The sequence below is a fragment of the Helianthus annuus genome, chromosome 4 (genome assembly GCF_002127325.2).
Source record: "Helianthus annuus cultivar XRQ/B chromosome 4, HanXRQr2.0-SUNRISE, whole genome shotgun sequence".
Classification (NCBI taxonomy): Eukaryota; Viridiplantae; Streptophyta; class Magnoliopsida; order Asterales; family Asteraceae; genus Helianthus; species Helianthus annuus.
In genome coordinates this window covers 77,555,902-77,627,990 of record NC_035436.2, presented here as the reverse complement: position 1 = coordinate 77,627,990, position 72,089 = coordinate 77,555,902, and the positions used below count along the sequence as shown (strand labels likewise).

Genomic DNA, 72,089 nt, shown 5'->3' with positions numbered 1-72,089 from the left:
CTGAGTTATTCTTGGTGTAATGAGGTCAAAACATGAAGTTCATAAGAACTCCGTGATGACATCACTCTAGAGCACCTCAAATCCGTTGATTTCACGGTTAAAAGTTAAGATTCAAAGGTGAAAATGATTAAGAAGTGTGTGTAGATCATAGAAGTGCAAGATTTGAGTTGAAAACTTACAAGAATCACGAGAAATCAAAGGAAAAGTGGGCTGGAGCATGTTGGTCAAACGAGGGAGTGACAGGGGGTATTTATAGGTTGCCAAAAAGGGAAAGGGAGTGCAGGTGTCGGATGGCTCACCGATCGGATGGCACTTCCATCGGATGGCAATCCGATTGGATGGCCAGTCGATCGATTGGCCATTCGATCGAGTGGCTCCGACGAGATGCGTTTCGTCGTTTCGTTTTGCGTGTTGAGCATTGCGAGTTTCGATTAAGCGATGCGATAGATTAATGATAAGCACACAAATACTATATCTATCATACAATCATCCAAATTAACTTGCGTTTAGCGTTTGCGATTAAGTTGCGTTGCGATTGCGTTTAAATTAATCACCACAAACATAAAGTAAACATGCACAAGTAACACATAATTAACACACACACGTAAAACAATATTCAGAATCTATCAACCAAGGCGCGAATGCGATTGCGATGCGATTAGCGATAAATCATGCGATAAATATTGATTAAAACTTGATTATTAATAGATACTTCACATAAAACAACTAAAGCGAACAAAATAAAAGGTTCGATTACAAGTCATTAACGTAAAATCAATAGTTAACCAAGGAGTGACGGATCACAATTAGCAATCTTTTCTTCCTTTGACTTCGACTTGTACTTTGACTTCCGTAACACGGGGTGTTACAACCTCCCATACTTAAGGGAATTTCCTCCCGAAATTAGGCTTTAGGCCGTAACAAACAACTGCGGGTACTTCGCCTTCATGTCACTTTCGAGTTTCCAGGTGAACTATGCGCCTCGTTTGCCTTCCCAGCGGACTTTCACTATGGGAATGCGCGAGCATCTGAACTTCTTGGTTTCTCGGTCCATGATCTCGACAGGCTTCTCCACGAAGTGTAATGTTTCGTCCACTTGTAGATCCTCAAGTGGAACTTGTAAATCCTGCTCGGCTAGGCATTTTCTGAGGTTCGACACATAGAAAGTCGGATGGACGTTACTAAGTTCCTCCGGTAGTTCGAGTCTGTAGGCCACTTTTCCAATCCTTTCCAGAATCTTAAAGGGCCCAACATATCGAGGCGCGAGCTTTCCTTTCTAGCCGAATTTGATCACACCCTTGCAAGGTGACACCTTTAGGAGTACGTGATCGCCAACGTCAAATTCAAGGGGCTTACGTGGTCTATCGGCGTAACTTTTCTGACGACTCCGAGCTTTCAACAGATTGTCTCGAACTTGGAGGACCGATCAGTTGCGCATCTCCGATCTCATGCCACACAATTGGCGATCGACTTTTTCTTCCGTATAGTGCCTCAAATGGTGCCATTTGTATGCTAGAATGATAACTGTTATTGTACGAGAATTCGACTAAAGGTAAGTGCACGTCCCAATTACCACCGAAGTCTATGACACACGAGCGATGTAACACCCCGTGTTACGAAAGTCAAAAACAAAGTCAAGATTAAAGTCAAAGGAAGAAAAGACTGCTAATTGCGATCTGTCACTCCTTGCTTAATTACTAATTTGACTTCTTTAACTTGTAATCGAATCTTTTTATTTAATCGCTTTAGTTGTATTATGTGGAGTATCTATTAATAATCGATGTTTAATCGATGTTTATCGCATGTTTTATCGCTTTATCGCTAATCGCATCGCAATCGCACTCGCGCCTTGATGGATAGTTTCTGAATATTGTTTTACATGTGTGTGTTACTTATGTGTTACTTGTGCATGATTACTTTATGTTTGTGGTGATTAATCGAAACGCAATCGCAACTCTATCGCAACTTAATCGCAAACGCTAAACGCAAGTTAATTATGATGATTATATGTTAGATATAGTTTGTGTGTTTATTATTAATCTATCGCATCGCACCCTCGCTTGAATGCATCGCAACGTCCAATACGCAAAACAAAACGCCGAAAACCCGCTCGCCGGAGCCACTCGATCAAGTGACCACTCGATCGAATGGCTATCCGATCGGATTGCCATCCGATCGGAGTGTCATCCGACCGGTGGTAACCTATTTGACACTTTCTCCTCCTTTCCCTTTTAGGAAACCTATAAATACCCTCCCGTCGCATCATTTGTGATGTGACAGCTCTCTCACTCGACCAGCTCGCTCAAGGCCTTCTTTCTCTCGATTTCTCGCGATTCTTGTAAGTTTGCAACCTAAATCTTGTATTTCTATGATCTACACGCACTTCTTCATCATTTTCACCTTTGAATCTTAACTTTTAACCGTGAAACCAGCGGATTTGAGGTGTTCTAGGGTGAGGTCATCATGGAGTTCTTATGAACTTCAAGTTTTGACCTCATTCCACCAAGATTAACTCAGATCTGAAGGATTTCCACATGATTAAACATGATTTTCGCATAGATCTAAACATTTCCATGGTTAAAAGGATTGAGAGATGGTTTTCTAAATTTCTTTCAACTCTTTTACACTCAATGCACTCAGAACCGATAGAATCGGAGCTCATTCAAATCTTCTACTCATTTTCGTAGTGAAGCATCGGTCTGAGATCTGATTTCTATCAACGAGGCAACTGATTTCGGGATAAACATGAACAACCGTCAAGGAACAGTCAACTGACCGGATTAGGGTGATTCCTGTTCAATCGAACGACTTGGGACTTGCCGAGGTTCCGTTGTTTAGCACGTTATCACATCGTCTCGATCAGACTGCAAAACTTTCAAAAATAATCAAGTTCAAGACGATCAAATCCATTAGGACGGATTGCCGTCCAATCGGATAGCCATCCGATCGAACTGCTATCCGATCGGATTGCACTTGGTTCCACAGCCAAACATTTTTCTTCCAACTTGCAAAGCTCTGAACGTCGAACGGAATACCGCCTGATCGGATAGCCATCCGATCGAACGACCATCCGATTATCTGACATTTGGAACTTTGACACTTAAACATTTTCATAATTTTCAAAGAACATCAGTTTCTAACGGATTGCTATCTGATCGGATTGCTATCCGATCGAGTGACAATCCTGCTGTGAACTTGTTCTCACTAAGTGTCCTGCCAATCAGATCGCTATCTGATCGAACGACCGTCCGATCGATCGACCTGAAGGGTAGAGATACTTCTCTGTTTTCAAAATGCTAAAACAAAAACTTCAAAGCCATCATACACAAACGCATCCTTACCAAACGAAAGTCAATCCGACCGAATGGCCATCCGATCGGATGACCATCCGAACGGATCGACATCCGATCGAATGATCAACCGATCGGATAGCCATCCGATCGGTTACCATTCGACACTTAGCCACTCTTCACTGTTTTACGCGTCGTTCATTACTTATGCTATCGTTAACTGTTCAGGCTAATCTCTCAGCGCTCCCTTCAATCCAAGAGAGTGTTTACTTGTTAAACGCTATCTGTGAGTATACTCGAACCCTTTTTGCTATACGCACTTTTGGGTGTTACATACGTTACTTATTCAAATCACAATTGACACACAACGCAAACACTATTTATACGCTGACCGTTATTGGATGCTACGTGTTATTCGATGAATGCTTGTATGTTATGTTAACACAGTGATTGTTGCCTGACACCTTAGCAACGATAGTACTATTGTTTAGACTCAGCACCTGTCGTGGACAGGGGTTGTTAAGGGCTTTACTTCACGTGTCCCAGTGGGGATATGTGTGGTGCATTCTACAACTCGCAGCCACGTCTGTGCATATTTCTCTGTCGATAACCTACTTGCCTTCACTTGGTACATGTTACATGCTGGTTATGCGTAAACGATTTCGAACTCTAATATTACTATTAAACTTGTATGCTCACCTTTACACTATGTGTATTGACCTATATTTTAACGTATGTGACAGGTGCTTAAGATGCTAGGATTGTTGTGCTTTGGTGAATCAAGCTAGGGGTCTAGTTATGTCACGCTTATATCTGAGTTGTCGGAACAGTGTTTGTTTTTGAGACAATTATTTTTAATAACTATTTTATTTGGATATGTTGTGGTATGGGACATGACGTTTTAATATCTAGTAATTACTAGTTGTTATGGATACTCATGGACAATTTGTTTCGCTTAGTGCCATGCCCCGATGTTTCCGCCATCGGTTGGGGTGTGACAAGCGAATCATGTCTTCAAGAGTACGAATCGTTCTTTCAGTCTGACCGTCGGTTTGGGGATGGAATGCGGTACTTGGATAAACGTAGTACCGAGAGCAGATTGAAACATTTCCCAAAGACGCGAGGTAAACCGACCATCGCGGTCAGAGATGATGTCACGAGGCGTCCCATGTCGACAGATGATCTCGTCGGTGTAGATTTGGGCTAATTTTTCTACCTTAATGTCTTCCCGTATCGGCAGGAAATGAGCAAATTTAGTCAAGCGGTCAACGATAACCTAGATGCTATCGTGACCTGAGGTTGTATGCGGGAGTTTCGTAATAAAGTCCATGGCTATGCTTTCCGATTTCCACATCGGGATCTTGGGTTGCACAAGCAAGCCAAAGGGTCTTTGTTGTTCGGCCTTGACTTTCGAGCAAGTTAGGCACTTCGAAATATAGATAGCGATATCCTTCTTCATTCCAGGCCACCAATACTGTTGACGAAGGTCATGGTACATCTTGTCGGCGCCAGGATGAATGGAATATCGAGACTTGTGGGCTTCATTCAACAGGATTTGTCGTAAGTTAGTGCGTTTGGGAATCCAAATTCGGTCCAAATAATGGAATATCCCATTCGATTTATTCACTAACTGTTCGTCATTATGATAAATCCTTTCCTTCTTCAGGGTGCGTTTGAGATGATGTTGGGCTTGAACATTACGAACACTACGCAAATAGCTTCGTCTGCTGAGGGCGTCGGCAACGACATTTGCTTTGCCAGGATGATAACTGATCTCGTAGTCATAATCGTTGAGACGTTCTACCCATCGGTGTTGGCGCATATTCAGTTCTTTTTGGCTGAGGATGTGTTGCAGGCTCTTATGATTTGTGAAGATCGTACACTTTGTACCGTAAAGGTAGTGTCGCCAAATCTTCAGCGCAAAAACAACTGCGCCTAGCTCGAGGTCGTGGGTTGTATAGTTCTTCTCATGGATCTTGAGCTGACGAGATGTGTAAGCGATAACCTTGTCCCGTTGCATGAGAACACAACCAAGACCAAGGTTCGAGGCATAACAATAGACAATGAAGTCAGCGTTTCTGTCGGGTAAAGCAAGAACGGGAGCATTGTAGAGCATATGCTTGAGAGTTTGAAAGGCAGTCTCTTATTCGGTTCCCCAAACAAAAGGCTTGTCTTTATGCGTCAAGGAAGTAAGCGGGACAACGATTTTCCAGAAATCAGCGATGAATCGGCGGTAGTAGCCCGCCAATCCGAGGAACGAACGAATATCGGATGGTGATTTTGGAGTAATCCAACTCTTAACAGCTTCAATCTTCGCGGGGTCGACTTGAATACCTTGACTATTGACGATGTGACCGAGGAATTGAACCTCCTCTAGCCAGAATTCACACTTGGAGAACTGGGCATAGAGTCGATTCCCCTAGAGTAACTCGAGAACCAAACGTAGATGTTGTGCGTGTTCGGTTTTCGACTTTGAATAGATAAGGATATCATCGATGAATACGATGACGAAGCGGTCAAGAAATGGTTTACACACGCGATTCATCAAATCCATGAAAACCGCAGGTGCGTTGGTTAAACCAAAGGGCATTACGACGAATTCATAATGGCCATAGCGGGTTCGAAAAGCGGTTTTCGGTATATCTTCCTCCTGAATACGTAACTGGTGATATCCTGAGCGTAAATCGATCTTCGAAAAACATGTAGCACCTTGCAATTGATCAAACAAATCATCGATTCGAGGCAGGGGATAGCGATTCTTGATCGTCAGCATATTCAATTCCCTATAGTCGATGCACATCCGGAATGACCATCCTTCTTTTTGATGAAAAGGACTGGTGCGCCCCAAGGAGAGGTGCTAGGGCGAATGAAGCCTTTGTCAAGCAATTCCTGGAGTTGACTCGAGAGTTCACGCATTTCAGACGGAGCGAGATGATAAGTGGATTTAGTAATAGGGTTAGCTCCAGGAATGAGGTCAATACGAAAATCAATATCACAACTCGGGGGTAGACCAGGTAGATCATCAGGAAAGACGTTAGGAAAATCACGAACAATTGGAACATCATTCATGCATGTGGTTCTTTTCTTTTCCTTCTCTGCTACTACGATGTGCGCCAAGTAAGCTTGGTATTCCTTGCGAAGATACTTGCTAGCCTGGACACACGACATGAGTTGGAGTTTCTTTGACGCGACTTCACCATAGACACACAGTATATCACCATTAGTGAACAAGAAACGAATCATTTTATCGAAGCAAACAACTTCATCACGATTTTCACGAAGAAAATCCATGCCTACTATGATATCGAAACTACCGATCTGCATCGGAATAAGGTCGATAGGAAAGATGTGATTGTTGAGTTCGAGAGTACAATCACGAAGAACATAATTGACAGCGACGGTTCTTTCAGTGGCAACTTCAACATGAATGACGAGGGGAGATGGGCGCGCTTACGATTAAGGAGCTTTTCGAATTCTAACGACACAAAACAGTTATTGGCTCCAGTATCAAATAAACACGAAGCATATATACCATTCACAAGGAACGTACCATTAAACACATTGTTATTGGCTTGAGCTTGACGGACGTTGATGTTGAAAGTACGTCTGCGGGCTGCTGGCTGCTGCTACTGCTGCTGAAGCTGCTGCTGTTGTGGCTCTTGCTTCACCACTCGATTCGGGCACATGTTTGCGCAGTGGTTGGGATCACCACACGCAAGGAAAGTTCTAGCATGGATCGCGGGTGCAAGAGCCGCTTGTTGGCCTTGAGGAGCAGGAAGTAGAGCTTGTTGAGCAGGAGCTTTGTGACAACTCATATTTTGAACCTACTTTGTGTAACATTACGTGCTTATGTGAGCTATATAAATTGATTTAATGCATGATGGTTGTGATTACGTGCTTTGTGTTATGTAATGTATGTATGTATATAATGATCCGATCGCACAACACCACACACTAGACCGCACAAGCCATTCGGGCTTTACACTTGTACGCGGACCCATAGGGCAGCCCAAGTTGGGTTCGGCCCATCCCCCTAGTCGATTAACACATGAGGTGTTGTAATCGTCTCACATTTTACCAAAAACACACACAACCTACAAACCCTAGCTCTCCTCTCTCTCGCGAACTTGAAGGCAGCCACACACATCATCAAAATTCATAGTGTTCGGATCAATCCTTGTTCACTCTCTTAATCGGTTAGTGATGTGTTTGTGTTTTTCGTGATTGAATGATGTTATGGTTCCACGTTTTGTCTTAGCCGATTAGGGTTGATTGTATGAATTGTTTACGTGTTGTATTAGAAACGGATGAGTGTTAATCGGCTGTTATATGATGTTATTTGGATGGATGTTGTTATGTTAGTATGCATGTTAGGGATCAAGAATATGAATCATGATAATAATGGTATGAATATTGTTCATATGTTTGATGTTAGGGTTCATAGGGATTTAAGAATAATTGCCTTGTTTGATCGAGAATTAGCATGATTTGTAACTGATTAGTTGTTGATTGATAATCATGGTTATGGAAACTATTGAAATTGGTCAAAAGGAATTAATTGAAATTGTAACCGATTGCTTGTTTTACGGAATGCTTAATCTGACCACACAAGCCGGATCGCACAAAACTTCTTGATCGTACAAGAAGTCCATTCGCACAAGGGAGCCCATTCGTACAAGGCTCCTGGTCGCACAAGGCCTGTTTGTTGGGCCGTGTTTATAGTTCATATTGGACTGTTAGAGTCACTGGGCCGGACCGCCCAAGACCTCACTCGCACAAGGTACCTTCAGTCGCACAAAGTATTTCTAGTCGCACAAGATGTTATGTTGGGCCGGGTATACTTGTTGGGCCAAACAGGCTATTGAATTGCTTATGTTATTTGGGCCGGGCTAGTGTCCAATCGCACAACCCATTGTGGATCGCACAAGCCTTGCAGATCGCACAAGGGGTTGGGCCGACTGTTATTGAGCCCAATCGTGTAGTCGCACAAGTTTGGATATGTTATACACTTGTTTAACTGGTAAATGCTGCCATGTTCTATACGTGCTCGAAACATGCTAATTTGTGTGAAACCTATGTGCATTACTTGAGTCAAAACCTGACTTGTGTGGTAACCCTGTTAGGACGTGGTTGACCACCCTTAGTTCAAGAACCTTTTGTGTATCTGCTGAGCAAACCAAGGTGAGTTCACACAGCCAAGGCATGGGATTCCCGGGTTGGGAATTGGGTTGGATTATTTGAAATGGATAATTACTCGTACTTACGCTATCGCTAGACTATAGACCATCGTCCTCAGGTTAGTCAGGACACTTACGTAAAACCTACGTAAACTAGCATCTACCAATGTCTCCCGGGTCGGGAGGACACTTACGTAAAACCTACGTAAACTCATACCTACTACTGTCTTCCGGGTCGGAAGGACACTTACGTAAATCCTACGTAAACCCCACACGTACCACTGTCCTCGGGGAAGGGCACTCACGTAAATCCTATGTGACCTTGTACGTATTCCTGTTCTCGGATCAAGAAGAACACATGGTTGCAAATAGTCTAGTAAGTATAAATATGGGAAGCCCCCACTAGTAATAAGTATAACCATGGGAATACCCTCACTATTAGTACATACTTACATGGGAAGCCCCCACTAAATGCATATATGATTTGTTGTAACGAACTTACTTCCTGTGGACTCACTCAACTAGTTGTTGACTCTCTGCTGCATGCCTTGCAGGACCTTAGGTACTTATGGAGCTTGCACAAGGAGGAGCAAGTCGTTGTGGGCATGGATCATGAATGATTAATAAAACACTTATGACATTTCATACATTATTATTTATGTTGGGTTTACTTACATGCTTCCGCTACTTAAACAAAGTTTGGTTTTGAACATCAATCATGTCGTGATGAATTACATTATCTACTTTTATGATTAAATGCTAAGTTCGATATGATTGGTGGCTTGATCCTGGTCAGTCACGCTCCCAAGCGGTGATACTCCGCGGGTGGATTTTGGGGGTGTGACAGATTGGTATCAGAGCCATTGGTTATAGAGAACTTGGTTTTAATATGGGAAAATGTTTTATTAAAACCAGACTATAACCAGTACAGTGCTCTCAACGATCCACAACGACGCTTCGCTCCACGTGCAAGACTCGACATCTTAGGTAATATGGTTTATGTTTATTACCTGTTTGTTAGAAATGCATAGAATTTTGCTCGTAGTACGCTTAGATACACATGACTCTATTGCATGAGAATACCTATGTGCTTACACTTTTCTGTCATCGCACTACTTGCGAACCATTCTCACTTACGCTACTTTTACTATGAAGATCATGTCTGGACGAATTAACATGACTCAAGCCCAGTTGACGGCTCTCATTAACGAACAAGTTGCTGCGGCACTTGCAGCCGCACAAGCAGGAGGTATATCCTGTAGTCTTAGCACACACTAGGGTCTTTAGATCCTACACTCCTAAACCAACTCTTGTGTTTAAACTTTGTCCTATTCGCACACAATAGGTCAACCCGCACAGCAACCTGTCTGCACATTCAAGAACTTCATGGACTGTCGTCCAAGCACATTCAGTGGCACGGAAGGAGCAGTGGGACTACTCCATTGGTTTGAGAAGCTCGAATCGGTATTTGAGATGTGTGAATGCCCTGAGGCTCGCAGGGTCAAGTACGCCACTAGTACTTTGGAAGGGATCGCGCTAACCTGCTGGAACGCGCAAGTTCAGATACTAGGGTTGGCAGCTGCTAACGCCACCCCTTGGAACGATTTCAAGGAACTGATTAACCGGGAATACTGCACGCGTGGCGACATCCACAAGTTGGAAGTGGAGCTTTACCATTTGAAAATGACAGGGTCAGAGATTGAAGCTTATACGAAACGGTCGAACGAACTGGCCATCTTATGTCCAACCATGGTGGACCCTCCGATCAAGCGTATCGAATTGTACCTTAAGGGTCTAGCCTCAGAAATTCAGAGCCATGTTACATCGGCTAACCTCCACAACATCCAAGACATTCAGCGTCTTGCTCATCGCCTCACGGATTAGGCGGTGGAACAGAACAAGTTGCCCAAACGCATCAGTGCTACCGCTTCAGCCGCTACTCCCACTACACCCAGTGACAACAAAAGAAAGTGGGAGGGGGATTCTAGCAAGGGATCAGCAACAGTTCAGTCTCAAGCTCAGCAACAGAAGACTGACCACTACCAGAGTCCTAGTCAGCAATCTTCTGGTAGTCGTGGACAGAGAAGGTATCAAGGATTTCACCCCAAGTGTCACAACTGCAACAGACACCACAGCAGCCAGTGCAACAAGGGTCGTTGCCAAAGATGTCTCAAGATGGGGCACGAGGCCAAAGACTGTAGGAGCCCACGGCCTGCAAATCAGAACCAGCAACCGCAACTACCAGCTCCACAAAACCCACAGCCGCAACAGCCACAGCGTGGAAACCGGGGATGTTTCCAGTGTGGGGCTGAAGGTCATTTCAAACGTGATTGCCCTCAATTGAACCAGAACCAGAATCGCAACAACAATCACCAAGGCAATGGTAACAACAACGGTGGGAACAACAACGGCAATGAAGCTAGGGGTCGTGCTTTTGTGCTGGGTCGAGGTGACGCAATGAATGATCCCAATGTGGTTATGGGTAAGTTTCTTCTCGACGATATTTATGTTACTGGTTTGTTTGATTCGGGTGCTGATACAAGTTATATATCGTTGAAAGTCAGTAAATTGTTAAAACGTGCACCAACACTCTTAACCACCAAACATGTAGTTGAATTAGCTAATGGTAAGAGTCTAGAAGCCATGCATGTAGTCAAGGGTTGTAATATTGTCTTAGCCGGTCAAGTTTTCTCCATTGATCTTATTCCCATAGTCTTGGGTGTCTTCGATATCGTTATCGGGATGGATTGGTTATCCCAACATCAGGCAGAAATCTTATGCAGCGAGAAGATCATCCGTATTCCCCGGTCTGGTCAAGAACCTCTCGAAGATCAAGGTGACAAGAGTGGTGCTGTGGTCGGCATCATCTCTTTCTTGAAGGCTCAGAAATGTCTGCGGAAGGGTCACACTGCCATTTTGGCATTAGTTACTGATGCATCGACGAAAGAGAAAAGAATAGAGGATATTCTAGTTGTACGCGACTACCCTCAGGTGTTTCCTGAAGATTTACCTGGTCTACCGCCTCATCGTCAGGTCGAATTTCAAATCGAGCTCGCTCCAGGAGCAGCACCCATAGCTCGAGCACCGTATCGTTTAGCTCCAACCGAACAGGAAGAACTGTCAAAGCAGCTGCAAGAGCTCTTGGAAAAGGGCTTTATTCGTCCAAGCTCTTCGCCTTGGGGAGCTCCAGTATTATTTGTGAAAAAGAAGGACGGTACCTTCAGGATGTGCATAGACTACCGGGAACTCAACAAGGTGACGGTGAAGAACCGTTATCCTCTTCCGTGTATAGACGACTTATTCGACCAGTTACAAGGGTCGTGCTAGTACTCCAAGATAGACTTGAGGTCAGGTTTCCATCAGCTGAGAGTCCGGGATGTGGACGTCTCCAAAACCGCATTCAGAACTCGCTACGGTCACTACGAGTTCCTTGTCATGCCGTTCGGGTTAACGAACGCGCCTGCCGTATTTATGGACCTTATGAACAGGGTGTGCAAACCCTACTTAGACAAGTTTGTGATTGTTTTCATTGACGACATCCTGATATACTCCAAGAGTCAGGAGGAGCACGAGCAGCATCTACGATTGATCTTGGAACTCCTTCGAAAGGAACAGTTGTACGCCAAGTTTTCGAAATGTGACTTCTGGCTTCGTGAAGTCCACTTCCTAGGCCACGTAGTAAACAAGGATGGGATCCATGTTGATCCATCCAAGGTAGATTCGATCAGGAACTGGCCTGCACCAAGTACACCAACGGAAATACGCCAATTCTTGGGTTTGGCGGGATACTACAGACGGTTGATCAAGGATTTCTCAAAGATTGCCCAGCCGCTTACACTACTGACCCAGAAGGGTGTCACCTACCGTTGGGGTAACACTCAGGAAACTGCTTTTCAGCACCTAAAGGATAGACTTTGCAGCGCACCTATCCTCTCATTGCCAGAGGGCACGAACGATTTTGTAGTATACTGTGATGCATCCATGCAGGGTCTTGGATGTGTGTTAATGCAGCGCGACAAGGTCATTGCTTACGCTTCGCGCCAACTTAAGGTTCACGAACGAAACTACACGACGCACGATTTAGAGCTGGGAGCTGTTGTTTTTGCACTCAAGATATGGCGACACTACCTGTACGGTACCAAGTGCACAATTTACACCGATCACAGGAGTCTCGAGCATATCTTCAGACAGAAGGAATTGAACATGCGTCAACGTCGATGGGTTGAACTACTGAACGATTACGAGTGCGCCATCAAGTACCATCCAGGCAAAGCCAATGTTGTGGCTGATGCCCTCAGTCGGAAAGATACTACACCTAGGCGTGTACGAGCTTTGCAACTCACCATTCAGTCCAGTCTTCCTACACAGATACGAACCGCTCAGATAGAAGCATTGAAACCCGAAAACGTCATGGCTGAAGCCTTACGCGGCTCAAGGCAACGAATGGAACAAAAGGAAGACGGCGCCTACTATGTAACAGGGCGTATTTGGGTCCTACTTTATGTGACACCTGTGTCACTTCAACCACCAAACATATACCAAACCAATGAAATATTGTATCTCATACTTGGGATTTGTAAAAATATGTGTATCATTTGCATATATCAACTCTTGTTCGATTTCGGGCTCTAAATCGCTTTCTGGAAGGTTATATGCGCCCTGATGCGTAAATATAACTAGTTTAATGCAACAAACACTCCGGAACAGTGACATAGGGTTAAAATACCTTAAATAACCTTTACATAACTTAGAAATAAGTTTTAGAAGGTTTGGTATGCCGAAATCAAGTTTATACGCTTACAGGGACTAAATTCAACAAACTGCGAAAGTATGCCGATTTGTACTGTAACGAACATTCCGGAACTTGATCATAAGTTACACATACCCTAAATATCCTTTACATAGCTTAGAAATAGGCTTTGAGGGGTTCGGTATGCTAAAATAAACTTATTTGATCAATAGAGACTAAAAGCGTCAAAAGTGCATAAGTTTGCATTTTCGCGCATATCTTTCGTCCTGAATATATCCGGACATCCAAAAATTTATGTAATCATTAAAATATTTTATTTTAGTGATTGGCATAATAAAATTCCATTCGTCGCGTAATTTGGATCGTTTTTGCGTTCATTACGATTTCCGTCGTAATTAACCGAACAACGCAACCGTACGACCAAACAAACCGACATCCAAGATGTTTTTGAGAATATTTTAAGTTCTATACTTTAACTTTATTTTAGAGCCTTGAAATGGGGTTAACGGGGCTTAAAAGTGCAAAACAATCAAGTTTTACAAGTGCATGGACCATTTTTGAAATTTCTGGCAGATACATTGAACTTGGTCCACTTTTGCGATTTGATGGTTTTAAACCCATGGTTTTGCAATACCATGGGCTGATATTTAATGGTTATTACAATTCTATAGGCTCATATTAGGGGCTCCCATGGTTTTACAAAACCATGGGCACATGTGTACGGTTGAGATTAAATCACGTTTTACGACGAACGATCTTAACGGTTCCATGAAATCTATAAATACCCCTCACCCATTTCATTCTTCCTCACATTTGAATCTGATTCTACACTCTCTAAGTGGAAGTATATGCTTCCTACCTGAGAGTGAATCGGGTTCGAATCTTACGGGGACCTTCTGTAAGTATTCTTTCGCGTTTATTGTTCGTTTTAGCGTTAAAGTCAAACTGCGTTTGACTTTTTGCATTGATCAGTTTATGGTCAACACGAAGTTCGTATGAACTTCATAACGTGAGCGAAATCATGATGGTTATGGTCCCTAGTGACTATACCTACTGATTTCCACGTTATCTAGGCTCAGTGACGAGTCGTAGTTTCGGCCAAAATGCGTTTCCTCGCGTACTTTGTAACCAAACTACTCTAGGGTATTAAAACCATTTGTTTTAATACCAAACCTGTTTTCTAACTTTACTAAACATGTTCTAGCATGTTTAACTCGTCGCTTTTAGATCTGTGCTTGTCTAGGGTCGTAAAGGTAAGCGATCTAAACAATCGCTTATACTTTCGAACCCGACCCGTTTGGCCGATCATTAGGATCCGACCAAACACATTAGGTGACCATAGTTGTATAGCGAATAACCTTCCGAGGTTATGCCTTATGGTCACGTCGTTTAAGTAGTTGTATGATAAATAGTTCTTATGCCTTAGGTAAATTACCAAAATACCCTTTTTACGCATAAATTCATTTTAAGCATATGTAACCTAAATTTTGACATCTAAACTGATTAGGTAACTATATTAGACATGTTAAGGCATATTTTACTTATCATAGGACTAGTTAAGCGGTCCAAACGCGTTTTAAGTGAACGACGCGTTAAAGTAGCATAAGCTACCTAAACAGGTCGTAACGGGTCAAAAGCACTTAGGTTAGGTTTCATGTTAGTATATGGACTTTGTTAAACCATATCGTATGAGTTCCAATACTCATTTGGTTTACGAAACCTCATACTATCCAATCCCCCGATTTAGGTCCGGTTATTTATGTAGTTATCTATATAGGGTGCCGTTTGATTCCGTGATCCCTCTAGCTTTGCTTGGTTGTTGTTCAAGACTTTTAAGCACCCTCAAGTGAGTACATAGTCCCCTCTTTTACTGTTTTTCAAACATTTTGGGGTGAAGCACATGTGCCTACTTGTTACTTTCATGCTTTTCATGTTTTCATATCATATACTTGCTATTTTCATTAGTACACTATTAGTACATGATTTCAGTATGTTTTGCTATGTATGTTTACTTAGCATGCTAGCACATTGTTTTACATTACATTTCTTTTGCTATGTGTGTTTACTTAGCATGCTAGCACATTGTTTTACATTACATTTCTTTTGATATGTGGGTTTACTTAGCATGCTAGCACATTGTTTTACATTACATTTCTTTTGCTATGTATGTTCACTTAACATGCTAGCACATTGTTTTACATGACTTTTCTGCTTTGTATGTTAACTTAGCATACTTAGTACATTTGATTTACATTTACCTTTTCATGCTATGTATGTTCCTTTAGTCCATACTTAGTACATTCACATCACATCACATGCTTACATTCGGTATAACATTTGGTTTGTAAAAACGGGACTTATATACATTCATTAACATTAGCTACGCCGCTCGGTAGTAAGTAATGGTACCATAGGACTTGACAAATCCCGTTCCTGACATCCTGGGTTGGTTTGGATGAAAGGAATGACTGAATCCGAAAACATTTCACATTGATAACCTTTACTTAAGGTTATCCGTCTGTCTCAAGGCTTGAATGTATGCGTTTAACATACCTCATAAGTGTTTGTATCAGTATAGCATGCATTTCCACAAAACATAACTTTGATTTAAACCAAGTTTTACTTCAATACTTTGTTTTGTGTATTTTCACCTATGGTTTAGTGATACATATTTCACTTGCCATACATGACATTTTGTTTACACATTACATGATTGACATTTGACATAGACATTTTTGACATGGTTTTCACAATGACATTTGACAATTGGTTTAGACATGGGCAATTTACATTGGTGGTTTGTTTGGGTAAGTGATTTAAGTAACGAGATGTGTGTAATATGATACAAGCATGGTGGATACGCCACTGGTACTTCCTATATATAAGTGCTTGTATTATATTACATATCGTAGCGTTACATAAATCATTCAATTTGGACTTATATATTTTATACAAATGACATATTTTTCACAAGACATTGTTTTACAAAACTGCATGTTATATACAAACTCATTTTATTTGGTTATTCATTTAACCATACATTATTCTTTTACATATACATATCTATCATCGTTTTTCAAATGATTTATAAAACAAAACATTTTTACAAGGATCATGACTGACTTTTGTTAAACAACTTTTTCCAAACTTATAAGTCATGAGTCCTAAATCAATAAAACCTATGTACTCGCCGGCATTTTTATGCTGACATACCTATTTTCACATGTGTTTCAGGAGATGATTCATAGGATTGATCAAGATACACATAGGCGGACTTGGGCCTTAGTGACAATAAAAGATGCAAGACTAGTTGATTATGTTATATTCTTCGTTTGTTAAGACATTGTAACTACTTTAAACAATAAAACAAAATTTAAATTTTCCATGTGTTATGAAACAATGATTCTGTTACAACACTCCCCGACGATTCCGCCACGTTTTGTTGTTTTACGTGGTCGGGGTGTGGCAACTTTATGGCGGTTTACGAGAGCTTGTGATGGACGAAGCACACAAGTCTCGCTACTCGGTACATCCAGGGTCGGATAAAATGTACCACGATCTCAAAACAACATACTGGTGGCCTGGCATGAAAGGCCACATAGCGACTTACGTTGGCAAGTGTTTGACATGTGCAAAAGTCAAAGTGGAGTATCAGAAACCAGCGGGCCTACTTCAGCAACCCAAGATACCGCAGTGGAAATGGGAAGAAATTTCCATGGATTTTGTTACAGGCCTACCCAGATCCCAGCGTGGGAATGATACTATATGGGCGATCGTGGATCGACTCACCAAGTCTGCACACTTCCTGGCTATTAAGGAGACGGATAAGTTCTCCACTCTCGCAGACGTTTATCTTAAAGAAGTTGTTTCGAGGCACGGGGTGCCCACCTCCATCATTTTGGATCGGGATGCACGATTCACGTCAGAACTATGGCAAGCGATGCACAAATCTTTTGGCTCATGATTAGACATGAGCACAGCATATCATCCTCAGACGGATGGGCAGTCTGAGCGAACGGTCCAGACTCTTGAAGACATGCTTCGGGCATGTGTTATTGATTTTGGCAACGGCTGGGAAAAGCATCTCCCTTTGGTGGAGTTTTCATATAATAACAGTTATCACACTAGCATACAAGCCGCTCCATTCGAGGCATTGTACGGACGTAAATGCCGGTCACCTCTCTGTTGGGCAGAGTTGGGGGATAGTCAGATCACGGGTCCAGAGATTGTAGTGGACGCCACGGAAAAGATTGCGCAGATACGACAACGCATGGCGGCAGCACGCGACCGTCAGAAAGCCTACGCGGACAAGCGTAGGAAGCCTTTGGAATTTCAGGTCGGGGACCGGGTTTTACTTAATGTCTCACCATGGAAGGGTGTGGTACGTTTTGGCAAACGGGGCAAACTAAATCCGCGGTACGTCGGACCATTCGAAATCATTGAGAAAATAGGCAAAGTGGCCTACAAGCTAAACCTACCAGCAGAACTCGGGGCAGTTCACAATGTTTTCCACGTGTCGAATCTGAAGAAGTGCCTGTCAGATGAGACCCTCATAATTCCTTTGAAAGAGCTCACTATCGACGAACAGTTGCACTTCGTCGAGGAACCAGTTGAAATCACGGACCGGGATGTTAAGGTCCTCAAACACAAGAGAATCCCTCTTGTTCGAGTTCGTTGGAACTCCAAACGTGGCCCAGAGTACACCTGGGAACGCGAAGACCAGATGACAGAAAAGTATCCCCAGTTATTCGGAACCAATGCAACCACTACTGAGGCTGAAGCTACTACTGCGGAATTTCAGGACGAAATTCCAGATCAACGGGGGGAGGATGTGACACCCCAGGAAAACCAGTGAACGATACAACTTACCTAGCTTCCTCAGTGAGTGCATACCAAATTTCGGGAAGAAATTTCTTTTTAGTTGGGGATAATGTGACAACTCGTATTTTTAACCTACTTTGTGTAACATTACGTGCTTATGTGAGCTATATAAATTGATTTAATGCATGATGGTTGTGATTACGTGCTTTGTGTTATGTAATGTATGTATGTATATAATGATCCGATCGCACAACACCACACACTAGACCGCATAAGCCATTCGGGCTTTACACTTGTACGCGGACCCATAGGGCAGCCCAAGTTGGGTTCGGCCCATCCCCCTAGTCGATTAACACATGAGGTGTTGTACCCGTCTCACATTTTACCAAAAACACACACAACCTACAAACCCTAGCTCTCCTCTCTCTCTCTCTCGCGAACTTGAAGGCAGCCACACACATCATCGAAATTCATAGTGTTCGGATCAATCCTTGTTCACTCTCTTAATCGGTTAGTGTTGTGTTTGTGTTTTTCGTGATTGAATGATGTTATGGTTCCACGTTTTGTCTTAGCCGATTAGGGTTGATTGTATGAATTGTTTACGTGTTGTATTAGAAACGAATGAGTGTTAATCGGCTGTTATATGATGTTATTCGGATGGATGTTGTTATGTTAGTATGCATGTTAGGGATCAAGAATATGAATCATGATAATAATGGTATGAATATTGTTCATATTTTTGATGTTAGGGTTCATAGGGATTTAAGAATAGTTGCCTTGTTTGATCGAGAATTAGCATGATTTGTAACTGATTAGTTGTTGATTGATAATCATGGTTATGGAAACTATTGAAATTGGTCAAAAGGAATTAATTGAAATTGTAACCGATTGCTTGTTTTACGGAATGCTTAATCTGACCACACAAGCCGGATCACACAAAACTTCTTGATCGTACAAGAAGTCCATTCGCACAAGGGAGCCCATTCGTACAAGGCTCCTGGTCGCACAAGGCCTGTTTGTTGGGCCGTGTTTATAGTTCATATTGGACTGTTAGAGTCACTGGGCCGGACCGCCCAAGACCTCACTCGCACAAGGTACCTTCAGTCGCACAAAGTATTTCTAGTCGCACAAGATGTTATGTTGGGCCGGGTATACTTGTTGGGCCAAACAGGCTATTGAATTGCTTATGTTATTTGGGCCGGGCTAGTGTCCAATCACACAACCCATTGTGGATCGCACAAGCCTTGCAGATCGCACAAGGGGCTGGGCCGACTGTTATTGAGCCCAATCGTTTAGTCGCACAAGTTTGGATATGTTATACACTTGTTTAACTGGTAAATGCTGCCATGTTCTATACGTGCTTGAAACGTGCTAATTTGTGTGAAACCTATGTGCATTACTTGAGTCAAAACCTGACTTGTGTGGTAACCCTGTTAGGACGTGGTTGACCACCCTTAGTTCAAGAACCTTTTGTGTATCTGCCGAGCAAACCAAGGTGAGTTCACACAGCCAAGGCATGGGATTCCCGGGTTGGGAATTGGGTTGGATTATTTGAAATGGATAATTACTCGTACTTACGCTATCGCTAGACTATAGACCATCGTCCTCAGGTTAGTCAGGACACTTACGTAAAACCTACGTAAACTAGCATCTACCAATGTCTCCCAGGTCGGGAGGACACTTACGTAAAACCTACGTAAACTCATACCTACTACTGTCTTCCGGGTCGGAAGGACACTTACGTAAATCCTACGTAAACCCCACACGTACCACTGTCCTCGGGGAAGGGCACTCACGTAAATCCTACGTGACCTTGTACGTATTCCTGTTCTCGGATCAAGAAGAACACATGGTTGCAAATAGTCTAGTAAGTATAAATATGGGAAGCCCCCACTAGTAATAAGTATAACCATGGGAAAACCCCCACTATTAGTACATACTTACATGGGAAGCCCCCACTAAATGCATATATGATTTGTTGTAACGAACTTACTTCCTGTGGACTCGCTCAACTAGTTGTTGACTCTCTGTTGCATGCCTTGCAGGACCTTAGGTACTTATGGAGCTTGCACAAGGAGGAGCAAGTCGTTGTGGGCATGGATCATGAATGCTTAATAAAACACTTATGACATTTCATACATTATTATTTATGTTGGGTTTACTTACATGCTTCCGCTACTTTCAATCATGTCGTGATGAATTACATTATCTACTTTTATGATTAAATGCTAAGTTCGATATGATTGGTGGCTTGATCCTGGTCAGTCACGCTCCCAAGCGGTGATACTCCGCGGGTGGATTTTGGGGGTGTGACAAGCTTGACCTTGAGTTGGGGCTGGAGCTTGACGTGGACCTGTACGGCAGTTGGCGGTGAAATGGCCATACATGTTGCAATGCACATAGTACCTGTAAGCGATTCCCACTGGATGGTGATAAGTACAAGTAGGGCAAGCCGGGTGAGGACCAGTGTATGCATGCTTGGCCGACGGTGCATGGGTAACCGGTGCCGCTACTTGGCGGTGTTGAGGCTGCGGTTGGGCTGGTACTGCTTTGAGAGGAGTGGCAGCTGTGACAGTGCAATTTTTGCTACGGTTGTTGTTGTTGTTGTTGTTCTTCCTCTTGCGGCAGGAGGACTTTGAAGATGGAGGAGCAGCAGCAGTTTCAGCGGTTGGAGCAGCAGTGACTTGATGGAGATTCTTGGAGGCTTTATCCCAGTAACCAGCCTTGACTCGCTTGTCGTTGATCTCAGCAGCGAGTAAGAAGGTTTCCTCAATTGTTGACGTCTTCGCAGCTTGAACGAAATCAGCCACGCAATCCGGAAGAGCACGGATATACTTCTTGATGGTAATTTCGGGCGTAGAAACTTGACCTGGACAGATTATGCTTAGCTGCTTAAAGCGAGCGGTCAAACCAACGTTGTCGCCATCCTTTTGTTTGATGTGCCAAAACTCGTCCTCCAACTTCTGAAGCTCGTGGGGTGGGCAGAACTCTTTCATCATGATGTCCTTCAACTCATCCCACGTAAGCCCGTAAGCTGCATCATTTCCACGCTTGTTTCTTTCGGCAGTCCACCAGTCCAGAGCCCTGGACTGGAAAACGCTGGTAGCGTTAATAGTGCAGAGATTATCAGGACAGTTGTTTTGACGCAGGGTGACTTCAATAGAATCAAACCATTGAAACATGTGTGACAGCCCTCATAAATCCAGGTATCCGTACAAATTAATTAATATTTAATTGGTGCTTAATTACTGTGCTTGATTACACTTATGAATAAACTGCTTTCTGTTTTCTGATACATACATACTCATGCATCATACTTTATTACTGTCACTCTATTCATTATACACAAACAATAGTGACAAACTTGATGCACAAAGCACAGTTAGCACAGTAAGCGGATAACCCAGTAAACATGCTGACATTGCCAGCACTAGACAGACATTGTTTCTGAGGCCAGTATGAGCCGAGAATAGATTACTACACTAGTAGGGAGTGTAGGAAGGTGAGGATCATAAAACTGCGTCACTAGGTGATAGTTATAGTGACCGGAAGTGCCTAAAACATACTTTAATTACAAAATCCTGTACTATATACAAAAATTCAGCATTTAACAATACTAGTAAAGTGCAAAAACTTGGTAAAATAGTCCTAGACACTTTCCAAAGTGTTGGGAAATTTAATGTGTCACTAAAACAATATAAACGACACTTAAAAGCTTTATTTAGCACTTTAACGGATCAACATCCAACCGAACAACCGGACTTTACCCGGAACGTAAAAATATTGCCAAATACATTGTTTCTACTTTTCTAAGCTAGTTAGGGTCCCCGAACACCCTAACACCCTTTATATTAGTTAACACACTAATAACCTAACTAAAATCCTAACTAAAACTAACTAGATAATTACCATTCCATTACACCCCAACCATTACCCCCCCCCCCATTTCGACGGTTACAAGGGGTGGGACACCCCCTTGTTTCTTTTGATTATTTTATTGTTTATGTTGGGCATCAAGAAACATGTTACATGTTGGACATTCACAAGGTTGGTTTATAAATATACACTCTAGTCTTCCATTCTTTTTCATAAACACATCAAACACAAACCTCTTCTCCTCCCTCCTACACCACCTCACGACCGCCACCACCTCACCATACTGCCACCATCATCCACCTTTGTTCAAGCCATTTTCATACATCCAAAGGAGCAAGGAGTCCTACAAACACGCTCGGTGCACTCGGAAGTTCAAGAACCATTCTAGTTTCTTTTTATCCACCACTTTTACGCCTTGTTTCTTTCCTAGCCTTGTGCTAGTAGTAAGTGCTTCTAATCTTCATCTTGATCTTGTTTTTGGTGGTTAATAGTTGATTGAATGGTTAAAACTTAAGAAACTCTAAAGAACTTACATTAATCTTAAATATAAAGTGATAAAGGGTGGATAAAGAGAAGATATGTGTGTAAATCATGTAAATCTTGTGTAGTTGTGATTATTTGATGTTGTTGGTTAGTAGAAACAAGATGGATCATCATCTATACATACTAGTTCATGTGTAAGAACAGAAACTAGTAGGATGTAAAAGTTAGAAAATTGAAAGATGATGGATCCATCCATTCATAAGCCTTGAACTTGAATAAACATAAGTTTTCTTGCGAAATGAAGTTGTAAACTTGTATCTCTAAAGATCTACAAATGGTTCTTCGAAAGAACCAAGTGAAAGATGCTAGTTTTGTTAAAACCTGGATATTTTATGAACTAGAAGCATTTTTGGTAAATAAACAAGTGTGTGAACACTTGTGTAGCAAGAAATTAAACAAGGAAATATTTTTGTAAATTATGACAAGAAGTTGTGAAACTTCAAGTTCTTTAAAAATAAAGTTTTCAAGAAATAAACTTATTTTTAAAGATAACAAAACCTACTAAACCTGTTAAGTGATTTACTACATATTTTTACAAACCTTCAAGTTCATGAGATTTATGATTTAGTCTTATTTCGTCAAGATTAGTGATTAAATATTGTATATATTGTTGATTGATGATTGTTGATTGATTTTTCAAAAGAAAATGATATGCTAAAAGCATGGACACCTCCATTTACGGAGGAAACTCTGGCGAACTTTTTCTAGAAATATAACACTTAGAAATAATTTTTCTAAAAAGCGTTTACAAAAATATTTTAATTTGGTTTTCAAAAATAAACTTCGCCATGATTTTTATTACAAAAATTACCAAGTATCGGAGGTGAATTTTCGTAAATAAAACTTGATAAATATATATTTAGAATATATATTTTATAGTAAAACGCTTGTGTGGTTATGTGATTATTTTGTGAACTAAATATATATTATTTTTAGGGTAAAAATAATATAACATGAAAACACCGTGAAAATACTACTCCCAAAATAATACCAACACTCTCACAAAATAAATATTTAAGTTATATAAGTATCGTAAAACAACGCGAACTTTAAAAATGTAGCTTATGTATTTTTCAGAAAAATACTCCTATTTGTACATTTTTGTGAAAATATTATTTTGGAAAAACTTATGAAATAAAATATAATATTTTTGGGAAAAATATATATATTTTGGGATTAAAACATTTTAGACAAGTAATTAAAATATATTTTTCAAGTGAGACTTAAAAATATATTCTCAGAAATTATAAAGCACACATGTATTATTACCCCCATCCATGGGAAGGAATATACTTATAAAATAATTTAGAAGTGTGAATACGAAATAGTTGTCTAACTATTTCCCAAAAACATTAAAAACCTTAAGCTAAGGCACGACCGTCCGTCTAATAGGAATTAGTACGTGTAGGTCGTCACGCTGCAGATTGAGTTGGAGACTGACGTTTCTGGAGATGCACTTCTGTGAGTTCATGTCCCCCTTTTCTCTTTACTGTTTTCAGTTTTATACTTTGGGGGTGAAATACATGCGACAACTATTACAAACATATATTACATGGTATGGTTAGCGTAGGGAGGGTTTATACTACTAGATCATGTGAGGGGTGGGTACAACACTTGAGGCCATTAATCCTCTTTGTTAGGACCGAGGGACACAAGAGTGATAGATCTATTTGGGTGTAGCGAGCCCACACCCGTGAGGCCGGGGAGGCCCATAGAGGTGACTGTGTCTTACAGCCGAAGCCCGGTAACAAATTTGCTTGGTTTGAGTTTCCCTGCACTTCTCACACATACCATTGGCTTTGCAACCCATTGGTGATCTCTTTTTCCTTATTGCTACATACCAGGAACTTTTATACGTACTTTACAGGTTTATTCATACTCACTTTTACATGAACTCGCTCAACTTTTTGTTGATTTTTTAAATTACATGTATTCCAGGAAATTAGGGATCTGGCAAGGTATGCTATGTCATCAAGATGCGTTGGAGAAATGATGTCATCCGAGTTTAGGGATTGTGACATTTGCCTGGACGAGTCACAAGTCTTAAACTGTGTTTTATTCATGTCTTTTGGTTGTGTCGTATGAACAATATTTTATTATGTCATGTTGTAATCCGTTGCATGTGTCGACTTTTGAAAACAATGTTGTCGTGTTTTATCTTTAAAACTTGAATTAATGGATGAACATCATGGTTTTACTTTCATATAGCATTGTTGTGATTATGCTATGGTATTAAGAAGTCACACCAAATAAACCCACGCTTCCACAAAGCCCGGGTGTGACAGCTTGGTATCAGAGCACTGATCATAGCGAACTAGGATTCCTTCTCGAGTCTAGACTATGATCACTAGGGCTCTCACGAAAACATTTTTACATTGCATACATTATACGTCCAGATCCAGGATACAAAACATTTTTACGAAAAAAAAAGTATGAGCACTTTTTCAAAAATTTATGGTTCAGTCTTGGCGACTGAGGGAGTTCAGCCCTAGAGGTTGGGGAGGTACAACCTTAAAGGCTGGGAAGGTTCAGTCATGAAGATTGAAGGGCCATTCTTAGAGATTGGGGAGGTATAGTCGGAGAGACTAGGGAGTCAGTCTGAAAGGCTGGGAGGGTAGTCTCGTGAGACTAGGAGAATTACTTGTTTGCTTATTGGTGACTAACATGTTTATTTGATTATATGTTGATTGTTTGTGCATATGTGTGGTTGTGTTACAGACATCATGCCATGATCCTCAGACACGGGAGTTTCAGACACAATAGATCCTATGGCGATCATATCAGATGAAAGAGTTTCGTCAGAGCGAGAGGTCTACACTTCCGACACCACCAGTACCGATGACGACGACTTCCAGCCCTTTGCTGCCTGACGTCGGAGCTGAACCTGCTGATGGCCTTCCCGCCGGGGATTTGCCACTTGCGGTGATCCCTGCTCCTATACCGCTTGCTGCTTATCTCGTCATAGACATGCCACTCGATGTTGTTTCTGACGACGACATCGATCTGTTTGAGGAGGACCCACCTGAGGCTGACCATGAGGGCGGGGCCCCTATTGCCGCTGATGTTATCCTACCCATTGCTGAGGCCCCTGCAGAGGAGCTTCCAGCTGATTGACCTGTCCTAGATTCCTTTGAGTCTGTGGCATCTGCGTCCTTACACACTCATGGAGTGCAGCATCATTCTTCGGACGCCGACCCTGACATGGCGTTATCAGCTGCACCTGCTCCCGCACACGACTTTGAGTTTGATCATGAGGTTGACGATGATTTTGACCCTGTCTTTCCCCCTGGTTTTGATCCTGACCAGGATATCGAGTTCATTCACTTAGACCAGCCCCTAGAGGAGCCTGTAGCCCCTATCGATCCTTTGTTTGATGATCCCGCTGATTTTGATATGGATTTTGTTGACCCGGAGCCTGTCGTGGCCCCTGAGCCAGTCGTTGCTCCTGATCCCGCATTAGAGCATGACCCTGTTCATGATGATGCACCAGCCATTGCACCCTTTGTTGATGATATACCTATTGCTGATCATCCTGTTGTTGACGCTCCTGTTGACGCTCCACTCTTGATAGAGGATCCTGTTGTTCCACCATTTCCTGATCCTGTGCCGGTGTTGTTCGACCGTGCACCTTTTGCTACTCATGTAGATCCACGTTACGCCGACACCCGTAACGAGTGGATTGATGACGATGACGATTACCCACCTTTTGTGTGACCTGTTACACCGCCAGTAGCCCCCGTTTCAGCACCCGTTTCTGCACCCACTGATACCCCGTTGTTTCCCCCACACACCACAGATGCTCATCGCATAGATCTTCCTATTACGTTTCTTCAGGACATACCACCACCGCGTCCTGGAGAGGGGTCATCCAGGCAGCCGCATGTTCCTGTTCCACCCATATTGTCATCCCCTTTTCCATTCGCGTCTCAGTTTCCCACTGCTACACCACCTACTGCACCGTCCTTCACTCCGTCGAGTGAGCCATTTCTATGGACTACGCCCCCTATCATGCCACTGTCTGATCCGTATCACCCATACCATGTTGGGTACTCTACGGAGGACATCCTTACTTCCTTGATTATACAGTGACACGTCGTATTCAGGATTTGGAGAGAGCTCCACGTCCATCCTGTCATTGTCAGACCCCGTTTGCAGCATCACACCCTTCGCGTCCACTTTCCCCCGACTCAGACGCTCGCTTTTGGACTTCCGAGCAGCAGATAGCATATTTGTTACGCGTCTGTCGTGCTTTAGAGCAGTACTGGTTACATATGCGTCGCCTGTATTACTCTCATTTTCCTCCTCCTCCTCCGCCATCAGCATAGGCATTTTGATTCGACGCAGGTAGACTTTTGGTGAGAGGACCGCGATTGTGTAGACTATGCAGCTTTTTGAAGACCGCAATTTGATGACATTACTTTTGATGTTTAGTTGTTGATGGTTGTTGTAGTTGATTTGACAGTTCAGACAAGGGTAATGTGGTCCTTAGTCACTTTTGATGTACGATACAGTTACAAAACTCGTAAACACTATTGTAGTCTTGATTTATGATAGCGCAATCGCAGTATTCTCATTATGTGTGATGTTGGATTGATTGTTTATATTCTATAACATGTGATGTTATGTGTTAGGCAACTTTATTGTATTTGTTGTTAAAAATAGTTTAAGTACTTAGAAATAATTTCGTCAACACGAACCGACCGACGAACCTTCCCAAAAGCTCTAAATATGAAGACCGAGAAAGAAAAAATTATGAAGCGTCTAAATTCTTAGATTAAAGATCTCGACAATGATTACAAGACTTCAAAGTATTAGCGAAACATTATGGAGTTTACAAGATACAAAGTCAAAGAATTGTGTTAATAAGATAATAAATCTTATAAACACATTAAATACCTTTACTAATGAAAAAGCTTTCATTAGAAAAACAAAGCATTTCTAAAGAATGAAATGCATTACTGATGAAAAGAAAAATGAATTTTCCTTTTGGAAAAGAAATCATCAGAAAGTTAAAAAGGAATCTTTTCCTTTTGTAAAGAAAAGAAAGGAATCTTTTCTTTTTGATTCTTTTCATCAGAAAGATATTATCTCAAGTTGTGAAAAACTCTCACATAAAAGAAAAGGAAAATATTAATATGTGAAGGTTTCACTAGAAAAGAAACAAGTTGGTGGATAAAAGATAAGACACATGCAACTGGATGGGCACGCATACCAACAACCAATCGCATTTGAGATAGGCTTATGAATTTCTCTATAAATACATGATTCCTTCGTAGGAATTATGTGTGCTTTTGTATTGTAATATTTCATATAGAGTTTTCATGACAGTTTACCCCCTGGTTTGGCTCAGGGGTGACATTTAGATTCGAGTTAATTCTCGGATCGACCCCTTCTTCTTTGATTAATAAGAATTAATTATTGAAGATATATCACTCTCATTGCCTATATTTTTTACTCCTTTGAATATTTATATACTTCACAAACACCCGTCTCAACGAGCGAAGAAAGTTGCACCGTTCAAACAGTGCCGCCATAGGGGACCAACAAGTGGTATCAGAGCAGATTGGATAAATTATTTCCAAGATCCCTTGCTCCTGTAAGAGAGACGTATATTCATGATCTGTTATTTTCATTACTATTGCTTTTATTACTATTATTATTATTATTATTATTATTATTATTATTATTATTATTATTATTATTATTATTATTAATATTATTATTATTATTATTATTATTATTATTATTATTATTATTATTATCTCTATTAGTATTTTTTTGTATAAAAATAGGTGTAGAAAAAGGATATAAAAAAACACAAAAAAGGGAGTTAAACAAAGATAAATGAACTTTAGTTTATCAGAAAGAAAAATTTTGACATCTAAAAAGAAAGTTTCTGATAAAAGAAAGTTTGTTCGTATCTTATTTAATAAAATAACTCCAAATTCTGGTTAGTTAATCTTCAAAAAAAAAAAAAAGAATGATAATGATAAAAAGAGATTAAAAAATTGTGTGAAACTTTAGAAAATATACTCATAATTATTATCTTTTAAAAAAAAAGTTTTCACAAAATATTCCTTGAAGAAAAGAACATGTACTTAGGCTTGCACTAGAAAAATATGTGTAATTAATATATTTTTTCTACTTATTCCCTCTCATCTTAAAAAAAAAATTTGAGTTTACTAAAATTTTCTAGTGAATTCTAATGAATTTATTAGAATTTCTGGTGAAAAAAAGGGTTTCTGATTATGTCATCAGCATTTCTGATAATGTCACCAGATATGATGTCACCAGAATCTATGATGATGTCATCAGATTTCTGATGAGGTCATCAGAATTCATGATGATGTCATCAGATTTTCTGTTAAAAAAACTAATCAGATTTTCTGATTTTTTATCAGATTTTCATCAGAATCCATCAGATTTCATCAGAAAATTCTGTAAAAAAAAACGACAACCAGATTTTCTGATTATTTCATCAGAATCTATCAGATTCCATCAGAAATTCTGTTAAAAAAAACCTCGACGTTTCAAGATCATTTTTTATAGCCTTGCATGATTCGTTATTGTTTGAAGCCTCATCAATCGACAGCCTAAACACTTATCCTATATTGGATAGAAGATACTTATATCCTAGTTGGTAGGGATACAAGATATAATGCTTACATTTAGGTGGAAGTATAAATCGAGGTGAAGAATTCTAACGACAAATGAAATATAATCAGATGATCATCCATAAAAAATCGGACGTTTTCCAAATAAACTTTCATGCCAATGAAGATACAGTCAACGAATACCACAAAAAAATGCCTACATGATAACGTTCCAAGAGGAAAAGAAAGATACATCTTCAGAAAGTTTATTTGTTATTTCTAAGTATAAGTGCATTCTTTGTATTTTTAACAACAAATAGGGGTTACTGTTAGGCAACTTTATTGTATTTGTTGTTAAAAATAGTTTAAGTACTTAAAAATAATTTCGTCAACACGAACCGTCCGACGAACCGTCCCAGAAGCTCTAAATATGAAGACTGAGAAAGAAAAAAATTATGAAGCTTCTAAATTCTTTGATTAAAGATCTCGACAAAGATTACAAGACTTCAAAGTATTAGCGAAACATTATGAAGTTTACAAGATACAAAGTCAAAGAATTGTGTTAATAAGATAATAAATCTTATTAACACATTAAATACCTTTACTAATGAAAAAGCTTTCATTAGAAAAACAAAGCATTTCTAAAGAATGAAATGCATTACTGATGAAAAGAAAAATGAATTTTCCTTTTGAAAAAGAAATCATCAGAAAGTTAAAAAAGAATCTTTTCCTTTTGTAAAGAAAAGAAAGGAATCTTTTCTTTTTGATTCTTTTCATCAGAAAGATATTATCTCAAGTTGTGAAAAACTCTCACATAAAAGAAAAGGAAAATATTAATATGTGAAGGTTTCACTAGAAAAGAAACAAATTGGTGGATAAAAGATAAGACACATGCAACTGGATGGGCACCCATACCAACAACCAATCACATTTGAGATAGGCTTATGAATTTCTCTATAAATACATGATTCCTTCGTAGGAATTATGTGTGCTTTTGTATTGTAATATTTCATATAGAGTTTTCATGAGAGTTTACCCCCTGGTTTGGCCCAGGGGGTGACATTTAGATTCGAGTTAATTCTCGGATCGACCCCTTCTTCTTTGATTAATAAGAATTAATTATTTAAGATATATCGCTCTCATTGTCTATATTTTTTACTCCTTTGAATATTTATATACTTCAGAAACACCCGTCTCAACGAGCGAAGAAAGTTGCACCATTCGAACAGGTCCGCCATAGGGGACCAACATTATGTGCTTGATTAATTTGTTACATGAGATGTTATGTGCTTGATGAATGTTATTACATACCCATATTATTCACTCACTATGACCTGACCAACGTTAAAAATCTTTTAGAAGATGCCACCAAGACATGATCCGCGCATGCCCACTAATGAGGCAGAACTTCAAGGAATCATTGTCGCTGCTATCGCGCAATATGTTGCTTCTCATGCAGAATCAAGTGGAAATATCTCTCAAAACCACGGCAATAACAATCTACCGAATGGTAATGTTAAGTCGTTTGAGATATACTTTGATACATTTGGATATTTATAGCACGTTCGCTAATACCATTTGTAAATTCTAACGTATGTGCAGGGTGCACTTACAAGCAATTTCTCGATTGCAAGCCCGTGAATTTCGACGGCACAGGCGGTGCTGTAGCGTTTGTAAGATGGGCTGAGAAGACTGAGTCTGTTCTTAGAATGAGCAAGTGTGCTCCCGAGCAACAAGTGACCTACATCTCAGGGCTATTTCTGGATGGAGCCCTATCTTGGTGGAATTTGCAAGTGCAAACCCTGGAATTTGAAAGTTGCACAATCACAGAAGCCATTGATCTCAGTGTGGCTCTTACTGAGGAAGCTATTCGATTGAACAAGTTTTCCGTTACCGAGCCGAAGAAGAAAGAGACTCACATGGAGTCGTCTGGTGAAAATAAAAGGAAATTCTCGAACTTCAAGCAAGGTACAAGCAATGCGAGCAACAAGGGTGAACCGAGCACACCGGCCAGAGCTGCAACCATTGCTGAGAATAAAGGAAAGGGTTACATGGGCACTCTGCCCAAGTGTAATACATGCCAGCGCCATCATTCTGGACCGTGCAGATTGAGGAAGTGTGAATCATGTGGAAGGAACGGCCACACGAAGGATACGTGTTGGGCGAACTGGTGCTGGGCGTACTGGGAATCGAGGTTATGGGAATGGTAACGAAAACCGCCAGCAAGGAGGAAACGGCGGAAATGGAAACCGTGGGAACAACGCAAGTCAAGCTGGGAATGTGAATCGCAACCAAAACAACGCTCAAGCTGGGAACGGAGGTGGTAATGGTCACAGACCAGGCTGTTTTAATTGTAGAGAAGTTGGGCACTTTAAGAAGGAATGCCCAAAGCTGAATCAGGCCCGTGGGAGAGTATTTAACATCGGAGCGAGGGAAGCGCACCAGGATCCCAATGTTGTCACTGGTACGTTCCCTATAAATCAACGTTTTGCATCTGTTCTGTTTGATACTCGTGCCGATTATAGCTTTGTATCGTTAGAATTTAAGAATATGCTTGGGTTAACTGCTAGAAAATTAGATGTACCATACTCAATTGAACTGGCTAATGGGAAGCTAGTTGAAGCGAATGAAATTGTCGGAGGATGTGTAATTGAGCTGGGAGAACGCGAGTTCACTTTGGACCTACTACCAGTCAAGTTGGGAAGCTTCGACGTGGTAGTAGGGATGGATTGGTTGTCAAGCAACAAAGCCGAGATTGTTTGTCACGAAAAGACCATTCGCATCCCAACAGAAGATGGAGAAACGATCGTAGTTCATGGAGAGAAGCGCGACACTTCGTTAAAAATCATTAGTTGTCTGAAAGCTAAAAAGTGTCTACAGAAGGGATGTGTTGCCTTCTTGGCACACATCGTGGATAAAGAAGCTGCTGAGCCAAGGATTGAAGACATTCCAGTGGTAAAGGAATATCCTGAGGTCTTTCCAGAAGACTTGCCAGGATTATCGCCTTAGAGACAAGTCGAGTTCCACATTGACTTAGTTCCAGGCGACGCGCCTGTGGCTAAGGCACCCTATCGACTTGCACCTTCAGAGATGCAAGAGTTGTCAACGCAGCTCCAAGAGTTGTTAGACAAGGGATTCATCAGACCAAGCTTCTCACCTTGGGGAGCTCCAGTTTTGTTTGTCAAGAAGAAGGATGGTAGTTTTCGTATGTGTATCCACTACCGGGAATTGAACAAGTTGACTATCAAGAATAGATATCCTCTGCCGAGAATTGATGACCTGTTCGATCAGCTGCAAGGTTCAAGTTACTACTCGAAGATCGATTTACGATCAGGTTATCATCAGCTGAGAATTCAAGAGGAAAGTATTCTCAAGACTGCTTTTAGAACTCGATATGGACATTACGAGTTTTTTGTAATGCCGTTTGGGTTGACAAACGCGCCAGTCGTTTTCATGGATTTGATGAACCGAGTTTGTAAGCCGTACCTCGATAAGTTCGTAATCGTATTCATTGATGATATCTTGATCTATTCGAAGACGAAGGATGAGCACGAACAGCATTTAAGAGCTATTTTGGAGCTACTTAAAAAGTAAAAGTTGTAAAGGAATATCCTGGGGTCTTTCCAGAAGACTTGCCAGGATTATCGCCTTAGAGACAAGTCGAGTTCCACATTGACTTAGTTCCAGGCGCCGCGCCTGTGGCTAAGGCACCCTATCGACTTGCACCTTCAGAGATGCAAGAGTTGTCAATGCAGCTCCAAGAGTTGTTAGACAAGGGATTCATCAGACCAAGCTTCTCACCTTGGGGAGCTCCAGTTTTGTTTGTCAAGAAGAAGGATGGTAGTTTTCGTATGTGTATCCACTACCGGGAATTGAACAAGTTGACTATCAAGAATAGATATCCTCTGCCGAGAATTGATGACCTGTTCGATCAGCTGCAAGGTTCAAGTTACTACTCGAAGATCGATTTGCGATCAGGTTATCATCAGCTGAGAATTCAAGAGGAAAGTATTCTCAAGACTGCTTTTAGAACTCGATATGGACATTACGAGTTTTTTGTAATGCCGTTTGGGTTGACAAACGCGCCAGTCGTTTTCATGGATTTGATGAACCGAGTTTGTAAGCCGTACCTCGATAAGTTCGTAATCGTATTCATTGATGATATCTTGATCTATTCGAAGACGAAGGATGAGCACGAACAGCATTTAAGAGCTATTTTGGAGCTACTTAAAAAGTAAAAGTTGTATACCAAGTTCTCGAAGTGCGAGTTCTGGTTACGTGAGGTCCAATTTCTTGGACATGTGGTTAATGGAGATGGAATCCACGTGGATCCAACAAAAATCGAAGCGATAAAGAATTGGGAGATTCCAAAGACGCCAACCGAGATTCGGCAATTCTTAGGTTTGGCTGGCTACTATCGAAGATTCATTGAGGATTTCTCAAAAATCGCTCAACCTTTGACCTCCCTCACCCAGAAGGACAAGAAGTTTGATTGGGGAATCAAACAAGAAGAAGCGTTTCAGTTATTGAAGGACAAGCTTTGCAATGTGCCGATCTTATCGTTACCCGAAGGAACTGATGATTTCGTGGTATATTGTGACGCCTCGCGTCAAGGTTTGGGTTGCGTGTTGATGCAGCGACAGAGGGTTATAGCTTACGCGTCACGCCAATTGAAGGTTCACGAGAAGAACTACACCACACACGATTTGGAGCTAGGCGCAGTGGTATTCGCGTTGAAAATTTGGAGACATTATTTATATGGTACGAAGTGTACAATCTTCACGGATCATAAGAGTCTGCAACACATATTCGACCAGATGGAGCTAAACATGAGACAACGACGCTGGGTCGAATTATTGAACGATTACGACTGCGAGATTAAGTATCATCCAGGGAAGGCGAATGTGGTCGCCGATGCCCTAATTCGGAAGGAAAGGATCAAGCCCATAAGGGTTAGGGCTCTAGAGATGATTATCCAGACAGATCTTTCATTGCGCATCCGCGCCGCACAAAAAGAAGCTCTTAAAGAAAGGAATATTGAGGAGGAATATCTCCGTGGGATGGAGAAGCAGTTGGTACCAAACGAGGAAGGAACTTTATGTTTCATGAGACGAATTCGGGTTCCTCTGTTTGGTGGTTTGAGAAAGATTATTTTCGACGAAGCTCACAAGTCACGGTACTCTATCCATCCAGGAGCGGATAAAATGTACCAAGATCTTAAGGATTTCTACTGGTGGCCTAGGATGAAAGGCGATGTTGCAGTTTATGTTAGTCGGTGTTTAACGTGCGCCAAGGTAAAAGCTGAATACCAGAAGCCTTCAGGACTTCTGCAGCAACCTGAAATACCCAAATGGAAATGGGAACAGATTTCAATGGATTTCATAACAAAGTTGCCAAGAACACCCAAAGGCCACGATACTATTTGGGTAATAGTAGACCGGTTAACGAAATCTGCGCATTTCTTGCCAATCAGAGAGAAAGATAACACAAGTAAACTTGCTGAAATATACATGAGAGAGATCATTGCACGTCATGGAGTGCCTCTCTCAATCATCTCTGATAGAGATGGAAGATTTGTGTCAAGGATTTGGCAATCCTTCCAAGAAGCATTCGGATCTCAGTTGAACCTGAGTACAGCTTTTCACCCACAAACTGACGAACAGAGCGAACGAACGATTCAGACCTTAGAAGATATGCTGAGAGCTTGCGTAATGGACTTAGGTGGAAGTTGGGATACTCACCTGCCATTGGTCGAATTTTCATACAACAACAGTTATCACGCAAGTATTCAAGCCGCACCGTTCGAAGCTCTATACGGACGCAAATGTCGATCACCGATCTGTTGGGCTGACGCAGGTGATAGACAGTTAGTTGGTCCTAAAGTGGTCCAGGAAACTACAGACAAGATTGCACAGATCTGAGAGCGCATCAAGGCGGCTCACGAATGTCAAAAGTGTTATGCGGATCGATGAAGGAAACCTCTGGAGTTTGAGGTAGGAGACATGGTTTTATTGAAGGTATCACCCTGGAAGGGTGTGGCACGTTTTGGAAAGCGTGGAAAGCTAAATCCAAGATACATCGGCCCATTCAGAATCCTGCAAAGGATTGGGCTTGTAGCGTACAAGTTGGACTTACCTGCCGAACTTAACGGTGTTCATCATACATTCCATGTATCAAACCTGAAAAAGAATCCTACTCAAGAGACCGTTGTCATTCCTGCCGATGAAATTCATATCGACGACATGCTCCACTTTGTTGAAGAACCCGTTGAGGTTACAGATTGGAAGGTGAACAAAACACGCAGGAGTGGTGTCAAGCTTGTCAAAGTTCGTTGGAATGCAAGACATGGTCCAAAATACACATGGGAACGTGAGGATCGTATGACAGAAAAGTACCCCCATTTATTTCCCAAGACCCCTGCGACTAGAAGCAGAGCCTAAAATTTCGGGACGAAATTTTCTTAACGGGGGGAGAATGTGACAACCCTCACAAATCCAGGTATCCGTACAAATTAATTAATATTTAATTGGTGCTTAATTAATGTGCTTGATTACAATTATGAATAAACTGCTTTCTGTTTTCTGATACATACATACTCATGCATCATACTTTATTACTGTCACTCTATTCATTATACACAAACAATAGTGACAAACATGATGCACAAAGCACAGTTAGCACAGTAAGCGGATAACCCAGTAAACATGCTGACATTGCCAGCACTAGACAGACATTGTTTCTGAGGCCAGTATGAGCTGGGAATAGATTACTACACTAGTAGGGAGTGTAGGGAGGTGAGGATCATAAAACTGCGTCACTAGGTGATAGTTATAGTGACCGGAAGTGCCTAAAACATACTTAATTACAAAATCCTGCACTATATACAAAAATTCAGCACTTAACAATACTAGTAAAGTGCAAAAACTTGGTAAAATAGTCCTAGACACTTTCTAAAGTGTTGGGAAATTTAACGTGTCACTAAAACAATATAAAAGACACTTAAAAGCTTTATTTAGCACTTTAACGGATCAACATCCAACCGAACAACCGGACTTTACCGGGAACATAAAAATATTGCCAAATACATTGTTTCTACTTTTCTGAGCTAGTTAGGGTCCCCGAACACCCTAACACCCTTTATATTAGTTAACACACTAATAACCTAACTAAAATCCTAACTAAAACTAACTAGATAATTACCATTCCATTACACCCCAACCATACCCCCCCACCCCATTTTGACGGTTACAAGGTGTGGGACACCCCCTTGTTTCTTTTGATTATTTTATTGTTTATGTTGGGCATCAAGAAACATGGTACATGTTGGACATTCACAAGGTTGGTTTATAAATATACACTCTAGTCTTCCATTCTCTTTCATAAACACATTAAACACAAAGCTCTTCTCCTCCATCCTACACCACCTCATGGCTGCCACCACCTCAGCATACTACCACCATCATCAACCTTTGTTCAAGCCATTTTCATACATCCAAAGGAGCAAGGAGTCCTACAAACACGCTCGGTGCACTCGGAAGTTCAAGAACCACTCTAGTTTCTTTTTATCCACCACTTTTACGCCTTGTTACTTTTCTAGCCTTGTGCTAGTAGTAAGTGCTTCTAATCTTCATCTTGATCTTGTTTTTGGTGGTTATTAGTTGATTGAATGTTTAAAACTTAAGAAACTCTAAAGAACTTACATTAATCTTAAACATAAAGTGATAAAGGGTGGATAAAGAGAAGATATGTGTGTAAATCATGTAAATCTTGTGTAGTTGTGATTATTTGATGTTGTTGGTTAGTAGAAAAAATATGGATCATCATCTATACATACTAGTTCATGTGTAAGAACATAAACTAGTAGGATGTAAAAGTTAGAAAATTGAAAGATGATGGATCCATCCATTCATAAGCCTTGAACTTGAATAAACATAAGGTTTCTTGCTAAATGAAGTTGTAAACTTGTAGATCTAACGATCTACAAGTGGTTCTTCGGAAGAACCAAGTGAAAGATACTAGTTTTGTTAAAAACCTGGATATTTTATGAACTAGAAGCATTTTTGGTAAATAAACAAGTGTGTGAACACTTGTGTAGCAAGAAATTTAACAAGGAAATACTTTTGTAAATTATGACAAGAAGTTGTGAAACTTCAAGTTCCTTAAAACTAAAGTATTCAAGAAACTAAACTTATTTTTAAAGATAACAAAACCTACTAAACCTGTTAAGTGATTTACTACATATTTTTACAAACCTTCAAGTTCATAAGATTTATGATTTAGTCTTATTTTGTCAAGATTAGTGATTAAATATTGTATATATTGTTAATTTATGATTGTTGATTGATTTTTCAATAGAAAATGATATGCTAAAAGCATGGACACCTTCATTTACAGAGGAAACTCTGGCGAAATTTTTCATGAAATATAACACTTAGAAATAATTTTTCTAAAAAGCGTTTACAAAAATATTTTAATTTGGTTTTCAAAAATAAACTTCGTCATGATTTTTATTACAAAAATTACCAAGTATCGTAGGTGGATTTTCGTAAATAAAACTTGATAAATATATATTTAGAATATATATTTTATAGTAAAACGCTTGTGTGGTTATGTGATTATTTTGTGAACTAAATATATATTATTTTTAGGGTAAAAATAATATAACATGAAAACACCGTGAAAATACTACTCCCAAAATAATACCAACACTCTCACAAAATAAATATTTAAGTTATATAAGTATCGTAAAACAACGCGAACTTTAAAAATGTAACTTATGTATTTTTCAGAAAAATACTCCTATTTGTACATTTTTGTGAAAATATTATTTTGGAAAAACTTATGAAATAAAATATAATATTTTTGGGAAAAATATATATATTTTGGGATTAAAACATTTTAGACAAGTAATTAAAATATATTTTTCAAGTGAGACTTAAAAATATATTTTCAGAAATTATAAAGCACACATGTATTATTACCCCCATCCTTGGGAAGGAATATACTTATAAAATAATTTAGAAGTGTCAATACGAAATAGTTGTCTAACTATTTCTCAAAAACATTAAAAACCTTAAGTTAAGGCACGGTCATCCGTCTAATAGGAATTAATACGTGTAGGTCGTCACGCTGCAGATTGAGTTGGAGACTGACGTTTCTGGAGACGCACTTCTGTGAGTTCATGTCCCCCTTTTCTCTTTACTGTTTTTAGTTTTATACTTCGGGGGTGAAATACATGCGATAACTATTACAAACATATATTACATGGTATTGTTAGCGTAGGGAGGGTTTATACTACTAGATCATGTGAGGGGTGGGTACAACACTTGAGGCCATTAATCCTCTTTGTTAGGACCGAGGGACACAAGAGTGATAGATCTATTTGGGTGTAGCGAGCCCACACCCGTGAGGCCGGGGAGGCCCATAGAGGTGACTGTGTCTTACAGCCGAAGCCCGGTAACAAATTTGCTAGGTTTGAGTTTCCCTGCACTTCTCACACATACCATTGGCTTTGCAACCCATTGGTGATCTCTTTTTCCTTATTGCTACATACCAGGAACTTTTATACGTACTTTACAGGTTTATTCATACTCACTTTGACATGAACTCGCTCAACTTTTTGTTGATTTTTCAAATTACATGTATTTTAGGAAATTAGGGATCTGGCAAGGTATGCTATGTCATCAAGCTGCGTAGGAGAAATGATGTCATCCGAGTTTAGGGATTGTGACTTTTTCCTGGAGGAGTCACAAGTCTTAAACTATGTTTTATTCATGTCTTTTGGTTGTGTCGTATGAACAATATTTTATTATGTCATGTTGTAATCCGTTGCATGTGTTGACTTTTGAAAACAATGTTGTCGTGTTTTATCTTTAAAACTTGAATTAATGGATGAACATCATGGTTTTACTTTCATATAGCATTGCTGTGATTATGCTATGGTATTAAGAAGTCACACCAAATAAACCCACGCTTCCGCAAAGCCAGGGTGTGACAACATGGCAATCGGACCATCTTCTCCGGTGAATTCTTTGGGTCCACACGCTTTGAACTGCTTGAAGCTAAAAGTAGCTTTTGGCGAATCAGTCCGGGACTTTTTAGAGGACTTGCTACCGTTTTCATTCAGCTCACTAACGATTTGCGGAATAACTTTCGCAATTTGCTTGGCAACGAGGGAAGCGATACAATTGTCCTTGTGATTGCGACGAGCTGAGCCGGAATGGAATGATCCGAATGATGACATTGTCTGCAACAGACATCGCCATAGGATTCAGACAGAAATTTCGATTAATCCCTAGTATAGACTCTCGCTCCGCTCTATCTACTTCATGTAAAGCTCAGGAATACGATCAACCATATAAACACATACTCACATAAGCACATAATCACAGAACACAGAAGCACGTAGAGCACAGAAACACGTAAGCACTTCAGGCACATAGGACACAGCAATCTTGCGGACCCACTATATTTTGCACGTATTCACCTACATTTGTCGTACATATTCACCTATCATTCAAGGTCCGCGCATTCAAGAATAGCGATTGCGATTAGCGAGTAGCATAGTATAAGCGAGCGATTTGTTAGCGTATTGAGATAGATGTGCAGTGAGAGTGGTGGGTGTCGATCAAAGCGAAAAGCGAAAGCGTATAAATTTCCAGAAAAATCGAAACCCATAAACAGGTAAAACCACATATAACGCATAAAATTTCCACAAAAAACGACAAATATCAGAGTCAGCAGTTGCGGGCTCAGAATCGACACATAAAATCAGCGATTGCGAGCTTGAAATCAAATATAGATTGTCTAAGGCGTGATAGACGTTGACTACCCAAAGTGATTCGACTATTCTCAAAGACTCAGAGTGTACGTTTTGGCCTAATAGACTGCGCTCTATCACCGACACACGGTGAATGACACGCATCCTTTTGATTAATTATGCAACTCGAGTTGTTGGAATCCATCGAGACTTTGGTGAGAGTTTTGTAAAACATAAGAACAGAACGAGTCATCAAGATTCGGGTTTCACCCCTAACTTAACGACTGCATTCCTGTTTGTGTAATAGGATCATGAGATCGAGAGATATTTACGTCGAAGTACGGATTTCATTCCTGATTTAACACAAATTATTTTGTTTGTAGTAAAACTGCGGGTCGAACAAGCGACTTAATCGAGAGTTTGTGGTTTTCACACCTAATCTCGATCTAATCTCTCGTTCATTTTCAAAAATAGTGCAGTGCGACTGCCTTAGGAAAGGCTGTGTGATAGTATAGGGTGAATGCGAGCGAGAGTAGCAAATAGGCTCATACAAAACCCCTACAGGGTATTGATGTGCACAAAATGCAACATATAAATTACATCAACTATGGCATAAAACTAACCCTTTTTTAGTACTAATGTTGGAAAAAGCATGTTTTTGTCTTCCTTTTGTATTTTATAGGAGTGCTTGGATCACTTGCAACTCATCCCTTGGCACACCACCTCTCTCACACATCACTCACCACCCACCACCCACCACCATCACAACACCATCATCCATTGTCTATCATAGAGTGTGTGAGTCGTCTCGGGATCCAAGATTGATCGTAAGAGTTCTTGACAATCAAAGGCCATGTTTGCCTAAGTCTCTTACATCACTTGGTGAAGACAAGTGTTTAGTGTAATAAAACTTTTTATTTTTAATCTTTTCGCACTTTTTATTTGGTTATGTATTAATGAATTTAATAACTAGTTTCTTATGTTGAAGGTGATTCTTCCTTATCGTTTGTCCATGGTGTCTTGACATTATTTTACTGTCTATATAAAATAAAAGATTTTCACCATTCATATCTCCACGGTCTATATGGAGATATGTTGGCTACCTGGTCGGGGGTTAAGGGAACGGTTTGGTAAGAGTCTTGCCATTGTTTAGTGTATAGATCCTGCAAAGGACCTGGGTCAAATTTAGTAGGACCTCCTTCAATACCCACCGGTATTGGATGGCGGGGGTCCAAACTCTTGATCCCCTCATAAGTTAAACTACTATTAAAACTTTAACCCGACTACTTAGGACTGTATCCCTGCTGACTCAGACTACTTAGCCGAGGGTAACGACACCTTCAATAGAGGGGCCTACCATATTATGCATTAATAACTTAATTAATTATCTTTCACTAATCCGACCCTTTAGGATTGTATCCTTGCTAACTCAAACTACTGGGTTGAGGGTAACGTCACCTTCAAAAGAGGGGCCTACTACAATAACTAAGATAATCTCTTAAAAAGTGCAAAAGTGCGAAAATTATCAAAGGTTACACTACACACGAGTCGGATCCAAGTGATTCATCTTGTCTATATGTTTTTACTTTTATTTTATTTCTTTTCAGCATTTTAGTTAGTTTTATTTTTCTAGTTTAAAAACCCTTTTTTCTAACTTTTGATTTGATTAGACGTTGAGGATAAACTGGTACTAAAAGCTCTTGTGTCCTTGGACGACCTCGGTATCTTACCAACACTATACTATGTCCACGATGGGTGCACTTGCCCATATGTGTGTTTAGTGTTAGTAAATATCGTGTTTTATAAATTTAAAACTTAGCTAAAAAGTGTAAAAGGACTTAAAATATACATCTAAAATATATTACACTACACACGCATCAAGTTTTTGGCGCCGTTGCCGGGGACACAAGGATTTTAAGAAAGCTTAAAATCGACGGCCTAATCAGTTTTTCAAAACTTTTTCAAAACGCGCGCATATTTTTCTGCATTTTAGTTTAGTTTGCATTTACAGTAGCCTGAACACGGGGCCGTGCTGCATAATTTTCACAAAACGCCCAGCTACAGAGTCTGAACACGGGGTCGTGCTCACTGAACACGCCCCCGTGCTCAACAAAGCCAGTAACTTTTAATTAAAACGCCCAGATACAGGACCTGAACACGGGGCCGTGCCCAGCTTCTGTTTCCATTTTTATTTTTGTTTTCTGGTCTCGAGACTCTGTTGTGGTCTGTTGAGTGATTCTCATGGATCAATACTCAGGAGGCTACAACTACACCTATGATGGGGATGATTATAGGGAAGATTATTGCACTAATTGTGGTAACCCGTACTCGGTTTGATATTACGACTCATTTCAACCATCCACTTCATACACCTACTATGAGGAGCCCAGGTACGAGCCATCGACTTCATACATATCCTATGAAGACCAAAGGTATGAACCTTCTCACTCATACTCATATTTTGATGAACCAAGGTATGAGCCTTCATGTTGGTGCATACATCTGTCGACTTCGTCTTATATCGAGTCTTGGTTTCGTTGCGGATCTGAACAAGATTGATGTCATCATTCTTGATGACATCATACAGATGACATCAATATTACATCATAAAAAAAGGCATCACACGAAATAGAAGTAGGTTACGTGCAACAGTACACGAAATACAATGCACACACAAAATAAAAGTTAATTTCGTGTGAGTTTATGTTATAATTTCGTGTGAATTGAGTTTATGTAATTTCGTTTGGATATTGATGGGGTAATTTCACATGAACTGAATGTGTGTGGTTCAAACGAAATTACCTATCTATATATAGGTGGTTCATGTTTGTCATTTGGCACGGAATTAGATAGTGATACAGAGGTGCTGCCGGTTTATCTACTGATTGTAAATAGTGTAATATCAATATACAAGACGTTTAAAATGTGAATCAAGCTGTTTCTATGTCTATACGTCTGTTTCCGCCTTTCGTACAGATAGGAACTCTTCTGAACGACTCATTTGGGTCACGATTCGATCCTACAAGTGGTATCAGAGCTCAGGACGAGGAGTTCATACCAAAACAGCCTGTTTTCATCACAATTTCTAACTTCTACACCTTCTTTTCAAAATTGAACAATTTTCTACGGTCCAAATTAGCTGATTTTTTGATATGTTGTGCGAAAATACCTGATCTATAACCCTACCAACTTTCAGATCCTAATTCCAAGCCGTTCGGGAGAAATCTGAGATTATGTGTTCAAAATCGCGTGACGTCAGACTAATTCCTTTGAATGTGCTAATTTCATTTGAAAAATCATAATTCCGCTTCAAAACACATAATTCCGTTTGAAAAAAAATTAATTCAGTTTGGAAGGTCCTTAATCTTGTGCGGAATTACCGTGTTTTGTGTGAAAATACTTAATTTCGCGTGAAACATTTCATCGAATCAAGTTGTGTTGATAAAGTAATTGTCAGCCCTTTTATTAAATACAATCATCGGTCCAATAATAATTCATGCAAAATTAAAGGCTGTTGTTGTTTCAGTCCATGTGATCATTAAGATTTTGAGGCCCAATCAAAAGTGTCGGCTCATTAATCAATAGATAAAGTAATCGATCCACTCAGAATTTTGGTCCAATCACATTTTATCATCATTAAAGTTGTCGGCCATCAATTCGTGTGAAACAGGTTGTACGTTTTTGAAAAAGAAATTGTCTACCACTTTTAATTGAGGTCCAATTAGAGTAAATCGGTTTTCGGCCCAAGTTAAAGTGTCAGTACATTTATTACGTCTCGTTTGACCCAAGAATTGCATGTAGGATTGAATTGAAACTTTAAATTGTCGGCAATACATTGAAAGTTGTTTTAAAACAAGCGGCCCAAACTATTGTAAACCCATATTACTAGGCACATCCAATCAAGCCCATTCATTCAGTGATTTCACTCGAACAACATTGGAACGAGTTCGCAAATCTTCGACACGAGTCTTAGATTGATTTCATCAACACACACTTTTACGTATTCAGTTCGTTTAAACTGGTTGTTTGTCTGTTTGTTTGTAGGTGTTTTACGAGGTGATCCAGCTCGTTTGATACCAGTATTTTTTAAAACAAGAAAGTTTGTGTTTGTGAAGCTTTGACTTTGAAACGTGGAAGAGGATTTATACAATGCGTTTGCTACACCAGTTGCACCAGTTACACCTGCTGAAACATTGTACAGTGAGAATGAAACGGGAACTCATCAGAAACCACCGAAGCTGATGTACATTGAAGATCTTAAAGGTTGGCAAAATCGATTTGAGAACTGGGTGCAAGCTTACAAATTTGACGCATGGTGTTCATTAGAAAAAGATTACGCGAAACCAAAAAATGAGCGTGGGCTTGAAAAAGCTTTTTGTGACTTCTCAGAAGCTGATAAATTGAAATATACAAATGAAAAAATGATGATCAGTATTCTTCAACAAGCGATTAAAGAAGATATCTTTGTTTTGCTTCAACATGAGGGCACTGCAAGATCAATTTGGAATGCATTGATTCAGAAATTCAAACGAAGTGCAGATATGATCAAAAACAAAAAGGCATAATTGAAGAAATCATTCGACATGTTTGTAGCTTTTTATCATGAAACAACAAAGATGACCATTAACAGATATTATCGTCTTGTGTTGGAAATGGGAAGATTGGATATAAAGAAAGATGATGAGGAATGGGTTGATACACTTGCTGATGCATTACCATAGCAGAAATGGGGAACTTATCTGTTGATTATCAAACACATGAGAAAATCTGAAAATATGAATCTGGCACAATTTATTCAGAAGATTGAAGAGCACGATTTGGATATTCAGAAAACAGCAATCATGAAGAATCCAAATGCTCAACAAGATGTTAGTTTGTACTACCGAGGAAACAAATTTGAAACTACTCCCAGCCCAGAGATCCAAACTGGTTTCAGTGCTGATAGTTCTTCTGGAACAAAGGGAAGTACTGTAACTCAGAGTGGTGGACATTCATCTTCATATTCAAGCTTTGATCCAAATCATACCACATCATGTCCTCGACAGCAGAATTCTACAAATCTGCAGTGCAATGTTACTTTAAACATTCAGAATGGTCAAAATTTGTCTCCAGAAATAGCCAAGCAACACATGGCATCTCTCGTTGCTATGTTGGAATCATATGAAAGTTTGATTGCTGGCAAAATTGGAAATCCGATGCTTACAAAAGAAGATTATGACCAAATTGATGCAGAGGAACTTGAGTTGATGGATGTCAAATGGTGCATGGCCAGTGCTGTTAGAAGAGCTGAAAAATTTCAGCAATCACTGGTAGAGATGAATTTCGGGGATTGGCTACTTCTCCGTTAGGATTTAACAAGTCAAAAGTTACCTGTTTCCGTTGCAAAGGAAAATGACACTTTAAACGAGAGTGTAAAAACCAAGAAGCAACCGAGAATCAAGAAAAGAACAATTATTATCAGAAATCAATTTTCCATCAGATTGCTCAACAACCACAAATTACATGTGACAACCCTCACAAATCCAGGTATCCGTACAAATTAATTAATATTTAATTAGTGCTTAATTACTGTGCTTGATCTCAATGATGATTAAACCGCTTTCTGTTTTCTGATACATACATACTCATGCATCATACTTTATTACTATCACTCCATTTATCATACACAAACAATAGTGACAAACTTGATGCACAAAGCACAGTTAGCACAATGAGCGGATAACCCAGTAAACATGTTGACATTGCCAGCACTAGACAGACATTGTTTCTGAGGCCAATATGAGCCAGGAATAGATTACTACAATTGTAGGGAGTGTAGGGAGGTGAGGACCATAAAACTGCGTCACTAGGTGATAGTTATAGTAACCGGAAGTGCCTAAAACATACTTTAAGTGCAGAATTCTGCACTAAATAACAAAATTCAGCATTTAACAATGCTAGTAAAGTGCAAAACTTGGCAAAATAGTTCTAGACACTTTCCAAAGTGTTGGTAGTTTATTGTATCACTAAAAACAATATAAACGACACTTTAAAGCTTTATTTAACACCTTAACGGATCAATATCCAACCGAATAACCGGACTTTACCCGGAACATAAAAATATTTCCAAACACACTGTTTTTACTTTTCTGAGCTAGTTAGGGTCCCCGAACACCCTAACACCCTTTATATTAGTTAACACACTAATAACCTAACTAAAATCCTAACTAAGACTAACTAGATAGTTACCACTCCATTACAACCCAACCCCATACCACCCCCCCCCCCACTTCGATGGTCACAAGGGATGACCCACCCCTTGCCTTTTGATGTGTGCGAGGTGTTATATATATTAGGTATATATTTTAAGCCCTTTTTACACTTTTTAGCCAAGTTTTAACTTTATAAAACACGATATTTACTAACACTAAACACACATATGGGCAAGTGCACCCATCGTGGACGTAGTATAGTGTTGGTAAGATAACGAGGTCGTCCAAGGACACAAGAGCTTTTAGTACCGGTTTATCCTCAACGTCTAACCAAATCAAAATGTTAGAAAAAGGTTTAAACTAAGAAAATAAAACTAACTAAAATGCTGAAAAATAAAATAAAAATAAAAACAGATAGACAAGATGAATCACTTGGATCCGACTCGTGTGTTAGTGTAACCTTTGATTATTTTCGCACTTTTGCACTTGTTTAAGAGATTATCTTAGTTATTGTAGTAGGCCCCTCTTTTGAAGGCGACGTTACCCTCAACCCAGTAGTTTGAGTCAGCAAGGATACAATCCTAAAGGGTTGGATTATTGAAAGATAATTAATTAAGTTATTAATGCATAATGTGGTAGGCCCCTCTTTTGAAGGCGACGTTACCCTCAGCTAAGTAGTCTGAGTCAGCAGGGATACAATCCTAAGTAGCTGGGTAAAAGTTTTAATAGTAGTTTAACTTATGAGGGGATCAAAGAGTTTGGACCCCCGCCATCCAATACCTTTGGGTATTGAAGGAGGTCCTACTAAATTTGACCCAGGTCCTTTGCAGGATCTATACACTGAACAATGGCAAGACTCTTACCAAACCGTTCCCTTAACCCCCGACCAGGTAGCCAACATACCTACATATAGACCGTGGAGATATGAATGGTGAAAATCTTTTATTTTATATAGACAGTAAAATAATGCCAAGACACCACGGACAAACGATAAGGAAGAATCACCTTCAACATAAGAAACTAGTAATTAAAGTCATTAATACAAAACCAATTAAAAAGTGCAAAAGATTAAAAATAAAAAGTATTACACTAAACACTTGTCTTCACCAAGTGATGTAAGAGACTTAGGCAAACATGGCCTTTGATTGTCAAGAACTCTTACGATCAATCTTGGATCCCGAGACGACTCACACACTCTATAATGGACAATGGATGATGGTGGTGGATGATGGTGTTATAGTGGTGGTGTGTGGTGGGTGAAGTGTGAGAGAGGTGGTGTGCCAAGGGATGAGTTGAAATGGCTCCAAGCACTCCTATTTATAGGCTGAAACGAAGCCCGGGCACGGCCCCGTGTCCATCTGACACTCTCTCTCTTCATTAATTGTAATTCGCAATTACAATAAATGCGCCTGCAGCAACTTGACCATGCCCCCGTGTCCACTGGGCACGGCCCCGTGGTGGGCAATAGAAGCTTCTATAGGTTTGTCTTTTCTGCTGCTTCTTGGGCACGGCCCCGTGCTCACTGAGCACGGGGCATGTTCAGTCTTCTATGTTCTTAGTGTTCTTAGTTTTGCTTGGGAAGATGCTGTCGAGGGGTCGGGCAATCCACTTTTGTTCCTTTTCTTGTATTTATGTTAGATTTTGCTGTCTTTTTGCTTCTTTTGTTAATTTGATCTCATTTAATCCTGAAAATACAAAAAGGAAGACAAAAGCACACTTTTTCCAACATTAGTACTAAAAAGGGTTAGTTTTATGCCACAATTGATATAATTTATATGTTGCATTTTGCACATATCAAATACCCCCACACTTGAATCTTTGCTTGTCCTCAATCAAAACTCTTTATAACGTGGCTTTATTCACTCCCAAATGGAATGATAGAAGAGAAGGTTTTTGGGCTTGTCATAGAGTGTCGGGAATTCCAAGATTATTTAGGTTTTATTTTTATTTATTTACAGTCCTATTCGGCATGATTTATTAAGAACGTTTCTTAAGATAAATTACTTATTAGGGCATAACATACCTTTTTAAAATTCTATTTATATACAAGTTCACATACCTCACGGGGGATCACTCAACACTCGGCCGAAGGTGTATTTTTAGTGAATCACTCGAGAGCGGCATGGAACTTACTCCTACCATAAGCTTGCCAAGCAATCAATCCTCCTCCTTTTTAACTATATACTTTGTAAATATCAAGAGGACTTTATGGGTGAAGGGTTAGGCTTGGGCTAAAGGTGGGTGGTTGGGTTAGTGGTTAGTAAAAAAGGGCGAAAGGCGTAACAAACGTCGGTTTGAAAGACTTTTATTTTTTCATATTTTTATTTTATTTTGATGAATTGTTCAAACAAAGTTATTTTTGATAAGCTTTGTTTGTTTATTTGGTTTCATCAAAATATAGATTTTTTTTTGAAGAAGTCATAAGAGAACCGAACGTTGTTACTAAAAAAAAGGGTTAAAAATAAAAAAAGGTTTAGGTGGGTAAAAAGGGTTGTTTTGAGTTAAGAAATGAAAAGGTTTAGGTTCAAAGGGGTTAACTAGGGGGATTTTGGGTAGGTGGTAAAAAAAATGAAAAAAAATGATGTAGAATAAAAAAGGGTTAGTCCTAATGCCTCTATCATTTACTTACTCGGGTTTAAGTTGGTAAAGACCGGGAATGTATTGTTGTGGCAAGTTCTAGAGTCGTACGAACCAAGCGGCTATTCACACAAGAAACGAAAAATGAGCATTTAGTGTAAAGATATATATTTATATGCTCGTTAAAGGCTCAAAACTCACTTTTGTGGGAAAAGGTTTTTTTTTTATGTGATCAAGTATATATAATCAAATTTTAACTAAGTTTGTCATGCCTTTTCATAATTTCCTTATGTTGGTTCTTTTTATCACGACGCTATCGGTTGTAAACTTGTAAAAATATAACCTTGTTAAGACTTGAATTCCCAACTTAAACTTAGACAAGTAAAAAAAAATGAAAATTTTTGGAAAAAAATTTGGGGTGATTAGCGGTTCCAATAGAGTTTTGTGTAAGGCTTGTTATTAGGACTTGCAAAATTCAAGGTTTTAGCATCTCCCCCACACTTAAATTACACATTGTCCTCAATGTGTCCCAAAAATAAGTTTTTAGGTTGATTGAATGTGTAAAATGGTGTTAAAAGCAAAATTTTATGTTACTGGCAGTCTGGACACGGCCCCGTTGTGACAACCCGCACTTTAAGGTCAGAATCGCCTAACCTCGTAACACTCAACTCGTATCGTTACTCTCCATGCTCCGTTCTACGTTATAATTAGGTGTGTGTTATGTCAAGTGGATAAATATGTTTTTAGTTGTGCATGATTGTTTTGTGAATGCTAGTGTTGGTATTACAAAGTCGGTCGCGCACTATTCCAGGTCGCACACTACACAACCAGCCGCACACGCAGGTGTGAGCATGCCATGTATTCCTGGGCTAACCGGCCAAACTCCTTTTAACTTTCGGCCCAACCCACTGATTCTTTTATTGGATGCAATTTATGAGAACATGGGGCACATCCTTTTTTTTGACAATCAGTTGTAAAACCCTAGCTCTCTTGATATTGACGGCAGTTTCTCTCCTCCACATCGTTCCATCATCAATGGCAGACATCGAATATCGTTCCTTCAAAACCCTTGGTCACGTTTTCTACTTTGCACTCTCCTACGATACTTTAACAAAAACCTCACCATGAACATCCTCCCATTACCGTATATTACTGGAGCAAGTGAAGTTGTCGGGATACGCGGAGGATCACGACGGGAACCATTCTTCGACTCTTAAATATTTGATGACACGAAGGTGTCGCCGGATGCACCCGAAGCTCTCATTCTCTCGACTCGGCTCTCTCTCACACGAACACCTGGTTAGTATAATCGTCGCCGATTTGGTTTCCACTTTGTATGTATCCTGACTTTGTGATTAGATGTTGTGTGGTGTTGATGTTTATATATGCATGGGCACAAACTGTTAACATAATCTCAAAGTGAAGATGTATATTTATGCATGAGGAGTAGGACAAACTGTTAACATAAGTGGAATCCATGATCTCTGGTTGCATGTGTACTAGATTTTGATAGTGACCATATGATATGCGATTACGGATCGGTTATGATTGTTAGTGTGACGAACATGTCATGATACCCGGTTGACGGATTGCTAGTGTATATGTTGTTAACAAATGCTAATCAGTAGGCTTGGGTTGCAAGATGTTAATAATTAATAAATTTGTGGACTTCAACGTTAAAGTGATCAACGTGTGCAGATCTGAAATTGTGTTATATAATTTCTTGCTTGTTAATGATAAACCTGGTGCTAGTGATCTCGAATAATGAGAAGGATGATAAGTGTTTAGATGGTTAGGGTCGCATGATCCATGGAAAAGTTTGTTGAACGTGTAAATGCTTGACCGAAATGGACGGCTTGATTAACCAACATCGAACACCCCTTGATCGCACATTTAGGCCATTAGGATAGGGCACGTCGCACACTCCATTCAGAACCGCATGGTCCGAATGGGCTTTTCATGGATCGCACAAACAAGCTCGAGTCGCACACCGGAGCCCAACCGCGCACTCAAGCTGGGCCAGTACTGTTGGGCCTCACAATACACGTTGTACACACTCGGATTGGGCTTCGAACTAACATGAGTATATGTCTGCATGATAAATAATAGGGGTTGTCAACCTATGCTTGAAACATACCTATGTGAACGAGGGATCCAAGGCATCTGTTACATAATATTATGATGTATGTTATGGTTTACTTGATTGTATGATCAAGTGTTATGACCTGTAGTTAATATATGTCTAGAACTTGAGGTGGGTCCATGAACGGATTACATTTTTATCAATCCTTTTAAAGTTCATTATTTTTTTTATCTTTTCTTCTAACATGAGACCATACTTGATAAAAGAAACCTCTAGTTTAATGTAACTTGTTAGGTGAATCTGTAGATATATGTTTAACAAGTAATGATGTAACATATTGCTTTATAAAAAAAAAGAATAAAATTAATCAACAGAGCTTCATTAGATTATAAGTGTGTTCTCAAACCGTTTGAGTTTTCGAGTTACTTCATGTTCTTGAACGAGTTAACGCTAACCCGCGCGTTACAGTGGGGATTTTATTTATAACTTGTATGGGTTCAATGTAATTGGTGGCTCGTTATTGGTACGTCACACGCCTATCAGGGACACTCCCTAGGTGGTATTTTGAGGGTGTGACAGTTTGGTATCAGAGCCACTGGTTATAGTGAATTTGGTTTTAAGACGTTTTTATAAAACCAGACTATAGCCGAACAAGTTCTGAATACGACCATGACACTCAACTCCAGACTGCAAGGTTCGTCTCTCGTTTACTCATTGTACTGCATAACTAGTGAGCACTCACATATGAAATTGTATGGGATTGCATGTATAGCATAACAGTATGAATTAATGTATTACTTGCACACGTTATGTGGTTGATACTGTGATGTTCCCTTAGACAATTGTGACTCATGTTTAGAGACGTTCTTTGTTTGCTATTCGAGTCTGAGGAACCATTTGACATGAGTTAGGAGGAGCTGAGATGAGCATGCAAATCACAATATTATTGTGGGTGCACACATAATAATAATGTGGGGTGCATGCGAGTCCCAGTGATGCTAACAAGTGAAAAGGGGTTTCGTTCCGTTATTTGATCCATGTGAAACACAACAGTCTATAGGAGTCATAGCAATGATTGACTCCTACTCGAACATGATCTTTTCACTCCTCTCGGAATTCTTACGAAACTCGATGCTATCGAGTATCACCTGATCACACATCTGAACTGCGTAGAATGTTAGGTGCTAGTACGAACGTCCCTGAGCTGGATGGCTCAGCGGAAAATAACTGGACTACACTTTCCTCACTTATCTTTGCTTGCTGGAACTTAGCGTGCTGACACCTTAGATCCCGAAGTGCGATCACTTCTGCAACACTCTCACGACATACCGTGTGTTACCCAGTCAACTTGCAAGATCGATGGACAAGAGAGTAAACGTAGTACCTTACTGACTCCAGCATTTAAACGACCCTAGTTACCGGCAACGAACAACAGCGATTTGACTACAATCGAATCCTTAACCCCAGCCAGCGACTCATGGGGGGTCGACTCTTACGAACCAATCTGGGCAAAATCAATGACGATTGACTATGGAATGGACTGTGTAACCGCCCGCACCATGAGTAGTTCCTTAGGTCGTGGCACGGAATGTGAAAAGATGAACGTTGTTGGTGAAAGGACATAGGGCACCGTTACAGGCAACAATATTAGAGGCAACAGCCGCGGCAACATCAAGGTACTCGTGATCGTAGCTTACAGTATGGAAACGAAGGTGACCTCGACAAGGATTGACTGTGTTAAGTCAAGGTGACGACAACCAAGGGAACGACGGCAGTACTGGAAATTCTCGTGACGAAAACAACACTGGAAATGAAGCTCATTGAAGGACATTTAGTATTGGCATAGGCTATACCAGGTGTAATAGTAACATAATAGCTTGGATGGGTAACTATTCGCTTCGTCTCTGCTCTGTTTAACCCTGATGCTTCTTGAAACCGAACCTGTTGTGGAGTCGGCTGATGCAAGTCAATTGAAGCCTTATATGTTCGCTGGGATGCAAACTCGACCTGGGGGGACAGGTGTTCGACATCGACCTTCCTTCCACTACCCTTGATGGTTGCAATACAGTAGTTAGTGTGGATTGGTTATCTAGAGATCGCGCAGATACACCAGTGAGGAGAAAGTTTGGTGTGAAGAATCGTTATTTGTTCTAAAGCGTCGGAGTGGTGCAAAGGTTAGCGCCATTTCAGCTGTGAAGGCCAGAAGTGCCTACGGAGAGATTACTCCGCTATACTAGCAACCGTTACTGATGTTAGGGCCAAGGAAACAGAGGATCGAGGATCCACCAATCATTCGTGATTCCTTTCGGTATGCTACCCAAGGAACTTTCGGGTTCACTTCCACAACTGTTAGGCAGAATTTCAATTTGATCTCACGACAGGGGCATCCCTGATTACTCGTGCTACATGTCGTCTTGCACCAGGAGGGTTGCAAGGACTATCTACAGGAACTGTGGACAGGAGTTTTATTGGACATAGTTTTTGTTCGCTTTGGGGAGCCCCAGCTATATTCGAGAAGATAAAGCCTTTTCGTATGTGTACTGATTTTCTAGAACTCAGCAAGGTGACAAGCGAGAACTGTTTGCCTTGACCATGTGTTGACGGAAGACCAAGAGGAGAATGTTCCTGAAACGGCATATCGAACACAATACGGCCATCTCGACTTTGTACACCATGATCATTGAATTGATCAACACACCGGCAGTTATATGGACCACATGAGACCGTGTTTACCGACGACGTTTTGGATTATTTCCAGGGGAAAGGAACATCATGGACGACATTTGAACCCTATTTTAGAGCTCCTGAGGGAGGAGCCGCTCTGCGCGAACTCTTGTTAAATGTGTTACTTCTGGATTCGAGAAGTGCATTTTTGGTCATGTAATCAACGAAGTGGGAATACACATAGATCTCGCTAGGACCCATTCTGTTAGAAACTGATCGACACCAAAGATCCCTTCAAGGATGCAACAAATTGTTGGCCTCACTGCATACTATGGCAGATCCATCAGGAGATTTTCGAAGATCGTACCACTTAAATCTCTTTAATACAGTAGGGTATTGTGTTTGTGAAAGATAAACTGGGGGAAACGTCAATTCAGCTTTCAAATCCCAACTCTACAACGCACTGGGCATCGCTTCTATCCGAGGGTACTGATGATCTGGCGGTATACCATGATGGTTTGAATCAAAGTCCCAGTTACACATCGATGCAACACGAGAAGGAGATGGCCCACGTGGTGGACTTACAAGAAGAACTGCACGAGTCACGACCTGCAGTGGAAGCCGTAGTCTTTGGATTTAAATTGGAGGCATTACTTGGACGGTACCGAATGCACCACTTAGACCGATCACAAGGGCCTCCCGTATACCCTGGTTACGAGAGAGTTAGATCAGTTAATGGCATCGTGGGATGGAACTTTTAAATGAATACGACCGTGAAACTTGGACGTGCACGAGCTTTGCAACTCGCTACCCACTCTAACTTACCCGATCAGATTCACCTTGTTCAAACTGAAGAACTGAAGGAAGAGAGTTCACAAATTGACCCATGCAGGGCACGGGGAAGCAACCTTTGGCAGGTCGGACGATATTTGCTACCTCATGGAACGAATATGGACCTCACTATACAGCAACCTTAGGGAACTGGTGCAGGCAAAGCACGGGTTTCGATATCCTATTCATTTGAGTTTTGATAGGATGAATTAAAACCTGAAGACCATGTACGGATGACCGGGCCTGAAGGCCCACATAGCAACGCATGAGAACGATGTTTGACTTGTGGGAAAGTCAAGGTAACTAGAAACACATATATGGAAATGGGAACAGTCTGCCATGGATTTTTATCACTGCTCCACCTACAACTCGGAACGGAAACAATATCACCTGGGTGATCGTTGATTGTCTCATGCAACTAGTACACTCTCTTGCCATCTAGGAAACTGACGAATCTTCACTAGCTTTTGAATATTCCTCTGAGAGAGGCGACTTTTAGGCACGAGGTGCCAACTCCTGTTATCTTAGATTTTGGTCTATACCTGATTTATGATAGGCATTACACAACATCATTGGCTCACGCCTAGACATGGGTATTCCTTATCATCGTAGGATAAACGGTTAGAGTAAACGAACCATCTGGACACTCGAAGACATGCTGAGAGCATGGGTATGATTGACTCTAGTAAAACTGGAGGGACACCTACCTTTGGTTGAGTTCTACTGCAGCAGTTACTATTCTGGTATTCATGCAACTCTGTATGAGACAGTGTTTAGACGAGAATGCTGACCTCCTCGTTAGACTGAGATGGGTGACAACCTAATCACGGCTCCAGGACTCATACTCGAAATTCTTGAGAAGATTGTTTACATCGGAAATCGTGTGGCGATAACGCGTGACCGCCAGAAAAGCTGATAAGTTTAGGAAAACACTTGGAGTTCGCTGCAGGCGAACATGTCATGATTGAAAGTCTCACCCTAGGAGGGTATAATGCGCTTTGGGGAGCATTTTGGGCGATTCCAAAATTCTGGAAAGAATTAGTGACATGGCCTATAAACTCGAGTTACCCGACGAATGGGGTAATGTGCACGACGTCGGTTATGTCTTGAATCCAAGGCAGTATTTGTCTTTGTCTGATGAAACATTTGTGATACTTTCGCTAGAGCCTAAGGTTAACGACAAGTTGCAGTGGTCGAGGAATCTATTGAAAACATGGATCAGGAAGTCAAGGTTCGTTGACTTAGTTGAATCTCAAATCGTGAGAGTTCGTTGGAAGTCAAGGCGTGGACCGGAGTTCACATGGGAACACGAGGATCAGATGAAGCTCAAGTATCCTCATTTATTCCCAACTGACCAATCTAAATTTGATGTAACTGGTGAATTTCGGGACGAAATTCCCTTTCAAATTGGGGATGATGTAGCACCTGAGGAAAATCCACAGTCATCTTGATTCATCACTCCACTCCTTTGTGATGGCTTACCAAATTTCGGGACGAAATTTCTTTTAAGTTGGGGATGATGTGACAACCCGCACTTTAAGGTCAGAATCGCCTAACCTCGTAACACTCAACTCGTATCGTTACTCTCCATGCTCCGTTCTACGTTATAATTAGGTGTGTGTTATGTCAAGTGGATAAATATGTTTTTTAGTTGTGCATGATTGTTTTGTGAATGCTAGTGTTGGTATTACAAAGTCGGTCGCGCACTATTCCAGGTCGCACACTACACAACCAGCCGCACACGCAGGTGTGAGCATGCCATGTATTCCTGGGCTAACCGGCCAAACTCCTTTTAACTTTCGGCCCAACCCACTGATTCTTTTATTGGATGCAATTTATGAGAACATGGGGCACATCCTTTTTTTTTGATAATCAGTTGTAAAACCCTAGCTCTCTTGATATTGACGGCAGTTTCTCTCCTCCACATCGTTCCATCATCAATGGCAGACATCAAATATCGTTCCTTCAAAACCCTTGGTCACGTTTTCTACCTTGCACTCTCCTACGATACTTTAACAAAAACCTCACCATGAACATCCTCCGATTACCGTATATTACTGGAGCAAGTGAAGTTGTCGGGATACGCGGAGGATCACGACGGGAACCATTCTTCGACTCTTAAATATTTGATGACACGAAGGTGTCGCCGGATGCACCCGAAGCTCTCATTCTCTCGACTCGGCTCTCTCTCACACGAACACCTGGTTAGTATAATCGTCGCCGATTTGGTTTCCACTTTGTATGTATCCTGACTTTGTGATTAGATGTTGTGTGGTGTTGATGTTTATATATGCATGGGGACAAACTGTTAACATAATCTCAAAGTGAAGATGTATATTTATGCATGAGGAGTAGGACAAACTGTTAACATAAGTGGAATCCATGATCTCTGGTTGCATGTGTACTAGATTTTGATAGTGACCATATGATATGCGATTACGGATCGGTTATGATTGTTAGTGTGACGAACATGTCATGATACCCAGTTGACGGATTGCTAGTGTATATGTTGTTAACAAATGCTAATCAGTAGGCTTGGGTTGCAAGATGTTAATAATTAATAAATTTGTGGACTTCAACGTTAAAGTGATCGACGTGTGCAGATCTGGAATTGTGTTATATAATTTCTTGCTTGTTAATGATAAACCTGGTGCTAGTGATCTCGAATAATGAGAAGGATGATTAGTGTTTAGATGGTTAGGGTCGCATGATCCATGGAAAAGTTTGTTGAACGTGTAATTGCTTGACCGAAATGGACGACTTGATTAACCAACATCGAACACCCCTTGATCGCACATTTAGGCCATTAGGAAAGGGCACGTCGCACACTCCATTCAGAACCGCATGGTCCGAATGGGCTTTTCATGGATCGCACAAACAAGCTCGAGTCGCACACCGGAGCCCAACCGCGCACTCAAGCTGGGCCAGTACTGTTGGGCCTCACAATACATGTTGTACACACTCGGATTGGGCTTCGAACTAACATGAGTATATGTCTGCATGATAAATAATAGGGGTTGTCAACCTATGCTTGAAACATACCTATGTGAACGAGGGATCCAAGGCATCTGTTACATAATATTATGATGTATGTTATGGTTTACTTGATTGTATGATCAAGTGTTATGACCTGTAGTTAATATATGTCTAGAACTTGAGGTGGGTCCATGAACGGATTACATTTTTATCAATCCTTTTAAAGTTCATTATTTTTTTTATCTTTTCTTCTAACGTGAGACCATACTTGATAAAAGAAACCTCTAGTTTAATGTAACTTGTTAGGTGAATCTGTAGATATATGTTTAACAAGTAATGATGTAACATATTGCTTTATAAAAAAAAAGAATAAAATTAATCAACAGAGCTTCATTAGATTATAAGTGTGTTCTCAAACCGTTTGAGTTTTCGAGTTACTTGATGTTCTTAAACGAGTTAACGCTAACCCGCGCGTTACAGTGGGGATTTTATTTATAGCTTGTATGGGTTCAATGTAATTGGTGGCTCGTTATTGGTACGTCACACGCCTATCAGGGACACTCCCTAGGTGGTATTTTGAGGGTGTGACAGTTTGGTATCAGAGCCACTGGTTATAGTGAATTTGGTTTTAAGACGTTTTTATAAACCTGAACTAGGCGATTTACCTGAACTAGGCGATTTGCTGCAGACTGTGCAGCACGGGGCCGTGTTGGGTGAACACGGCCCGTGCTGAGCCTACTGTAATGGAGAGATCGTCGTCGGATTGCTCTGTTTTAGTGCATGGGGCGATGTTTCTCATTTCCCTTGTTATCCTTCACCATCCAGAGTGTGTTTTATTTCTGCAAATTAAAACTAAAAGATTAAACTAAACTAAGGATAGTTCCGCAGAATGCCTCCATGGTGCGCCACGTTTATAAGGGTCCTTGGCTAGACCCAAGGTGAGGTTATATGTTTTCCGAGCGGGATGTTTTGCATCCCATGTTACACCGTCGGGGAGCATCATCCAAACTCAAATCAATAACCTTCATGTAATTGACCGGGTCATCGTCCTCTATTCTCTTCCCAACCCCGAACTTCACTTCCTTATCCCCATATTTTAAAGTGAGTGTTCCGTCATTCATGTCTACCACTGCTTGTGCGGTGGCTAGAAATGGCCTCCCTAGTATGAGGGGGACTTCGGTGTCTTCTTCCATATCAAGTATGACAAAGTCGGCCGGGTAGACGAAATTGTCAACTTTAACTAGTAGATTTTCAGCGACACCTTGCGGGAATTTGACGGATCGATCAGCAAGTTGCATACTCATCTTTGTAGGACTCGTTTTTCCTAAGCCGAGTCTTTTGAACATTGATGCGGGCATGAGGTTAATGCTAGCCCCAAGGTCAGCTGGTGCATTACGAATGGGGGAGTCCCCAATCGAGCAAGGAATTGTGAAGCTTCCGGGATCAATCTTCTTTTGAGGGAGTCTGTTGAGTACGAGGGCGGAGCATTCTTCGCCTAAGTTAACTAATTGCAATGATTCAATTTTCCTTTTATGAGTGAGGAAGTCCCTCATGAATTTTGAGTATTTAGGCATTTAGGTTAGGACGTCAATGAAAGGAATGTTGACATGCAATTGTTTTAGTAGACTTTCGAATTTTGCGAATTGCTCATTGGTCTTTTGACAGATTAACCTACCGGGGTACGGAACCGGAGGAGCCTTGGTGGGCTCCGGTGATGGAGGAGAAACCTTCTCTTGTTGGGGCGGTGTTGCGATCTCCTTAGTAGGCGGTGGTCCTTCCACGGGACCCACGGTACGGTTCCGTAGCGTTATGAGATGAACTTGCGCCTTTGGGTTTGTTTCGGTATTACTTGGTAACGCGCCTTGCGGTCTCTCGGAGAAATTTTGGGCTAGTTGATTTATTTGTTTTTCGATGTTTTGTATACTAGCTTGTTGATTTCTAAAATTTGATGAGGCGATGAGGCGAGATATAGTATCTTCAAGCCTTTCTCGTCCACCTTGTTGTTGAGGGAAATTTTGTGACTCATTTCTTGGTTGTTGAAAGTTTGTTCGTTGATTTAGGCTTTGTTAGTTACTACTATTGCCGGGTTCTCTCCAACCAAGGTTAGGGTGGTTACGCCATCCTTGGTTGTAGGTGCCCGTTGGAGGACCCGACGGCCTAGGTCTATTATCAATGTAGTTTACCGATTCTGGTTGATCATCTGTTTCTTTCCTACAACTCCAATTTTCATGTGGCCCACCACACACTTCACAAGCCATAACCGAAACTGTTTTTGTCATCTCTAACTTTTTAATTTTAGAAGAAAGGGCCTCGATTTGGGCTTGTAAAGAAGTGCTTTCATCGACCTTATGGGCGCCCGGGGCAATAGATTTATTGCCTCGGGGAGTGTGCCACTGGAAATTGGTTTGAGCAATTTCCTCAATTTGATTATATATTTCATGCGGGCGGCGATTACCTAAAAGTCCCCCGGAGCTAGAGTCAAGTGTTTGTCTAGTATGTGGCAACAATCCATTATAGAAAGTGGATACTTGTTGCCACACCGCAAGACCGTGATGGGGACACTTTCGTAATAGCTCCTTGAACCTTTCCCAAGTTTCATATAAGGATTCCCCCTCCTCTTGCGAGTATGTATTAATTTCAGTCATTAATTTAGCCATTTTAGCGGGAGGGAAATACTTATATAGAAATTTTTGGGCTAGTTCATCCCAGGTGTTTACCGAACCAACTGGGAGGGCGTTAAGCCAAGCTTTTGCTCGGTCTTTTAGTGAAAATGGAAACAATCGAAAGCGGATGGCGTCATTTGATGCTCCATTGATCCGAAAGGTATCACATATTTCTAAGAAATTAGTAATATGTAGATGGGGATCCTCGTCCGCAAGCCCATGAAAGGTTGCAGAGTTTTGAAGCATCTGTATCAAATGTGGCCGAAGTTCGAAGTTGTTGGCTTCGACATTCGGTGCATTGATAGCGGCGCCGATATTACCTACGGTGGGTCGTAGGAAATCCATAAGGGTACGTTGGTCTGCCATTGGAAGTGGGTCCCCCGAAACCTTCTCTTGGTTTTTAGCGTTTAGTCTTTTTCTGAGAAAGCGTTCGGGTTCTTCTAGAGGTTTTTTTATGTCTTTATTAGAACTGGAGCTCATACACTACGTAGAGGTGGCGTCTGGTTCCAAGTCCTGCAACAAAAACAAAAAAGAATGTTGGTCAGAAAGTTCACCACTGCCCCGTGCTCAGTGAACACGGCCCGTGGTCGGAGTTACAGTGATTGTTTTCCGGATCCCCGTTACTGGAAAGTTGGACACGGCCCCGTGTTGCACCGACACCGCCCCGTGGTCAGCCTTTTGTAACTCGGAAAATTAAAAACTGCCAGTAACACTGCTGGGCACGGCCCGTGTCCGACCAGGCACGGCCCGTGCTAAGCTCTGTAGAAGCTGAAACATTTAAGAAAATCCTAAAAAATAAAAAGAAAATAAAATAAAATAAATGATTAGGCTGTTGATTCCTAACTGTCTTAAAATCCTTGTGTCCCCGGCAGCGGCGCCAAAAACTTGATGTGTGCAAGGTGTTATATATATTAGGTATATATTTTAAGCCCTTTTTACACTTTTTAGCCAAGTTTTAAATTTATAAAACACGACATTTACTAACACTAAACACACATATGGGCAAGTGCACCCATCATGGACGTAGTATAGTGTTGGTAAGATACCGAGGTCGTCCAAGGACACAAGAGCTTCTAGAACCGGTTTATCCTCAACGTCTAACCAAATCAAAATGTTAGAAAAAGGTTTAAACTAAGAAAATAAAACTAACTAAAATGCTGAAAAATAAAATAAAAATAAAAACAGATAGACAAGATGAATCACTTGGATCCAACTCGTGTGTTAGTGTAACCTTTGATTATTTTCGCACTTTTGCACTTGTTTAAGAGATTATCTTAGTTATTGTAGTAGGCCCCTCTTTTGAAGGCGACGTTACCCTCAACCCAGTAGTTTGAGTCAGCAAGGATACAATCCTAAAGGGTTAGATTATTGAAAGATAATTAATTAAGTTATTAATGCATAATGTGGTAGGCCCCTCTTTTGAAGGCGACGTTACCCTCAGCGAAGTAGACTGAGTCAGCAGGGATACAGTCCTAAGTAGCTGGGTAAAAGTTTTAATAGTAGTTTAACTTATGAGGGGATCAAAGAGTTTGGACCCCCGCCATCCAATACCTTTGGGTATTGAAGGAGGTCCTACTAAATTTGACCAAGGTCCTTTGCATGATCTATACACTGAACAATGGCAAGACTCTTACCAAACCGTTCCCTTAACCCCCGACCAGGTAGCCAACATACCTCCATATAGACCGTGGAAATATGAATGGTGAAAATCTTTTATTTTATATAGACAGTAAAATAATGCCAAGACACCACGGACAAACGATAAGGAAGAATCACCCTCAACATAAGAAACTAATAATTAAAGTCATTAATACAAAACCAATTAAAAAGTGCAAAAGATTAAAAATAAAAAGTATTACACTAAACACTTGTCTTCACCAAGTGATGTAAGAGTTTAGGCAAACATGGCCTTTGATTGTCAAAAACTCTTACGATCAATCTTGGATCCCGAGAAGTCTCACACACTCTATAATGGACACTGGATGATGGTGGTGGATGATGGTGTTATGGTGGTGGTGTGTGGTGGGTGAAGTGTGAGAGAGGTGGTGTGCCAAGGGATGAGTTGAAATGGCTCCAAGCACTCCTATTTATAGGATGAACAGAAGCCCGGGCACGGCCCCGTCTCCATCTGACACTCTCTCTCTTCATTAATTGTAATTCGCAATTACAATAAATGCGCCTACAGCAACTTGACCACGCCCCCGTGTCTGCTGGGCACGGCCCCGTGGTGGGCAATAGAAGCTTCTATAGGTTTGTCTTTTCTGCTGCTTCTTGGGCACGGCCCCGTGCTCGCTGAGCACGTGGCGTGTTCAGTCTTCTGTGTTCTTAGTTTTGCTTGGGAAGATGCTGTCGAGGGGTCGGGCAATCCACTTTTGTTCCTTTTCTTGTATTTATGTTAGATTTTGCTGTCTTTTTGCTTCTTTTGTTAATTTGAGCTCATTTAATCCTGAAAATACAAAAGGAAGATAAAAGCACACTTTTTCCAACATTAGTACTAAAAAGGGTTAGTTTTATGCCATAATTGATATAATTTATATGTTGCATTTTGCGCATATCACCTTTCTTGATTATTTTATTCACTAATGTTGGACAATTAGAGACATGTTGCATGTTGGATAAACTTAGGACTTGGTTTATAAATATACACTCTAGTCTTCCATTTTCATTTCATCTAAACACATCAAACAACTCCTCTCTCTCCCTCCTTCACTACCTACGTCCGCCACCACCTCACCATACTACCACCACCCTCAACCTTTGTTCAAGCCATTTTCATACACTCAAAGGTGCAAGGGGTCCTACAAACAAGCTCGGTGCACTCAGAAGTTCAAGAACCACTCTAGTTTCCATTTATCCACCACTTTTACACCTTGTTTCTCCCCTAGCCTTGTGCTAGTAGTAAGTGTTCTAAAACATCATCTTGTTCTTGATTCTAGTGGTTAATAGATGGTTGAATGATGAAATGATAAGAAACACTAATGAACATAATCTAAAGTCTTGAACATAAGTGTTAAAGGGTAAATAAAGAGAAGATATGTGTGTAAATCATGTAGATCTTGTGTAGTTATGATTATTTGATGTTGTTTGTTAGTAGAAGCAAGATGGATCATCATCATCTAGACATACTAGTTCATGTTTAAGAACATAAACTAGTAGGATGTAAAAGTTAGAATTATGAAAGATGATGAATCCATCCGTACATAAACCTTGAACTTGAATAAATGTAATTTTTTCTTGGAAAATAAGGTTACAAACTTGTAGATCTAAAGATCTACAAGTGGTTTTTCGGAAGAACTAAGCGAAAAATATTAGTTTTGCTAAAACCCGGATCTTGTATGAACTAAAAGCATTTTTAGTGAGTAAACAAGTGAGTAAACACTTGTGTAACAAAAAAAAATTAACAAAGAAATATTTTTGTAAATCTTGACTAGAAGTTGTGAAACTTCAAGTTCTTTAAAAATAAGGTTTTCAAGAAACTAGGCATATTTTTAAAGATATAAAGACCTACTAAATATGTTAGTAATTTACTACATATTTTTACAACACCTTCAAGTTCATAAGATTTATGATTTAGGCTTATTCTTGTCAAGTTTGATTATTAAAGATTGTATGTTGTTTATTGTTAAATTGGTTGATTGATTTTTCAAAAGAAAATGATATGCTAAAAGCATGGATACCTCCATTTACAGAGGAAACTCTGACGAAATTTTTCCAGAAATATAACATTTAGAAATATTTTTTCTAACAAATATTTACAAATATATTTTTAACTTGTTTTCAAAAATAAACTTCGCCATGATTTTTATTACAAAAATACCAAGTACCGGAGGTGGATTTTCGTAAATAAAACTTGTTAAATATATATTTAGAATATATATTTTATAATAAAACGCTTGTGTGATTATGTGATTATTTTGTGAACTAGATATATATTATTTTTAGGATGAAAATAATATAACTTGAAAATGTCATAAAAATACAACTCCAAAATAATACCAAGCCCTCACAAAACAAATATTTAAGTTACACAAGTATTATCGTTACAACGCGAACTTTAAAACGTAACTTATATATATTTTGGAAAATACTCTCGTACGTATATTTTAATAAAAGTATTATTTTGGAAAGAGTATGAAGTAAAATATAATATTTTTGGGAAAATATATATATTTTGGAATTAAAGTATTTTTGACAAGTAATTAAAATATATTTTTCAAGTGAGACTTAAAAATATATTTTCGGAATTATAAGTATACATGTATTATTACCCCCATCCTTGGGAAGGAAATAGGAATATAAAATAATGAAGAAGTGTGAATACGAAATAGTTACCTAACTATTTCTCCAAAAACGTTAAACCTTAAGCCAAGGCATGGTCGTCCGTCAAATAGGAATTAGTACGTGTAGGTCGTCACGCAGCAGGTTGAGTTGGGATCGACTATTTCACGAGACGCACTTCTGTGAGTTCATGTCCCCCTTTTCTCTTAACTGTTTTCAGTTTTATAACTTTGGGGGTGAAATACATGTTACAATTATTTAGAACATTTTTATACATGGTATGGTTAGCTTAAGGAGGGTTGGGACGTTCAGATCATGTGAGTGGTGGGTACAACACTTAAAGCCATTAATCCTCGTTGTTAGGACCGAGGGACACAAGAGTGATAGATCTATTTGGGTGTAGCGAGCCCACACCCGTGAGGTCAGGGTGACCCATAGAGGTGATTGTGTCTTACAGCCGAGGCCCGGTACAAATTTGCTTGGTTTGAGTTTTCCTGCATCACTTCACACATACCAGTGGCTTTGCAACCCAGTGGTGATCTCTTTTCCTTAACTGCTACATACCAGGAACATTTATACTTTGGGACGTACTTTAACGATTTATAAACATACTCACTTTTACATGAACTCGCTCAACTTTTTGTTGATTTTTCAAACTGCATGTATTTCAGGGAATTAAGGGATCTGGCAAGGTATGCTATGTCGTCAAGCTGCGTAGGAGAAATGATGTCATCCAAGTTTAGGGATTGTGACTTTTGCCTGGATGAGTCACAAGTCTTAAACTGTGTTTTATTCATGTCTTTTGGTTGTGTCGTATGAACAACGTTTTTATTATGTCATGTTGTAATTCGTTGCATGTGTCGACTTTTTTTAAAAACAATGTTGTTGTGTTAACTTTTTAAAACTTGAATTAATGGATGATCATCATGGTTTTAATTCATATAGCATTGTTGTGATTATGCTACGGTATTAAGAAGTCACACCAAATAAACCCATGCTTCCGCAAAGCCAGGGTGTGACAGCTTGGTATCAGAGCATTGATCATAGCGAACTAGGATTCTTTCTCGAGTCTAGACTATGATCACTAGGGCTCTCATGAAAACATTTTTACATTGCATACATTACGTCCAGATCCAGGATACCAAACATTTTTACAAACAAAAAGAACGAGCACTTTTTCAAAATTTATGGTTCAGTCTTGGCGACTGAGGGAGTTCAGCCCTAGAGGCTGGGGAGGTTCAGTCATGAAGACTGAGGGGCCAATCTTAGAGATTGGGGAGTTTTAGTCTAAGAGACTGGGAGGTTGGTCTTAGAGGCCAGGGAGTTAGTCTGAGAGACTAGGAGGTTTAGTCTGAGAGGCTAGGAGGGTAGTCTAGTAAGACTAGGATGATTACTTGTTTGCTTTATTGTGACTAACGTGTTTATTTGACCTTATGTTGATTATTTGTGCATATGTATGGTTGTGTTACAGACATTATGCCACCATCCTCAGACACAGGAGTTTCGGAAACCTTAGATCCCATGGCGATCGTATCAGATGACGAGATTCCGTCAGAGCGAGATGTCTACTCCTCGGACACCACCAGCACTGACGACGACGATTTCCAGCCGTTTGTGCTACCTGACGTCGGAGTTGAGCCTGCTGATGGCCTTCCCACCGAGGTTTTACCACTTGCGGTGATCCCTGCTCCTATACCGCTTGCTGCTTATCCAGTCATAGACATGCCACTCGATGTTGTTTCTGACGATGACGTCGATCTGTTTGAGGAGGACCCACCTGAGGCTGACCATGAGGGCGGGGCCCCTATTGTTGCTGACATTATCCTACCCATTGCTGAGGCCCCTGCAGAGGAGCTTCCTGCTGATTCACCTGTCCCAGATTCCTTTGAGTCTGTGGCATCTGCATCCTTACACACTCAGGGAGTGCAGCATCACTCTTCATACGCCGACCCTGACATGGCGTTATCAGCTGCACCTGCTCCCGCACACGACTTTGAGTTTGATCACGAGGTTGACGATGATTTTGATCCTGTCTTTCCCCCTGGTTTTGATCCTGGCCAGGATATCGAGTTCATTCACCTGGACCAGCCCCTAGAGTTGCCTGTAGCCCCTATCGATCCGTTGTTTGATGATCCAACTAATTTTGATATGGATTTTGTTGACCCGGAGCCTGTCGTGGCCCCAGAGCCTGTAGCTGCTCCTGACCTTGCATTAGAGCATGACCCTGTTCATGATGATGCACCAGCCATTGCACCCTTTGTTGATGATGTACCCGTTGCTGACGCTCCTGTTGACGTTCCACTCTTGATAGAGGATCCTGTTGTTGCACCATTTCCTGATCCTATGCCGGTACTGTTCGACCGTGCACCTTTTGCTACTCATGTAGATCCACGTTACGCCGACACCCGTAACGGGTGGATCGACGACGATGACGATTACCCACCATTTGTGTTACCTGTTACACCTCCAGTAGCCCCCGTTTCAGCACCCACTGATATCCCACTGATTCCCCCACACACCACAGATGCTCATCGCACAGATCCTCCTGTTACGTTCCTTCAGGACATACCGCCACGGCGTCCTGGAGAGGGGTCATCTAGGCAGCCGCCTGTTTCTACTCCACCCATGATGTCATCACCTTTTCCATTCACATCACAGTTTCCCCATGTTGCACCACCTACTGCACCATCTTTAACTCCATCGAGCGAGCCATTTCTATGGACTACGCCCCCTATCATGCCATTGTCTGATCCGTACCACCCATACCATGTTGGGTACTCTACGGTGGACATCCTTACTTCTATGATGATACAGCAGGAGGCATTGAGCCGTCGTATACAGGAGTTGGAGAGAGCTCCACAACCACCTTGCCATTGCCAGACCCCGTTTGCAGCATCACACCCTCCGCGTCCACTTTCCCCCGACTCAGTCGCTCGCTTTTGGACTTCCGAGCAACAGGTAGCATATTTGCTGCGCGTCTGTCGTGCTTTAGAGCAGGACTGGTTACACATGCGTCACCTGTATTACTCTCATTTTCCTCCTCCTCCTCCGACATCAGCATATGCATTTTGATTCGACGCAGGTAGACTTTTGGTGAGAAGACCGCGATTGTGCCGACTATACAGCTTTTTGAAGACCGCATTTTGATGATATGACTTTGATGTTTAGCTTTTGGTTGATTGTAGTTGATTAGACAGTTCGGACAAGGGCGATGTGGCCCATAGTCACTCTTGATGTACGATACAGTTACAAAACTTGTAAACATTGTATTGTGGTCTTGATTTATGATAGCGCAATCGCAGTATTCTCGTTATATGTGATGTTGGATTGATCGTTTATATTCAATAACATGTGATGTTATGTGCTTGACTAATTTGTAACATGAGATGTTATGTGCCTGATGAAAATTATTACGTACCCATATTATTCACTCACTATGACCTGACCAACCTGAAACATCTTTTAGAAGATGCCACCAAGACGTGATCCGCGCATGCCCACTAATGAGGCAGAACTTCAAGGAATCATTGTCGCCGCTATCGCGCAATATGCTGCTTCTCTTGCAGAAACAAGTGGAAATATCTCTCAAAACCACGGCAATAACAATCCACCTAATGGTGCACTTACAAGCAATTTCTCGATTGCAAGCCCGTGAATTTCGACGGCACAGGAGGTGCTGTTGTATTTGTTAGATGGGCTGAGAAGACAGAATCTGTTCTTAGAATGAGCAAGTGTGCTCCTGAGCAACAAGTGACCTACATCTCAGGGCTATTTCTGGATGGAGCCCTATCTTGGTGAAATTTGCAAGTGCAAACTCTTGGAGAAGTTGCTGCTTACGCGATGTCATGGAATGAGCTGAAGGAGCTCATGAGAAGGAAGTACTGCTCACGTGCCGAAATTCAAAAGCCAGAGACTGAGTTCTGGCACCTAAAAATGGAAGCTATTCGATTGAACAAGTTTTCCGTTACCGAGCCGAAGAAGAAAGAGACTCACGTGGAGTCGTCTGGTGAAAATAAAAGGAAATTTTCAAACTTCAAGCAAGGTACAAGCAATGCGAGCAAGAAGGGTGAATCAAGCACAACGGCAAGGGCTGCAACCGGTGTTGAGAATAAAGGAAAGGGTTACATGGGCACTCTGCCCAAGTGTGGATTATGCCAGTATCATCATGCTGGTCAGTGCAGAAATAGAAAATGTGAAACTTGTGGGAAAATTGGCCACTTGAAGGATACTTGCTGGGTTGGCTCAGGCCAGGGTGGCCAAAGGGGTTTTGGTAGCAACAACTATGGTGGTAATGGAAACCGGCCGCAAGGGAATAATGGAGGAAATGGTAATCGTGGGAATGTTGCAAATCAAGCTGGAAATCGGGGAGCAGACGGAAATTGGGGCGGGAATGGAAATGGAAATGGTCGAGGACCAGGCTGTTTTAATTGTGGAGAGGTTGGGCACTTTAAGAAGGAATGCCCAAAGCTGAATCAAGCCCGTTGTAGAGTATTTAACATCGGCGCAAGGGAAGTGCGCCAGGATCCCAACGTTGTCACTGGTACGTTCCCTATAAATCAACGCTTTGCATCTGTTCTGTTCGATACTGGTGCCGACTATAGCTTTGTATCAATAGAATTTAAGAATATGCTTGGGTTAACTGCTAGTAAGTTAGATGTTCTGTACTCAATTGAACTGGCTAATGGGAAGCTAGTTGAGGCGAATGAAGTTGTGAGAGGTTGTGTAATTAAGCTGGGAGAACGCGAGTTCACTTTGGATCTACTACCAGTCGAGCTGGGAAGTTTTGACGTGGTAGTAGGGATGGATTGGTTGTCAAGCAACAAGGCCGAGATTGTTTGTCACGAAAAGACCATTCGCATCCCAATAGAAGATGGGGAGACGATCATGGTTCACGGAGAGAAGCGCGATACGCCTTTGAGAATCATCAGCCGTCTGAAGGCTAGGTAGTGTTTACAGAAGGGATGTGTTGCCTTCTTGGCACACATCGTGGATAAAGAAGCTGTTGAGCCGAAGATCGAAGACATTCCAGTGGTAAAGGAATACCCTAAAGTTTTCCCAGAAGACTTGCCAGGATTGCCACCCCAAAGGCAAGTAGAGTTCCACATTGACTTAGTCCCAGGCGTCGCACCTGTGGCTAAGGCACCCTATCGACTTGCCCCTTCGGAGATACAGGAGTTGTCGACGCAGCTCCAGGAGTTGTTAGACAAGGGATTTATCAGACTAAGCTTCTCACCTTAGGGAGCTCCGGTATTGTTTGTTAAGAAAAAGGATGGTAGCTTTCGTATGTGTATCGACTACCGAGAATTAAACAAGTTGACGATCAAGAATAGATATCCCCTTCCGAGAATTGATGACCTATTTGATTAGTTGCAAGGTTCAAGCTACTAGTCAAAGATCGATTTGCGATCAGGTTATCATCAGCTGAGAATACAAGAGGAAAGTATTCCCAAGACTGCTTTTAGAACTCGTTATGGACATTACGAGTTTCTGGTGATGCCATTTGGGATGACAAACACGCCAGCGGTTTTTATGGATTTAATGAACAGAGTTTGTAAGCCGTACCTCGACAAGTTCGTGATTGTGTTCATCGACGATATTTTGATCTATTCAAAGACGAAGGACGAGCACGAACAGCATTTAAGAGCTATTTTGGAGTTACTTAAAAAGGATAAGTTGTGTGCCAAGTTCTCGAATTGCGAGTTCTGGTTACGTGAAGTTCAATTTCTTGGACATGTGGTTAATGGAGATGGAATCCATGTGGATCCCACCAAGATTGAAGCGATCAAGAATTGGGAAACTCCAAAGACGCCAACCGAGATACGATAATTCTTAGGTTTAGTTGGTTATTATCGAAGATTCATTGAGGATTTCTCAAAAATCGCTCAACCTTTGACTTCCCTCACATAGAAGGATAAGAAGTTTGATTGGGGAATCAAACAGGAAGAAGCGTTTCAGTTATTGAAGGACAAGCTTTGTAATGCACCGATCTTATCGCTACCAGAAGGATCGGATGATTTCGTGGTATATTGTGATGCCTCGTGTCAAGGTTTGGGTTGCATATTGATGCAGCGACAGAAAGTCATAGCTTACGCGTCACGCCAGTTGAAGGTTCACGAGAAGAATTATACCACGCATGATTTGGAGTTAGGCGTAGTGGTATTTGCGTTGAAAATTTGGAGACATTATTTATATGGTACGAAGTGTACAATCTTCACGGATCATAAGAGTCTGCAACACATACTCGACCACAAGGAGCTAAACATGAGACAAAGACGTTGGGTCGAGTTATTAAACGATTACGACTGCGAGATTAAGTATCATCCAGGGAAGGCGAATGTGGCCGCCGATGCCCTAAGTCGAAAAGAAAGGATCAAGCCCATAAGGGTTAGGGCTCTAGAGATGATTATCCAGACAGATCTTTCATTGCGCATCTGTGCCGCATAGAAAGAAGCTCTTAAAGAAAGAAACATTGAAGAGGAATATCTCCGTGGGATGGAGAAACAGTTGATACCAAATGAGGAAGGAACTTTATGTTTCATGAAACGGATTTGGGTTCCTCTGTTTGGTGGTTTGAGAAAGGTTATTTTTGATGAAGCTCACAAGTCACGGTACTCAATTCATCCAGGAGCGGATAAGATGTACCAAGATCTTAAGGACTTCTACTGGTGGCCTAGGATGAAAGGCGATGTTGCAGTGCACCAAGGTAAAAGCTGAATACCAGAAGCCTTCAGGACTTTTATAGCAACCTGAAATACCCAAATGGAAATGGGAACAGATTTCAATGAATTTCATCACGAAACTGCCAAGAACGCCCAAAGGTCACGATACTATTTGGGTAATAGTAGACCGGTTAACGAAATCTGCACACTTCTTGCCCATCAGAGAGAAAGATAACACGAGCAAATTAGCTGAGATATACATGAGAGAGATCGTTGCACGTTATGGAGTGCCTCTCTCGATCATCTCTGATAGAGACGGAAGATTTGTGCCCAGAATTTGGCAGTCCTTTCAGGAAGCATTCGGATCTCAGTTGAACCTGAGTACAGCTTTTCACCCGCAAACTGATGGACAGAGCGAATGAACGATTCAGACATTAGAAGACATGCTGTGAGCTTGCGTTATGGATTTAGGTGGAAGTTGGGATATTCACCTACCATTGGTCGAATTTTCATACAACAACAGTTATCACGCAAGTATTCAAGCCGCACCTTTCGAAGCTCTTTATGGACGCAAAAGTTGATCACCGATTTGCTAGGCTGACGCAGGTGATAGACAGTTAGTTGGTCCAGAAGTGGTCCAGGAAACCACAGACAAGATTGCACAGATCCGAAAACGCATCAAGGCGGCTCGTGATCGACAAAAGTGTTATGCGGATAGAAGAAGGAAACCACTGGAATTCGAGGTAGGAGACATGGTCTTGTTGAAGGTTTCACCCTGGAAGGGTGTGGCACGCTTTAGAAAGCGTGGGAAGTTGAATCCGCGTTATATTGGTCCATTCAAGATTCTGGAGAGAATTGGGTTGGTAGCATACAAGTTGGACTTAGCTGCTGAGCTTAATGGTGTTCACGATACATTTCATGTATCGAACTTGAAAAAGAGTTCAACACAAGAAACTGTTGTCATTCCTTCTGACGAAATTCGTATTGATGATACGCTCCAATTTGTTGAAGAACCAGTTGAGGTTACTGATTGGAAGGTGAATAAAACGCGCAGGAGCAGTGTCAAACTCGTCAAAGTTCGTTGGAATGCAAGACATGGTCCAGAATACACATGGGAATGTGAGGATCGTATGAAAGAAAAGTACCCCCATTTATTTCCTAAGACACCTGCAACTAGAAGTAGAGCCTAAAATTTCGGGACGAAATTTTCTTAACGGGGGGAGAATGTGACAACCCTCACAAATCCAGGTATCCGTACAAATTAATTAATATTTAAGTAGTGCTTAATTACTGTGCTTGATCTCAATGATGATTGAACTGCTTTCTGTTTTCTGATACATACATACTCATGCATCATA

At 40.8% G+C, this 72,089-nt stretch overlaps 1 protein-coding gene and 1 non-coding gene across 2 annotated transcripts; both read left to right on the top strand.

The window, feature by feature from the left end:
- The first annotated feature begins 25,295 nt into the window (after positions 1-25,295).
- On the top strand, positions 25,296-67,144 carry LOC110906543 (vegetative cell wall protein gp1-like). The gene is made up of 8 exons (XM_035989358.1): positions 25,296-25,439; positions 25,632-25,746; positions 25,948-26,165; positions 26,292-26,433; positions 65,544-65,824; positions 65,912-66,082; positions 66,134-66,739; positions 66,887-67,144. The coding sequence occupies exons 1-8, from the start codon at positions 25,296-25,298 to the stop codon at positions 67,142-67,144; spliced, it is 1,935 nt and encodes a 644-aa protein (XP_035845251.1).
- On the top strand, positions 59,676-59,782 carry LOC118491988. The gene has a single exon (XR_004892432.1). It is a non-coding gene; the product is annotated as a small nucleolar RNA R71 (small nucleolar RNA).
- Positions 67,145-72,089: the final 4,945 nt, after the last annotated feature.

What these genes read in the sequence shown, in the direction of transcription:
- LOC110906543 (XM_035989358.1), top strand. Translation starts at nt 25,296, where the DNA reads ATGACGACGACTTCCAGCCCTTTGCTGCCTGACGTCGGAGCTGAACCT. An exon ending in TAGACATGCCACTCGATGTT is followed by an intron (nt 25,440 to 25,631) that starts GTTTCTGACGAC and finishes CATGGAGTGCAG; the next exon opens with CATCATTCTTCGGACGCCGA. An exon ending in ACCGTCCTTCACTCCGTCGA is followed by an intron (nt 26,434 to 65,543) that starts GTGAGCCATTTC and finishes GTTGTGTTACAG; the next exon opens with ACATTATGCCACCATCCTCA.